General features: G+C 35.2%; 6 protein-coding genes across 6 annotated transcripts in view; 3 read left to right on the top strand and 3 right to left on the bottom strand.

Moving 5' to 3' along the window:
• LOC140882957 (uncharacterized) overlaps nt 1–762 on the top strand; it is a 3,058-nt gene extending 2,296 nt beyond the window's left edge. The window contains exons 3-4 of the mRNA XM_073289226.1: nt 1–439; nt 533–762. The exon at nt 1–439 is cut by the window's left edge and continues 116 nt beyond it. Coding sequence (XP_073145327.1) covers nt 1–439; nt 533–626 — 533 coding nt within the window. The 3' untranslated portion in view covers nt 627–762. The remainder of the gene's footprint in view (nt 440–532) is intronic.
• A 34,500-nt stretch (nt 763–35,262) lies between these two features.
• Nucleotides 35,263–36,613, top strand: LOC140884354 (peroxidase 65-like). Its single transcript, XM_073291088.1, has one exon. The coding sequence runs from the start codon at nt 35,324–35,326 to the stop codon at nt 36,305–36,307; it is 984 nt and encodes a 327-aa protein (XP_073147189.1). The 5' UTR covers nt 35,263–35,323; the 3' UTR covers nt 36,308–36,613.
• Nucleotides 36,614–36,974: 361 nt separating this feature from the next.
• LOC140880390 (chaperone protein dnaJ 16) lies at nt 36,975–41,495 on the bottom strand. Its single transcript, XM_073284768.1, has 11 exons — nt 41,003–41,495; nt 40,157–40,280; nt 39,975–40,057; nt 39,738–39,849; nt 39,556–39,660; nt 39,051–39,101; nt 38,267–38,356; nt 38,065–38,173; nt 37,673–37,821; nt 37,542–37,595; nt 36,975–37,457 (listed from the first exon to the last, which is right to left on the bottom strand). Exons 1-11 carry the CDS (start codon nt 41,137–41,139, stop codon nt 37,242–37,244), a joined length of 1,230 nt encoding a protein of 409 aa, XP_073140869.1. The 5' UTR covers nt 41,140–41,495; the 3' UTR covers nt 36,975–37,241.
• Nucleotides 41,496–47,118: 5,623 nt separating this feature from the next.
• Nucleotides 47,119–48,225, top strand: LOC140879097 (uncharacterized). The gene is made up of 2 exons (XM_073282744.1): nt 47,119–47,350; nt 47,516–48,225. Exons 1-2 carry the CDS (start codon nt 47,119–47,121, stop codon nt 48,223–48,225), a joined length of 942 nt encoding a protein of 313 aa, XP_073138845.1.
• A 7,062-nt stretch (nt 48,226–55,287) lies between these two features.
• On the bottom strand, nt 55,288–56,037 carry LOC140879096 (uncharacterized). The gene has a single exon (XM_073282743.1). It carries the CDS (start codon nt 56,035–56,037, stop codon nt 55,288–55,290), a length of 750 nt encoding a protein of 249 aa, XP_073138844.1.
• A 6,593-nt stretch (nt 56,038–62,630) lies between these two features.
• On the bottom strand, nt 62,631–66,479 carry LOC140879095 (uncharacterized). Its single transcript, XM_073282742.1, has 5 exons — nt 65,868–66,479; nt 65,595–65,765; nt 64,341–65,477; nt 63,018–64,202; nt 62,631–62,942 (listed from the first exon to the last, which is right to left on the bottom strand). The coding sequence occupies exons 1-5, from the start codon at nt 66,477–66,479 to the stop codon at nt 62,631–62,633; spliced, it is 3,417 nt and encodes a 1,138-aa protein (XP_073138843.1).
• Between the last annotated feature and the right edge of the window lie 5,610 nt (nt 66,480–72,089).

The raw sequence follows: 72,089 nt of genomic DNA, 5'->3' as shown, positions 1-72,089 counted from the left end.
CCCAAAAGCCAGCAAGTAATCAGCTGAAGCTTAAGTCCCAAAAGCCATCAAGTAATCAGCTGAAGCCTAAGTCTCAAAAGCCAGCAAGTGATCAATCGCATAAAAAGTCCAATCGCCCTCCTAAACAAGCGGTTCTCAGTTCAGAGAATGTTTTTCAAGCCATCGTTGACACAAACGGTTCATTCTTAAGTTCAGGGGAAGAAGACGGCGCTTTGAGTGAACATCATGATGCAGAGGAGAATTACATAGCAGCACAATGGGAAGACGATGAAGAAATCACGTCTAAGTTCAGTGAAGAACTTGGAACAAGACAAGAATCCGCGGCCAAATCTTCGCCCTCGAAGCAGGGAAGGAAAATCAGACAAAATTATAAAAAGGGAGCACCCAAAACGAAGAAAGACAATATTCCGAAACTAAACATCCCAGGATCTTCTAAGAGGTTAGCTACATTATAATGATGCACTCTTTCGCGATGCTTCGGCACAATGATTCGAGCAGGTGTTGATATTGTGAGTAATGTGTTTTTTTGCAGGTTAAAGATAAAAGAGAAATCAGTGCTTACAGATGTATTTTCCAAATATGGAGCAAAAGAAGCTTCTTCCACTGTGAATGAACAGAGTAGATGATTGATGGAATATATCTAAATGTTATCGTTCTTTTATATTAGGTTGAGTTTGGATCGATGGATTTTAAATCTATGAATCTCGATTATAATTTTAGTGTTTACAACAAAACAATAGATCAACTATTAAATTCACATTTTACTTACATATTAATAATACGAAGTAAAATGAATTTCTAATGACACTATTGTTGGGTGATCTTGAAATGCTATAAAAGTATGAATGATGGGTAAAATTTGTGCATTGTATGTATTGTCCAAAAATTATGAATGATTTGTATTAATTGCATGGACACTGGGTGAGAAATTAATGGAAAATTTAAAGTCAAATTTGAGATATTGAATTTATGTAAATCAATGCGTTGCTTATTCATTCAATTTGTGCTTTTTTTTTAACATTTTGAATACAACATTTAAATTTGTTTTCATCATATTCCTAAATTCATTCTAATTAAAACAATAATGAGAAGAAAGTTATAAATCTAAAGCATTTCTGCCATAATTTTTTTCTTATAAACTATTGTTGAAATCTCTAAGTGAATAGTCCATATATTTACTAATTATGGGTATTACATTTACTGGTGATGTTTTTTGAGTATGAGTTAAATTAATCTACTGTAAAAGTATGAAAATTTAAAATCAAATTTGGGATACTGAATTTGTGAAAATCAATGTATTGTTTATTCATTTAATTGGTATATTTATTTATTTTTTTTACCTCTTGAATACATGTATTTAATTCGATTTCTTCATGTTCCTAAATTCATTCTAAAAAAAACAATGATAAGGAGAAATTTATAAATTTAAAGCATTTCTACCATCAATTTTTCTTATAAACTATTATTGTTGATTTCTCTAAGTGAATAGTTCTTATTTTTATCAATTATGAATATTATTGGTGATGTTTTTTGGTCTTTAGGTTTGAGTTAAATCAAGATGAAAAAAAATCTTGTCATTATGTTTTAAGTGAATCATTCTTATTTTCAATTATTATGTGTATTATTAATTGGTGATGATTTTTGGTTTTTAGAAATGTAGAAGTGTGAGGTAAATTAAGAGACAAAAAAATTATTATGATTATGATAATTTAATAATAAGATACTAAAAATAATACAATTATTTTTAGTATGAACTGATTAAATACATATACGTAAATTGTAACAAATATAGCAACGGAAAGAAATACTCATATTTTTTGCACTAACACAATAAAAATAACTAATTACTTAAAAAATTTAACAGTATTTAAACTTCTACAAAATTTGTGTTTATATGAATAGAGATACTAATAATAAGATACTAATAAAAAAAATACAATTATTTTTAGTATGAATTGATTAAATATAAATTGTAACAAATATATTAACGGAAAGAAATGAGCATATTTTTAGCATTATCACAATAAAAACTAATCATTCAAAAATTTTATATAGCAATATAAAAACCAAAGTTGTGTTTAAGATAATATATGAATAGATGAGAATATCACCATATAGGTTATTAGGAATAAATTTAATAATTTAATAAACTAATAAAAGCACATTATTGTAATAGAAGAAATTAAAAATAATATGCTATTTTTTTAGCTCATTAAACACAACATTTTATTGATTTTCAAAACATCATATTACATTTGTAAAGTTAACTTCATATACTATTGTAATATAGATGCAATCAATTAATAAAATATTTCGATATAGTTTTTTTATTATTAAAAATATAATGTGTCAATCCGTCTCATATTTAATTACACATATTCATCTGCAATGAACTGATTTGGCATATTTTCTATGAATTTAAGACAAAAAAATCAAAATACGTGAGGATCAAAGTAGTGCTTTTCTTTATAAAAAAATAAAAAAATAAAATTGAATAGAAAAATAACATTTTGTTGCAACATAATTAAAATAAATTTTGAAAATAATGGTATGCCAAAATTGAGTAGATATTTGATGATATCAAAATACATATTTGAATATCCGATTTGAACTTTGAAGGTCCTTTCACATGAACCGACTCTTGGACCTCAACTCCTTTGTTGACTTCATCCCGGAGGGGACAAGCGTTGGGATCTCTGGGTAGAGAGCTCGATCGCAGAGCTTTTTGGTTGTAGAGCTATATCAAACAATATTCGGGAAAGCAATTGAATTAGAACAGAGTTAACTTGCAATATCTCAAAATAATAACATTTTGTCGAAACATAATTCTTATGAAATCTAAAAATAATGGGAAAAATTATTAGATGGTTGATAATAAAAATATATTTTCACTAAAAGTACTAAAAGAGAATATGCATTTATTCTATATATTATTATTATTATTATTATTATACTTTGAAAAGTGTGAATAGTTCGAAAAAGTTTTTTATTCTGAATTTTAATTGCATGAACATTTTCTACGTACATAAGATCAGTTGAAAAATTGATACATAAATGTCAATATATGTTTGACGATAAAAAATATATTTCACTAAAAATATTAAAAGATAATGTATATTTAATCTATATCCTATCTATAAAAGTGTCAATGGAAGGAAAAAAAATTCATTAGAAAACAACATTTTATCGAAACATAATTGCATGGACATTTCATGGAAAATGGTGTCAACAATTAAGGGAAAATAAAATATAAAATTTATGGATAATTTAGAATTTCAATCAAAAATAATTTTAATATTCAACCATTGTTCTAAAAAACGGGATTAAACGGGGATTGAACGGGAAATGTGATGAAAATGCTAAGATTCGGGTAAAAATGGAAAAAAACGATCAACTCTAAGTTGACCACATTAAACGTGTTTAATCGAAATTAAACGTGATTTGTTTTTTAAAAAATAAATTTATTATTTTTTTAAAAAAATTATATCAATTAAAAAATCTCAAAATAAAACCATTTTCTTCAAAATCAAAAAAACACATAGGGTCATTGTAACGCCCGAAATTATTTAATTTTAATCCGAAAATATTTAATTTGGGAATATTTGAAGTTTTGATTTAAATTCTAATATTCTTAAATTATTTAGGATTGAAATTGAATTTAATGATTGGCTGAGGACTGAATTGCAAATAAGCAAGATTTGAGGGACCAAAGTGCAAATTTCAGATTTTAATTGGACACTTGTCTTGCACATGAGTTTGAACGTGTATGCTACTCATTTCTATCAGAAAAATCAGAGAAGAACCGAGAGAGAAAGAGGAAAGGAAACTCAAGTTTCATCTTCATCTTCAAATGCCAATATTTTGAGTTTCGGTTATCCGAATTCGATTCCAAAAAGTGTTTTGGAATTCTCGCGATGAGACCTTCGATTTGATGTAAGTTTTATTTTGATTCATCATGTTTTAAGAATTCGAAAATGGCAGAGATCAGATTTGGTTATGAATTGATGCTGTTGAGTTTCTATACTTTGTTATATTGAAGTCGAGTTGAAGAATGGATGTCGTATCACTTTCTTGTGAATTTTCAGCAAAATAATCGAGTTATATACTTGCTGATATGCTGGGTTTTGATTGATATACAGCTGATATATGGTGTATTTGATTGTTAGTATTGATAGCTTTGAGTTTCGGTTGCCGAGTTTATACCGTTACGCCGTCGAATTTATGATTTGAAGCTGTTTAGCTATTGTATATTGGACTGAGATGTTGCTGAGTTTTAGCTGATATTTACTTGGTTTATACGCTGTGATTTCAGTTCATAAACAGGGGACATCAACTCGAGAAGCTTGATTTTGAAACCGTTAGAAGAAAGAACAAGGCTTGGAGTCTAGTTTCTCAATAGAATTGGATTGATCTTGAGGGTAGATTTTGACAGAGGTTTGGTTATGTTACTTGTACAGATTGGACAGCTAGAAGACACCTTGAAACCTCACAATCGAAAGGTAAAAGTGGACTACTTTTTGAATGAGATTAAAACTCGAGAGGGTTTGTATCGAGTTCTCTAAATCACATACTTAACTGATTCTTTGCTCTTATGTGAATTATTGAATGTGTCTATGATATTGTTGAATGAATATATGATGTTTTATATTGCATTCATCTTGTGAGACCTATCCTTTGATTTTTGAAATGAATGGAGTCGTTCGATTAGACGATTTGAGGAACTATATATGTATGGCATGGGTGGTTGTATTAGTCTAGCATCTGAATTACATGTATGGTGGCTTCAAAGTCTAGGGAAGCAAGATAAGTATCCCCACCTCGATCGGGAGTGTCGGTGGTTTAGTTACGATATCTTCTTCTCGGGATCCCAACCGATGAAATAAGAGAGTTCTTGAGAAAAGCCTGTTTTAAAGCATGCATTGTCTTCTATTTTATATCTTGAGCTTGATTGATATAATTTGAAATGCATGTTAGTTTCTTTTACTGGGAAATATGTTTCTTACCGGAGTTATCCGGTTGTTGTCGTGTTTGTATGTGTGCATGGAAACAGGTGGTTCAGGAACAGGGCAAAGACGGGCTTGGCGAGTCGAAACTTGAGAGATTAAAGTGATGATCCGGTGTAGTTGTTAGTTGCTGTCAAACTTTGTTGGTACAAGAACATTGATCTTGTAGTTGTTAGACTTGAACTTTTAGTCTAGAGATTCTACTACTTTGAGATGTATAACACATGATCTTGTTGGGTTTGAGTTTTTGATGTTATCACCTTCTCTTGTACATTTGGTTTTGTTGGAAGAAGTTATATAGTATAAATCTTCATTGTACAGCAGAAAATCAGAGTTTTTAGCAGCTGGACAGAGTGCAGCTCGCTCGAGCGAGCCAAGGGGTGGTCTTGGACCCGAGCAGCTCTCGCTCGAGCGAGCCACATTGATAAAAAAAAAAAAAAATTTCTTTTGGTTTTGGATTTGATGCTTGACCTTAATTCATGAACCTTAGATTATTATTTGATTCGAGAGATTAAGAACCGGGTCGTCATAACAGGTGGTATCAGAGCGATAAAATTTTGGACTGAGTTAGATAGCGGGTGGGGTAGATCGAGTCATCTTCCTTGTTTGTGTTTGTTAGCATGATATGATTGATTTACATGATTAATTTACATGTTTTAAGTGCTAGCATGCTTTACTTTCAAGTATTTGATTATATGATTTTGTAATTTTATTTGAAAGTATGGTGTACGATTGTTAAAGACGCATGCTTACTGAAATATCTGAAACGATTGGAGGCATGTGTGCTGTTGTTTTTGACATGCTTACCCGACTATCTTACTTGATTGGAAGCATGTTTGATATCCGTATATTGATTCTTTATTTAAGATTGAATCAGAACCGAGTCTTGATCAGAGGTAAGATGATCAGAGGAGGACTGAGATATATTTGGTATCCTAACCATTTTGATAATCAGATATGTCTCGACGACCAGGACGACCACCTCTTAGACCACAAGCTCCTACTCCTCTGCCAGAATAGATAGTTGTAGCACCGACAGTGCCACCAACTACAGAAATTCCTAGCAATGAACAAGGAAGTACCTCTAGAGACATGACAGATATGACCGCCGCTCCGATGGAAACATTACTGAAAAGATTTCAATCCTATAAGCCGCCAACACTAAAAGGTACTGAGAATGCGGTTGAGTGTGAAGGTTGGCTTGATGATATGGAGATGTTATTTGATTCACTTGATTATGGGGATGAGCGGAGAGTCAGACTCATTGGACATCAGTTGCATGAGGTTGCAAAGAGCTGGTGGTTCACAACCAAGAAAGCTTTGGAGCGTAGAGGAACTGTACTTACTTGGACAATCTTCAAAACTGAGTTTTACCAACGCTTCTTTCCGGTGTCTTACCGCAAAGACAAGGGTGCTAAATTTGCTAATTTGAAGCAGGAAAATTTAAACATTGAAGAGTATGTTGCAAAATTTTCTACCTTGCTACGTTTTGCTCCACATGTTGCTGATAGTGACGAGGCAATGGCTGATCAGTTCATTAATGGACTGAATCCAGACGTCTTTACTTTGGTGAACACAAAGAGACCGAATACTTTTGCTGAGGCTTTGAATAATGCTAAAGGTGTAATACCCGAAAATTTTTAATACGTAAATTCGCATGCATAATTAAGAAAATTCAATTATTTAAATTTTTAGAAATATGGGTTAAATATTATTTATGTGTTATTATGTGATTTATATACATGATTTAATTTATTTTAGCATTTAACCCGCTATTTTAGAATTTCTAGATTTTTGAGAAATTAATTGTTTTGATCGCGTAGACGGGACCGTGGACGGACGAATTACCAAAATGTTTAGCCAAAAATATTTAATGAGTTTTATGAGCCTTAAAATAATATTTTAAGATATTTTGTCAAGAAAATTTTAGTATTTAGTTATATATTTATTTAAGGACTGATTTTTAGCCAAATATTAGTCCTTTTATTGACTTTTATTAATTTTTAAAATTAGCCTATTTTAGTATTTTGGGATTTAAGGGTTTTACATCAGATTATTATTATTAGGAGTTTTAAATAAAGTTTTTGATGGTATATTATCTATATATTGATTTATTTAAATTTTAAACCTATTATCTACCCAAAAATTAAACCAAAAACCTTTAATCTCATCAGCCGCCTCCTTCATCTTCTTCAACCATTTTTCACGCCTTCTTCGCAGAAAACTCAGCCCCATAGCCGATCAAGCAATCCTCTTCGTAGTTTTTGGTCCGTTCGTCGTCCCGGAGCCTTGTACACGCATCATTAATCGCCAAATATTTAAAAGGCATGTCTAAAACTTTTCTTTGGCCACCATATAAGCTATATATCATGCATAACATCTTTATTAAGGATTTATTATTGCTTGGTTCGAATTTATGCAAGATATTGTGGTTTGATTCATGCTTTTGGTGATTTCTTATTCATGCTCATGTTTTATCCATCAAGGTTCAGTCCAGGGCTGTTAGCTGAGGGTCAAGGGGTGTCTTAGGGTCCTCATGGTCGAGTGATGTGGTTAGAAATTGGCTAGATGGGTCAAAGTCGAAGCAATCACTTATGGTGCATGGTTCGCACAGGTTTAGGTTTCTGTGGAAAAAAGGTTCGTTCTCCTTCCTCAGGCCACCAGTTTGGGTGAGGTTTGTTGGGTTTGAAAGCTTTAGATGTTGGATAAGATTGAGAGGTGGTTTTGTGGCCTTTGGTGGTCTGAGTCGTCGGCACGAATCAAAACGCTGGGACTGCTTGCGTCTGCGCGCGAGCTGAGGATGGTCCGACTTGCAGGGCTTTGTTCTCTGTTCCTAGGCAATGGTTTCGGCTGATTCTTGTCATGATAGAACCGCCTGGGAGTGGGATAGTTGGGGGTGGTGGTGCTCAGGCCATTGGTGGCCGGAGTTGGCCGGCCAAACGCCGGAAAGGGGAGCTGATCACGGTCGTAGCATAGGAGAGGGGAGGGGATCAGGTATTGGGGCAGGGGCTGGGTCGGGTGGTCTAGGGTGGTCCGGGTCGGGTCGGGTAGGTAGTGGGTCGGGTCAATAGGGTCCGGGTCTAGGTTAGGTAGGCCAGGCTCGGGTATTTTAAATTTTTAAGTAATTAAGAGTATAAGTGGTTTTTGGACCAATTTATTAGTTAGAAAAATTATTTGGGCCTCCAAATAATTTAATTTGGGCTTTAAATAATTTATTTAAGTTAGCCCAATGATTTTTATGGGCTTGGGAGTCCATGGGAATTTTTGTGTCAGTCAGTGGATTTTTGGGCCAGTCTAGAGTTTTATTGGGTTTATTTAAGTTAATGGGCTTAAATGTTTTTATTTAGGCACATTTATGAATAATGACATTTAATTAAGAATTTATTTCAATTGGGATTTTATTTAAGTTTAATGGGCTTAGAGTGAGTGATCAGCAGTCTGGACCAACCCATAAAAAATTAACTAAGTCCGGAATATATATTTAATTCTTTTTATGCATGAAGTTTATTTTAAGTATAAGTATATTTATTATTAAAATTAATTAAATATATATTACAGACATATTTTAAGTGCATGCATACATGAAATATTTTATGATGTGTTTATGATTAAGAATTGAGCATGAAAAATATTTTTATGGAAATTGAAGTGATGTGGCGGCACAGAGGTGGTTTACCACCGGCACAGAGGTAGTTCTACTACCGGCATAAAAGTGGTTTTACCACTGGCACAAAGGTAGTTTACTACCAGCATAGAGGCAGATTTATCCACCGCCACGTACGATGGTTCTTAGACTGATCAGTCGGCACATTTATTAGTCACATTCATGGATATGACCATACTCAATTTTTATGATTATGACATGCTCAATTATGCTATGTATGATTAGTTATGATGTATGTATGATGATCATAGTTATGGCTAGCAAGAATTCATGGTGCATTATTTTACGAGCATGCATGCATATTCATGATGATTATATGTATTAGTATGATTATGTGATGCATTATTTTAACCTTTGTTACAAAGGTTTAGGCATGTTGAGCCTCTAGGCTCACTACGCTTATATGGTGCAGGTGAGTACGATGATTCTTATGTTGCTCCTACCGGTGGCGAGGACGTATGAGTGAGTATGGCAGTGGCCCCGTGACCGTCGCATGACAGAGTTATTATTATTTTTAGATACTTTATTAGGGCTTTTTAAACATGTTTCAAGTTTTAATTATGATTATTATAGCATGCATGGGTTTTTAAATTTGGGTTACAGATTTTTATTAATATTGCATCTGTCAGGATTTTTATTTATTAATGGGTTTTTATTTATTTAAGTCATTAATAAAAGAATTTATTTGTAGTATTATTTCTAAAGTTATACATATATGTATGGGCGTATATGTATAGTAATATTTTTAGTTATAAAAAAAAAGTTTTCCGCATTTATTAGTAGTAGACATTTTATTTGGTATCAGAGCGCGGTTCTTGGAGGGGTCTATCTGCCATGTGAAGCTCAGAAATCCTACTATCGGTCTGTAAGTTTTAATTGTTTTCTTATGATCTATCAGGAGCATATGTTATGACTTAAGACTTTATGTTAGCAAAGTTTTAACATACTTAGTTATGCATTGCGATTTACGTAAAGAATGTTTGGTGATGCAGTATGCCCCTAGACGTGTTATACGACAGGTTGACCACAAGGAATTTCGAATTTGGGAATTCGGTTTTATTTTGTTGAAACTAAGTTTGATATTTATGATATATGGGTTGTCACTTGAATTTTTGTAGTAACTTATTGATTTTTAAGTTAGAATGATTTCATTGGTAAATTATTGGATTTGTGATGGTAAGAGGTAGCGGGTCTATCTAGAAAATTTTTATGAATGTATAGCGATAGATATAACAATAAAAGTACATTCCGATAAGAGGTTTTAAGTTTATGTGATAGGAATAGAATTATTGCTTGAGGCGAGAGTAGGATTCCTCGCAAGAATGATTAATCGAAGGTTGTATCTTTTTCTTCTTTGGTGAATTAAAAATGTTACTTTTTAGAGGCTAGTATATATTTTTGGGAATTAAGTCCGCATGTGTCAATTTATGCTAGTTGGGTTCACAGATATCATATTGTCATTCATTTAACTATTAAGGTTTTTTCTTGGACGAAGAAGTCATGATTTTCTTGGAGATGACACTTGTACCATCAGGTTACAGTTGATGGTTTGTGGTTTTAAGTTTGTACTCTTAATTATATGAGGTATAAATTGATAATAAGTATGTTTTGTATTAGGTTCTTGAATCTTTGAGATTAAGAATAATCGTGGAGTTAGTTTGATAAAGAATTGGATAATCTTTTATAAGACTTAAGGATTCGCATGGTTGGTGTTACCAAGTAAGCTGTATTGGGTTTGACATTCAAGTCATTACATTTAAATAAATAGATTTGGGAACTTGTCTGAAACATCTAATACTAATAAATGCGGAATTTTTTTTTATTAAAATAGATGTACATACATGCCCATACATATATGCACAAAAATAAACAGATTTAAAAATAGCTCAAATAAAATGCAACATTTAATAAATTAAATGTCTGAGTCATGCATTAAATAAAAATGTTGTTCTAAACAATTAAATAAAAGTTTACATGCACTGAAAATATTTCAATAAAAATATGTACTAGTACCAACCACTGAAAATGAATAAAAAGAACGACATGTTTAATATTCCATAAAAACATAATCATAAAGACTCAGACGACGGCCGCGGGGGATCACTGCATGTCCACTCATATGTCCTCGCCTCTGGTGGGTACTAGATCCTCTACGTACTCACCTGCACCATACCAGTGTAGTGAGCCTAGAGGCCCAACAAGCTAACATAACAAGGGTTTAAAATAATTTAAATCACTTTAATACTAATACATAACATATACATGAATGAGCATGCTTAAAATATCATGAACATAACATAAACTTAAATTAAACTTGAATATCATAATAATACATAAACATTGTTGAGCAAAGTATTTTCTAACATCGCATGGTTGTATCCATAGTGTAACCTTAAATCATACATTAAATACTGATCAGCGTGGAAACCAACGTACGTGGCGGTGACGAATCACCTCTTAAATTGGCAGTAAACTGCCCTTCAATAGTTCACATATGGGGACGAGTCCCCCTTAAATTGTCACACTACTTCAACTTTCTACATAAAATATCTTTTGCTCAACCTTAAACATTAAATCATGCATAAAAATTATTTCATGAATGCATGTACTTAAATAAAATGTGTGTCCTTCATATATATTTAATTTAATTTCATACTAACATATAAATATAAAAAAATAACTTCCATGCATAAAAATAATTAAATATATATTCAGGACACATGCAATTTCTCATGGGTTGTACTGAACTGCTGGCCCTAACACTCAAGCCCATTTTCTTAAATTCTGGCCCATTAACATTGAGACTGGCCCATTAACATACTTAAGCCCATTAACACCTTTCTAAGCCCAATAAATCAATTAAAGCCCATTAGCACATACTTGGCCCAATAACAACTTAATCTGGCCCAATGGGCCTAAAAGCCCAAAGACTGGCCCAATAATTTCCGTGGGCTCCAAAGCCCATAAAAATTATTGGACTAACTTAAAATAATTATTCAAGCCCATTAAGAAACTTAAATGTAGCCCATTGCCCAATTAAAACACTTTAACTTAATAATTAACTTAAAAATAAAATACCCGAGCCCGGCTAACTTAACCTAGACCCGGACCCACTAGACTTGACCCATGACTTACTGAAACCGACCCGGACCCATGACCCAACCCGGAAAGCACCTAGAACCATAAAACCCGAAACCCTATTTCCCTTTGTGCTGCGGCCGTGAGCAGCCCTGAGCGGCTTTATAAAAACTAACCGTGTCGCCTGCTCCGGCCACCTTTGGCCGTGAAAATACCGCCCATACTTAGACAACATCAAGACGGTTCTAACTCCACAAATTTTACCTCAAACGGATCTTTGTAGAGGGAGAACGAACCAAAACAATCTACCCATAGTTTCTGCTCACGCGCAGAACGCGACCAGAGGCTTTAGGCAGTTCGGCCGCTCATCTCCAGCAACCACCGGCCGGAAAAATTACCTTTAAAACCTTCCCCAAGGTCTTGGGGTTCTAACCCAATTGGAATCACCCTCAAACTCGTCTTCAACAGTGCACACGAACCATTCTCCTAAAACCGCTCAAACTGCAACCTGTTGCGCATCAGAAATAGATGGCTTCGGTTCCAGCCTGTTACACCCATAAAACCTGACCAATCTCGACCCTAGGGACCCTAACACACCCACCTAGACATGCACCAGCAGTTGGTCGTACCATGTTGGAAGAAAACATGAGTCATGATCAAACAAATGCATAAACATGTCATGAACATCAAAACCGATCCTTAAATCTGAAAATTTGAAGAAAAATCGATGCTACACAATACACACTCTATAATATCTGATAGGTACGAAAATTTGGAAGAAAAACATGCCTTTCACCGATGTTTGAAGAGAAAAAAGGCGAAGGTGACGATTCCGGGACGACGGGACGACGAACAACCTAACTTGAAGCTTGAACAAACGAGGCTATGGAGTTTTCTGTGGGAAGCCGATGAAAAGATTGAAGAATGGGGTGGGAGAAGAAGGGTTGTCGGCTGATGGGGTTTTGGGAATAGATTAGGGAGTGATTTAGGTTTAAAATATTGGTAGATAATTGAATAATAATAGATATTACTCAATATAAAGATATTATACCTTAACAAAATATTTTAAACTCTTAAATAAAAATAACAATCTGATAAAATATCTCAAATCTCGAAATATTAATATAGGATAATTTTAAAATTTAATAAAAGTCAATAAAGGGACTAATTTTGACTAAAAATCAACCCTTAATTAAATATATAAATAAATACTAAAATTTTATTGACAAAATATCTTAAAATATTATTTTAAGGCTCATAGAACTCATAAAATATTTTTGGCTAAATATTTTGGTATCTCGTCCGTCCACGGTCCCGTCTCCGCGATCAAAACAATTAAATTTCCATAAATCATGAAAATCACTAATTATGGGTTAAATGCTTAAAATAACTTAAAACATGCACAAATAATTTCACATAATTATTTAACCCATAATCTAAAATTCTAAATAAATAAAATCCCTAATTATGCATGCGAATTTACGTATTAAAAATTCCGGGTGTTACAATTCTCCCCCCCCCCTTTAAATTGGATTTCGTCCTCGAAATTAAAGTACTTACCCGAACAACTCTGGGTAGTGAGTCTTCATGTCTGCCTCGGTCTCCCAAGTAGCTTCCTCCTCCGAGTGATTCAGCCACTGTACTCTGACCATCGGTATGACCCGCGTCCTCAATCTGCGCTCCTCCCTAGCCAAGATCCGTATAGGCCTCTCCTCAAATGCTAACTCCAGTGTCAACTGAAGAGGCTCAAAATCCAACACATGCGACGGGTTAGAGACATATCTCCGAAGCATGGATACATGGAAAACGTTGTGCACTGCTGCAAGCCTTGGCGGTAGAGCTAAACGGTAGGCCAACGTGCCAACTCTCTCCAAGATCTCGAATGGCCCTATATATCTCGGATTAAGCTTCCCTCTACGGCCAAATCGTACCACTCCCTTCATAGGTGACACTCTCAAAAACACGTGATCACCTACTGCGAACTCCAAATCTCGTCGTCGAGTATCTGCATAACTCTTCTGACGACTCTGAGCAGTCCTCATGCGATCCCGAATCTGAGTCACAATGTCAGCTGTCTGCTGCACGATCTCAGGACCCAGTAAAATCCTCTCACCAACCTCATCCCAATGCACAGGAGATCTGCATCTCCTCCCATACAATGCTGCATAAGGAGCCATACTTATAGACGACTGAAAACTGTTGTTATAGGTCAACTCCACTAATGGCAGTCTAGTCTCCCACGAGCCCTGAAAATCGATGACACAGGCTCTCAGTAAGTCCTCAAGAATCTGTATCACTCTCTCTGACTGACCATCTGTCTGGGGATGAAAAGCTGTGCTGAACAGTAGTCTAGTCCCCAATGCTGTGTGCAAACTCTTCCAAAACACAGACGTAAATCTCGAATCTTTGTCTGATACTATGGACACAGGTATGCCATGCAATCTAACAATCTCCTTGATGTAAAGCTCTGCATACTGTGTCAAGGAGTAGGTAGTCCTCACCGGCAAGAAATGAGCTGACTTGGTGAGTCTATCCACGATCACCCAAATAGTGGTACACCCTCTAGTACTTCTCGGAAGGCCAACTACAAGGTCCATCGTAATGTTCTCCTATTTCCATTCCGGAATAGGAAGAGGTCTAAGAAGTCCTGCTGGACGCTGATGCTCTGCCTTGACTCGCTGACAAGTCAAACACTCTGACACCACTCTCCCGATGTCTCTCTTCATCCCGGGCCACCAATACAATAACTGCAAATCTCTGTACATCTTCATACTTCCGGGGTGAATGGAGTATGGAGATGTGTGAGCCTCTGCTAAAATCTCAGCTCTCAACTGATCGACGTTCGGTACCCACATCCTACCACGGTACTGAACAATGCCATCCAAAACTGTATAAAGACGACCACCCTTGGCCTCATCTCTCTGCCTCCAACGTTGTAACTCCTCATCAGTAGTCTGTCCAACTCTGATCCGATCTCGTAGAATCGGTTGCACCGTCAACACTGACAAGATCGGTGCATGACCACTCGAGTAAAACTCCAAATCAAACCTCTGAATCTCGCTCTGCAGTGGTAACTGCACTGTCAAACACGATACCACTGTCGACTTTCGACTCAAGGCATCGGCCACTACATTAGCCTTACCTGGATGGTAGCTAATGTCGCAGTCGTAATCCTTCACTAACTCCAACCATCTCCGTTGTCTCATGTTTAACTCCTTCTGAGTGAAGAAGTACTTGAGGCTCTTATGATCCGTGAAAATCTTGCACTTCTCGCCATACAGATAGTGCCTCCAGATTTTCAAAGCGAAGACCACTGCTGCTAACTCCAAATCATGTGTCGGGTAGTTCTGCTCGTGAATCTTCAAATTCCTCGATGCATAAGCAATAACCTTACCACACTGCATAAGTACTGCGCCTAAACCTAGCTTAGACGCGTCAGTGTACACCACTAACTCCTCGTGTGGTACTATCATTGCCAAAACCGGTGCGATAGTGAGTGCTTCCTTCAGCTGACCGAAGCTCCTCTGACAGTCTGGACTCCAAATAAACTTCGCATTCTTCTTGGTTAAGGAAGTCAAGGGTACTGCAATAGAGGAAAAACCCTTGATGAACTTCCTATAGTATCCTGCCAAACCCAAGAAACTGCGAATCTCCGAAGCATTCTTTGGAATCCCCCAATTTTGAACCGCCTCAACCTTCGGCTGATCCACTGCAATCCCATCTCTCGAAATAATGTGGCCAAGAAATGCCACCTGCTCAAGCCAAAACTCGCACTTGCTGAACTTGGCATACAAACAATGCTCCCTCAAAGTCCGCAAGGTTGTCTGTAGATGCTGCCTATGCTCCTCAATGCTCCTAGAGTAGATCAAGATATCATCAATGAAGACTATGATGAACGGATCGAGATAAGGCTGAAATACCCAGTTCATGAGATCCATGAAAACCGCTGGAGCATTGGTCATCCCAAGTGGCATCACTAAGAACTCGTAATGCCCATAACGTGTTCGAAAAGCAGTCTTGGACACATCTGCATCTCTAACTCGCAGCTGATAATAACTAGATCGCAGATCCATCTTGGAGAACACTGAAGCTCCCTGCAACTGATCAAATAAGTCCTCTATCCTTGGCAGTGGGTACTTATTCTTCACCGTGACTCTGTTGAGCTCTCGATAATCGATGCACAGTCTCATACTGCCATCCTTCTTCTTCACAAATAACACTGGAGCTCCCCATGGAGAAAATCTAGGACGAACAAAGTCTTTCTCTAATAACTCCTGAATCTGCTCCTTCAACTCTTTCATCTCGGTAGGAGCAAGTCTGTACGGTGCCTTAGAGATAGGCACGGTGTCTGGCAATAAGTCGATACTGAACTCCACCTCTCTCACTGGTGGAATTCCTGAAACATCCTCCGAAAAGACGTCCGGAAAGTCATGAACCACCTCTATCTCTGATAATGATCTGCTAGATGGTTCGAGGCCGTGACAATACTCGCTAGAAAACCTCGGCAACCCCGTCTCAACAACTTCCTCGCCTGAATAAGAGATATCACCTGAGGAGTACTACTACTCTGAGATGCATGAAAAGTAAACGGGTCGACTTCTAATGGTTTCACTGACACTGTCCTCCGACGAAAATCAATCGAAGCTCCATTGACTGTCAACCAGTCCATACCCAAAATCAAATCAAACCCGCTCAACGGCAAAACCACTACATCTGCGCGAATGGAGTGCCCCTGTAGCTCTAACTCCAGCTCTCGGATGACACTAGAGGTAGTAATAATCTGTCCTGACGGCATAGTGACATCATAACCACTGTTGGCAATCTCAGGTGTGATGCCTATCCGTCTGATAAACGCTAGGGAGATAAACTAATGCGTAGCCCCTGAATCTAGCAACGCAAACGTGGAGTTTCCTCCTACTAGAATTCTCCCGATGATTAAGGAGGTATCTGGGTCTGCCTCCTCAGCCTGCATGACAAACACCCGCACAATGGTGTTCTTCTTTCTTGTGCAGTTGTATGCCCCATTCCCTAGCTCCTTGCAGTGGTAGCAAACGTTGGAACCGATCAAACACTGACCTGTGTGAGGCCTCTGACACTATGGGCACAAGGGAACTACTCCTGTCTTAGGGGCCCCGCCCCTCTGCTGTTGTCCCTGCGGATTCGGGCCCTTATACGGTCCAGTAAACTGCTTTTTCGTAGAAGGCTGCGAAGATGTTCAATAAGCTCCTGGCTGGAACTGCCTCTTGCCTTGCTGTTACCTCTGCATCTCTCGTCTCCCTTCCTCAGAACGCAATGCTCTGATAACTGTCGCCTCGTAAGTAGTGACATCCAACATGCGAACGTCATGCTTGATGTCAGCCCACAATCCATCCACAACTGTCTCAACTTGTCTGGTACACTCAGCAATAAGAGGCACGAAGTGACACCCTCTCTCGAACTGGGTAATGTAATCCACCACATGTTTTTTTACGTAAATCGACATGCATAACTAAGTACTTAAAAATTTTCTGCTAACATAAATGCTTAAGTCTTAAACATGATACTACTAGATCATACTAAAAGCAATTAAAACTTACAGACCGGTAGCGTGGATTTCTGAGCTCGCATAGCAGTGATGACCCCACCAAGAACGCGTCTCTGATACCAATTGAAACATCTAATACTAATAAATGCGGAAATTTTTTTTTTATTAAAATAATAATTAAAATAGATGTGCATACATGCCCATACATACATGCACAAAAATAAACAGATTTAAAAATATCTCAAATAAAATGCAACATTTAATAAATTAAATGTCTGAGTCATGCATTAAATAAAAATGTTGTTCTAAAAAATTAAATAAAAGTTTACATGCACTGAAAATATTTCAATAAAAATATGTACTAGTACCAACCACTGAAAATGAATAAAAAGAACGACATGTTTAATATTCCATAAAAACATAATCATAAAGACTCAGACGACGGCCACGGGGGATCACTGCATGTCCACTCATATGTCCTCGCCTCCGGTGGGTACTATGTCCTCTACGTACTCACCTGCACCATACCAGTGTAGTGAGCCTAGAGGCCCAACAAGCTAACATAACAAGGGTTTAAAATAATTTAAATCACTTTAATACTAATACATAACATATACATGAATGAGCATGCTTAAAATATCATGAACATAACATAAACTTAAATTAAACTTGAATATCATAATAATACATAAACATTGTTGAGCAAAGTATTTTCTAACATCGCATGGTTGTATCCATAGTGTAACCTTAAATCATACATTAAATACTGATCAGCGTGGAAACCAACGTACGTGGCGGTGACGAATCACCTCTTAAATTGGCAGTAAACTGCCCTTCAATAGTTCACATATGGGGACGAGTCCCCCTTAAATTGTCACACTACTTCAACTTCCAACATAAAATATTTTCTTTTGCTCAACCTTAAACATTAAATCATGCATAAAAATTATTTCATGAATGCATGTACTTAAATAAAATGTGTGTCCTTCATATATATTTAATTTAATTTCATACTAACATATAAATATAAAAAAATAACTTCCATGCATAAAAATAATTAAATATATATTCAGGACACATGCAATTTCTCATGAGTTGTACTGAACTGCTGGCCCTAACACTCAAGCCCATTTTCTTAAATTCTGGCCAATTAACATTGAGACTGGCCCATTAACATACTTAAGCCCATTAACACCTTTCTAAGCCCAATAAATCAATTAAAGCCCATTAGCACATACTTGGCCCAATAACAACTTAATCTGGCCCAATGGGCCTAAAAGCCCAAAGACTGGCCCAATAATTTCCGTGGGCTCCAAAGCCCATAAAATTATTGGACTAACTTAAAATAATTATTCAAGCCCATTAAGAAACTTAAATGTATCCCATTGCCCAATTAAAATACTTTAACTTAATAATTAACTTAAAAATAAAATACCTGAGCCCGACTAACTTAACCCGGACCCGAACCCACTAGACTTGACCCATGACTTACTGAAACCGACCCGGACCCATGACCCGACCCGGAAAGCACCTAGAACCCTAAAACCCGAAACCCTATTTCCCTTTGTGCTGCGGCCGTGAGCAGCCCTGAGCGGCTTTATAAAAACTAACCGTGCCACCTTCTCCGGCCACCTTTAGCCGTGAAACTACCGCCCATACTTAGACAACATCAAGACGGTTCTAACCCCACAAATTTTACCTCAAACGGATCTCTGTAGAGGGAGAACGAACCAAAACAATCTACCTATAGTTTCTGCTCATGCGCAGAACGCGACTAGAGGCTTTAGGCCGTTCGGCCGCTCATCTCCGGCAACCACCGGCCGGAAAATTTACCTTTAAAACCTTCCCCAAGGTCTTGGGGTTCTAACCCAATTGGAATCACCCTCAAACTCGTCTTCAACAGTGCACACGAACCATTCTCCTAAAACCGCTCAAACTGCAACCTGTTGCGCATCAGAAATAGATGGCTTCGGTTCCAGCCTGTTACACCCATAAAACCTGACCAATCTCAACCCTAGGGACCCTAACACACCCACCTAGACATGCACCAGCAGTTGGTCGTACCATGTTGGAAGAAAACGTGAGTCATGATCAAACAAATGCATAAACATGTCATGAACATCAAAACCGATCCTTAAATATAAAAATTTGAAGAAAAATCGATGCTACACAATACACACTCTATAATATCTGATAGGTACGAAAATTTGGAAGAAAAACATGCCTTTCACCGATGTTTGAAGAGAAAAAAGGCGAAGGTGACGATTCCGGGACGACGAACAACCTAACTTGAGGCTTGAAAAAACGAGGCTATGGAGTTTTCTGTGGGAAGCCGATGAAAAGATTGAAGATTGGGGTGGGAGAAGAAGGGTTGTCGGCTGATGGGGTTTTGGGAATAGATTCGGAAGTGATTTAGGTTTAAAATATTGGTAGATAATTGAATAATAATAGATACTACTCAATATAAAGATATTATACCTTAACAAAATATTTTAAACTCTTAAATAAAAATAACAATCTGATAAAATATCTCAAATCTCGAAATATTAATATAGGATAATTTTAAAATTTAATAAAAGTCAATAAAGGGACTAATTTTGACTAAAAATCAACCCTTAATTAAATATATAAATAAATACTAAAATTTTCTTGACAAAATATCTTAAAATATTATTTTAAGGCTCATAGAACTCATAAAATATTTTTGGCTAAATATTTTGGTATGTCGTCCGTCCACGGTCCCGTCTCCGCGATCAAAACAATTAAATTTCCATAAATCATGAAAATCACTAATTATGGGTTAAATGCTTAAAATAACTTAAAACATGCACAAATAATTTCACATAATTATTTAACCCATAATCTAAAATTCTAAATAAATAAAATCTCTAATTATGCATGCGAATTTACGTATTAAAAATTTCGGGTGTTACATTGTCAACCTGACTTATAGATATTGTGATGACTGAATGATGAAGGTGTAAATTTTTATAGGCTTGTGTAATTGGTCAGGTGTAGCATAACACAATTGTTATAAAATTTCGGTTTCGATGTCAAGTATAATATAAGCTTTAGATATGGCCTAAGAGTTGACGATATATATATATATATATATATGTATATATATATATATATAAAATTAATTTTTGGAGTGAGTTCTTTTGTTAAAAGTTGAGTTATTTGAGAATTTGGGTTGTTGGTTCTACGCACGTATGGGTATTTGAAGCACATGGAATAATCAAGAGTCAGCGTAATGACTTGATATTATAATTGTTATCTCAATACTTTCGTTTTACGTTGGGGTTAATTGTATATAAATATTTGTATTGATGTTCTTTCAATATCCTTGGATTGTATAAATTTGAATTACGAGGTCATGTTATAGGAGTGTCTCCACCAAGATTTTTGGGATGCATGAGCAAAAAGGTACTAGTTGTGTTTTGACTGTACATGGGACCAACATGTATTACTTGTGAGCGGATTATTCAGTTTATTAGGTAATTGACTTAGTATTTTGAATTTGAGTAGTTCAGATTCCATGGACTATAAGTAGAGACAACTAGAAAATGATATGGAATTAACTACCTAATGTTATATGATTACGCTATTTAGAGACGATGACATGTAAATACTGTTCGGGGAATTTCACTCCTCCAATAGGAGAATCTAAGTGCCTCAAGCCTAAACTAAGCACAAAATTAGAATTCATATATTTTAAGCATATTCCTGACATTAGGAGAATTTATGTTGTGCATGATGTTTGATACTAAATTCACTTTTTGGGTTTCATGAATTTATAGCACTCGAGATTTAAGACTTTCAACTGTTCAATAGTTGGAAGCGTAGTGATAAATGGATAAGTTGAAGAAAATTACGATGAATGGCAGATATTCAACTCAAAGATGTTTAACTTGTTATAGAAGGCTAGTGTGTGGATAACCTTTACAAGTTGAATTTATTGGAGTTATATTATAATCCTATGTTTGAATAAATAAATTTGGGAACAAAAGTGCGGCTCACGAATGTTGGGGGATTGATGAGTAGAGTGTATAAGCATATGAAATCAGTCAAGTTTTGGCATAGTGCGATTGTTGTGTTTAGGAAGATGAATAGTAGAGTTAATATTTGAGTTTTACGTATCAGTTGAGGTAAGTATGTGGGTGTACTTTCATTATAGTACTAAGATTTGTATAAAATATCAGATTTTGTTTACAGTGGAATGTAAGTAAATTGCAATGATTCTCTTTACGAGGTGTTTCAGCAGCGGAAGTTTATAAATGTAGGTTTGATGGAGATAAAGAGGACACCTGGGAAGGATAAAATATTTTGTTTATCAGAGTGCGCAGCAGAAGCATGACGTTTAGGATATTGAAACTTGGGAACTAGATAGGTAATCGTGGATTTAGTAAATTGGATTTTTGAGAGACTCCGTTATTAGATTTTGATCAGTCGAATGTCGAGGACGAAATTCAATTTAAGGGGGGGGGGGGGGGAGAATTGTAACACACGAAAATTTTTAATACGTAAATTCGCATGCATAATTAAGGAAATTCAATTATTTAAATTTTTAGAAATATGGGTTAAATATTATTTATGTGTTATTATGTGATTTATATACATGATTTAATTTATTTTAGCATTTAACCCGTTATTTTAGAATTTCTAGATTTTTGAGAAATTAATTGTTTTGATCACGTAGACGGGATCGTGGACGGACGAATTACCAAAATGTTTAGCCAAAAATATTTAATGAGTTTTATGAGCCTTAAAATAATATTTTAAGGTATTTTTTCAAGAAAATTTTAGTATTTAATTATATATTTATTTAAAAATTGATTTTTAGCCAAAAATTAGTCCCTTTATTGACTTTTATTAATTTTTAAAATTAGCCTATTTTAGTATTTCGGTATTTAAGGGTTTTACATCAGATTATTATTATTAGAAGTTTTAAATAAAGTTTTTGATGGTATATTATCTATATATTGATTTATTTAAATTTTAAACCTATTATCTACCCAAAAATTAAACCAAAAACCTTTAATCTCATCAGCCGCCTCCTAAATCTTCTTCAACCATTCTTCACGCCTTCTTCACAGAAAACTCAGCCCCATAGCCGATCAAGCAATCCTCTTCGTAGTTTTTGGTCCGTTCGTCATCCCAGGAGCCTCGTACACGCATCATTAATCGCCAAATATTTAAAAGGCATGTCTAAAACTTTTTTTTGGCCACCATATAAGCTATATATCATGCATGACATCTTGTTTAAGGATTTATTATTGCTTGGTTCGAATTTATGCAAGATATTGTGGTTTGATTCATGCTTTTGGTGATTTCTTGTTCATGCTCATATTTTATCCATCAAGGTTCGGTCCAGGGCTATTAGCTAAGGGTCAAGGGGTGTCTTAGGGTCCTCATGGTCGAGTGATGTGGTTAGAAATGGGCTGGATGGGTCAAAGTCTAAGCAATCACTTCTGGTGCATGGTTCGCACAGGTTTAGGTTTCTGTGGAAAAGAGGTTCGTTCTCCTTCCTCAGGCCATCAGTTTGGGTGAGGTTTGTTGGGTTTGAAAGATTTAGATGTTGGATAAGATTGAGAGGTGGTTTCGTGGCCTTTGGTTGTCTGAGTCGTCGGCACGAATCAAAACGCTGGGACTGCTTGCGTCTGCGCGCGAGCTGAGGATGGGCCGACTTGCAGGGCTTCGTTCTCTGTCCCTAGGCAATGGTTTTGGCTGATTCTTGTCATGATAGAACCGCCTGGGAGTGGGATAGTTGGGGGTGGTGGTGCTCAGGCCATTGGTGGCCGGAGTTGGCCGACCGAACACCGGAAAGGGGAGCTGCTCACGGCCATAGCATAGGAGAGGGGAGGGGATCAGGTATTGGGGCAGGGGCTGGGTCGGGTGGTCTAGGGTTGTCCGGGTCGGGTCGGGTAGGTATTGAGTTGGGTCAATAGGATCCGGGTCTAGGTTAGGTGGGCCGGGCTCGGGTATTTTAAATTTTTAAGTAATTAAGAGTATAAGTGGTTTTTGGACCAATTTATTAGTTAGAAAAATTATTTGGGCCTCCAAATAATTTAATTTGGACTTTAAATAATTTATTTAAGTTAGCCCAATGATTTTTATGGGCTTGGAAGCCCATGGAAATTTTTGTGCCAGTCAGTGGATTTTTGGGTCAGTCTAGAGTTTTATTGGGTTTATTTAAGTTAATGGACTTAAATGTTTTTATTTAGGCACATTTATGAATAATGACATTTAATTAAGAATTTATTTCAATTGGGCTTTTATTTAAGTTTAATGGGCTTAGAGTGAGTGATCAGCAGTCTGGACCAACCCATAAAAAATTAACTAAGTCCGGAATATATATTTAATTTTTTTTATGCATGAAGTTTATTTTAAATATAAGTATATTTATTATTAAAATTAATTAAATATATATTACAGATATATTTTAAGTTCATGCATACATGAAATATTTTATGATGTGTTTATGATTAAGAATTGAGCATGAAAAATATTTTTATGGAAATTGAAGTGATGTGGCGGCACAGAGGTGGTTTACCACCGGCACAGAGGTAGTTCTACTACCGGCATAGAAGTGGTTTTACCACTGGCACAGAGGTAGTTTACTACCAGCATAGAGGTGGATTTATCCACCGCCACGTACGATGGTTCTTAGACTGATCAGTCGGCACATTTATTAGTCACATTCATGGATATGACCATACTCAGTTTTTATGATTATGACATGCTCAATTATGCTATGTATGATTAGTTATGATGTATGTATGATGATCATAGTTATGGCTAGCAAGAATTCATGGTGCATTATTTTACGAGCATACATGCATATTCATGATGATTATATGTATTAGTATGATTATGTGATGCATTATTTTAACCCTTGTTACAAAGGTTTAGGCATGTTGAGCCCCTAGGCTCACTACGCTTATATGGTGCAGGTGAGTACGATGATTCTTATGTTGCTCCTACCGATGGCGAGGACGTATGAGTGAGTATGGCAGTGGCCCCGTGACCGTCGCATGGCAGAGTTATTATTATTTTTAGATACTTTATTAGGGCTTTTTAAACATGTTTCAAGTTTTAATTATGATTATTACAGCATGCATGGGTTTTTAAATTTGGGTTACAGATTTTTATTGCATGTGTCAGGATTTTTATTTATTAATGGGTTTTTTATTTATTTAAGTCATTAATAAAAGAATTTATTTGTAGTATTATTTCTAAAGTTATACATATATGTATGGGCGTATATGTATAGTAATATTTTTAGTTATAAAAAAAAAGTTTTCCGCATTTATTAGTAGTATACATTTCAAAAGGAGCGGAAGCTGGATTGATACAGCAGCGAGGAGCTTCGTATGCTGCTCAGTCTCTGAGACAGTCACAACCCCCAGCACCAACTTCACAACAACCTCCTCGATTTGATAGTGGTGGTAGCAGCAGTGGTAAGAAGAAATTTTGGCAAGATCGAGGAAAACAGTTTAAGAGATCAGGGAGCGGTTCATCGAGTTCTAGTGGTTCAAAACTAAAGTTTGGAATGTTTTGTAACAGTTGTGGTGGAAGTCATCCGATCGATCAGTGCCGAGGTATATTTGGGAGTTGCCATATATGCCATCAGCTGGGTCATTTTGCGACGGCGTGTCCTCAAATAGGTTTTGGATAGTCACGAGGTACAAAGTCATCACGATCAGTGGCTCAACCTGCGAGACAAGCCTCCTCTGTCCATTCCTTCCAACAATCAAAACCACAGCAACAGACAAGGCCAGGAGGGAGTCAGACAGGTAGTCAGCCTTCGAGACAACAGGCTCATGTCTTTGCACTAACGGAAGAACAGGCACAGGGAGCACTAGATGATGTGATTGCAGGTAACTGTTCTCTTTATGGTTATCCTGCCTATGTATTGATAGATACAGGTGCATCTCATACATTTATCTCTGAACGATTTGCATTATTACATGCTTTGCCTGTTGAATCATTAATTGTTGTAGTATCTGTCTCTTTATCTTTGGGGAGAGGTCTTATATCCGTGCAGATAGTTAAGAATTGTTTGCTACAGTTTGATGGTAATGGGATAGAGATAGATTGTATTGTGCTTGGTTTGTCTGATTTTGACTGCATTATCGGGATTGATATGCTAACGAAGTACAGAGCTACCGTAGACTATTTTCAGAAAGTAGTGAGGTTCAGACCTGAGATGGCTGGAGAATGGAAATTCTATGGTAAGGGTTCTCGTGCTAAGATTCCTCTGATTTCAGTATTATCTATGACTCGACTTTTGCAGAAAGGAGCAGAGGGATTTATTGTTTATACAGTTGATGTTCTGAAAACTAGCCCGAACCTGGCTGATTTGCCAGTGGTTAGTGAATTTGCTAACGTTTTTCCCGATAAAATTCCGGGATTACCTCCGTATCGTGAGATTGATTTCAGCATAGAACTGATGCCAGGTACTGTACCGATTTCTAAAGCACCTTATCGAATGGCACCAGTAGAGTTGAAAGAATTGAAAGAACAATTGGAAGATTTACTGGCCAAGGGATACATTCGACCTAGTGTTTCTCCTTGGGGTGCTCCAGTATTATTTGTTAGAAAGAAAGACGGTTCCATGAGACTTTGTATCGACTACGGGCAACTGAACAAGGCAACGGTAAAGAACAAATACCCTTTGCCTCGTATTGATGATTTATTTGATCAGTTGCAGGGTTCTTCTGTTTATTCCAAGATCGATCTGAGATCAGGGTACCATCAGCTGAGAGTTAGAGATTCTGATATTCCGAAAACTGCTTTCAGAACCAGGTATGGCCACTATGAGTTTATAGTTATGCCGTTTGGTCTGACGAATGCTCCAGCTTATGGCTTTGATGAACCGTGTTTTTCAGAAATATCTTGATGACTTCGTGATAATATTTATTGATGATATTCTGATTTATTCGAAGAATTTGATTGATCATTCAGAGCACTTGAGAACTGTGTTAAAAACCTTGAGAGCCGAGAAACTATATGCTAAACTGTCGAAATGTGAGTTTTGGCTGAAACAGATTGTTTTTCTTGGACATATCATATCCGGAGATGGTATATCTGTTTATCCAAGTAAAGTCGAGGCAGTGATCAATTGGTTGAGACCAACATCTGTTCCTGAGATACGTAGTTTTATGGGTTTGGCTGGATATTATCGCCGATTCATTAAATATTTTTCTAGTATTGCGAAGCCAATTACTCAGTTAACTCAGAAGAATGCTCCATTTATCTGGTCTGAAGCTTGTGAATCCAGTTTTCTTGAGTTGAAGAAACGACTGACCAGTGCACCAGTCTTGACGATTCCTTCAGGTACTGGTGGTTTCACTGTTTATTGTGATGCATCTCATCGAGGTTTGGGATGTGTTTTGATGCAGCGAGGACATGTGATTGCTTATGCCTCGAGACAGTTGAAGCCTCACGAGACCAGATATCTGATTCATGATCTTGAATTGGCCGCCATTGTATTTGCTTTGAAGATTTGGCGACATTATCTGTACGGGGAACAGTTTGAGATTTATTCTGATCACAAGAGTCTGAAATATTTGTTTTCACAGTCAGAATTGAATATGAGGCAACGTAGATGACTTGATTTGTTTAAAGATTTTGATTGTGAGATTAAATATTATCCGGGAAAATCGAATGCACCTGCTGATGCACTGAGTCGAAAGGTATGTTCTTTATCTCTATCGACGATTGGTGTATCCCATTTGATTGACGACTATTGTTTTTCTGGATTAGTATTTGATACGAATTATCAACCTCTTCGACTTTATCAAATTCAAGTTGAACCAGCATTATTGTTGCGAATTAAAGATGCTCAGAAACTTGATCAGAATGTGCAGAATTCGATTAAGAAAGTCTGATCAGGGCATGTATCTGAATACCAAGTTCGAGATAATCTTTTATATGTAAACAATCGCCTTGTAGTGCCTGATATTTCTGATGTACGACAACAACTACTGAAAGAGGCGCATTGTAGTCGTTATAGCATTCATCCTGGTGGCAGGAAGATGTACAATGATCTGAAGATGCAATACTGGTGGAAACAAATGAAATCAGATATCACTGATTTTGTGTCTCGGTGTCTTAATTGTCAACAAGTGAAGGCTGAAAGGAAGAAACCGCCTGGTTTATTGCAGAGTTTATCAGTGCCTGAATGGAAATGGGATCATATTTCCATGGACTTTATGACGAAGTTGCCTCGATTTTCCAGAGGTTGCGATGCTATCTGGGTGATTATCGATAGATTGACGAAATCAGCGTGTTTTATTCCTTATCGCATGACATATAGACACGACCAGATGGCATAGATTTATGTCCGAGAAGTTGTCAGGTTGCATGGAGTGCCGAAGTCTATTGTATCCGATCGTGATCCTCGATTTACATCACACTTCTGGCACAGCTTACAGAGTGCTTTAGGTACTCAGCTACACCTGAGCACAGCATATCATCCACAGACAGACGGACAGTCTGAGCGTACCATTCAGACCTTGGAGGACATGTTGAGAGTTGTAGTGCTTGATTTTGGCACTAGTTGGCAAGATTCACTGTCACTTTGTGAATTCTCGTACAACAACAGCTATCAATCAAGTATTGAAATGGCTCCGTTTGAAGCTTTGTATGGTAAAAAGTGTCGATCTCCTCTGTACTGGGATGATATTTCTGAGGTAACTGATATTGGGCCTGACATGATTCGAGATATGACTGAACATGTGAAGCTTATTCAGAAAAGAATGAAGACAGCTCAGGACAGACAAGCTAAGTATGCCAATGTTCGACGTCGACCTTTGTCTTTTGAACAGGGGGATAGGGTGTTTCTGAAGATTTTTCCGTTCAGAGGCACTGTACGATTCAAACGAGGAAACTTGTCTCCATGTTACATTGGTCCGTATGAAGTTCTTGAGAAAATAGGCAATCTTGCCTACCGATTAGCTCTTCCTCCGTCTTTATCTAGAATACATGATGTTTTTCATATATCGATGCTTCGAAAATATCTTGCTGATGAATCTCATGTGCTTCAATCTAATGAGGCTGAACTCGGCGAAACCTTGAGTTATTTTGAAAAGCCAATTCAGACTCTTGATCGTAAGGAGAAGCAACTTCGAACGAAGACTATTCCGCTTGTGAAAGTTCAGTGGAGTCGTCATGGTATTGAAGAAGCAACCTGGGAGACGGAATCTGACATGAGACAACGATTTCCAGAGATGTTTCAATGATGTGAGTATCTTCTTCAGTCTTTCTGATTTTATTATATACTGATAGTACTTGAAATTTCGAGGACGAAATCGTGTCTTAGTGGGGGAGAATTGTAACGCCCGGAATTATTTAATTTTAATCCGAGATTATTTAATTTGGGAATATTTGGAGTTTTGATTTAAATTCTAATATTCTTAAATTATTTAGGATTGAAATTGAATTTAATGATTGGCTGAGGACTGAATTGCAAATAAGCAAGATTTGAGGGACCAAAGTGCAAATTTCAGATTTTAATTGGACACTTGTCTTGCACATGAGTTTGAACGTGTATGCTACTCATTTCTATCAGAAAAATCAGAGAAGAACCGAGAGAGAAAGAGGAAAGGAAACTCAAGTTTCATCTTCATCTTCAAATGCCAATATTTTGAGTTCCGGTTATCCGAATTCGATTCCGAAAAGTGTTTTGGAATCCTCACGATGAGACCTTAGATTTGATGTAAGTTTTATTTTGATTCATCATGTTTTAATAAATCGAAAATGGCAGAGATTAGATTTGGTTATGAATTGATGTTGTTGAGTTTCTATACTTTGTTATATTGAAGTCGGGTTGAAGAATGGATGTCGTATCAGTTTCTTGTGAATTTCCAGCCAATAATCGAGTTATATACTTGCTGATATGCTGGGTTTTGATTGATATACAGCTGATATATGGTGTATTTGATTGTTAGTGTTGATAGCTTTGAGTTTCGGTTGCCGAATTTATACCGTTACGCCGTCGAATTTATGATTTGAAGTTGTTTTCCTATTGTATATTGGACTGAGATGTTGCTGAGTTTTAGCTGATATTTACTTGGTTTATACGCTGTGATTTCAGTTCATAAACAGGGGACATCAACTCGAGAAGCTTGATTTTGAAACCGTTAAAAGAAAGAACAAGGTTTGGAGTCTAGTTTCTCAATAGAATTGGATTGATCTTGAGGGTAGATTTTGATAGAGGTTTGGTTATGTTACTTGTACAGATTGGACAGCTAGAAGACACCTTGAAACCTCACAATCGAAAGGTAAAAGTGGACTACTTTTTGAATGGGATTAAAACTCGAGAGAGTTTGTATCGAGTTCCCTAAATCACATACTTAATTGATTCTTTGCTCTTATGTGAATTATTGAATGTGTCTATGATATTGTTGAATGAATATATGATGTTTTATATTGCATTCATCTTGTGAGACCTATCCTTTGATTTTTGAAATGAACGGAGTCGTTCGATTAGACGATTTGAGTAACTATATATGTATGACCTGGGTGGTTGTATTAGCCTAGCGTCTGAATTACATGTATGGTGGCTTCAAAGTCTAGGGAAGCAAGATAAGTAGCCCCACCTCGATCGGGAGTGTCGGTGGTTTAGTTACGATATCTTCTTCTCGGGATCCCAACCGATGAAATAAGAGAGTTCTTGAGAAAAGCCTGTTTTAAAGCATGCATTGTCTTCTATTTTATATCTTGAGCTTGATTGATATAATTTGAAATGCATGTTAGTTGCTATTACTGGAAAATGTGTTTCTTACCGGAGTTATCCGGCTGTTGTCGTGTTTGTATGTGTGCATGGAATTAGGTGGTTCAGGAACAGGGAAAAGACGGGCTTGACGAGTCGAAACTTAAGAGATTAAAGTGATGATCCGGTGTAGTTGTTAGTTGTTGTCAAACTTTGTTGGTACAAGAACATTGATCTTGTAGTTGTTAGACTTGAACTTTTAGTCTAGAGATTCTACTACTTTGAGATGTATAACACATGATCTTGTTGGGTTTGAGTTTTTGATGTTATCACCTTCTCTTGTATATTTGGTTTTGTTGGAAGAGGTTATATAGTATAAATCTTCATTGTACAGCAGAAAATCAGAGTTTTTAGTGGCTGGACAGAGTGCAGCTCGCTTGAGCGGAACCCGAGGCTCGCTCGAGCGAGCCAAGGGGTGGTCTTGGACCCGAGCAGCTCTCGTTCGAGCGAGGGGTGAGGCTCGCTCGAGCGAGCCACATTGATAAAAAAAAAAAAAATTCTTTTGCTTTTGGATTTGATGCTTGGCCTTAATTCATCAACCTTAGATTATTATTTGATTCGAGAGATAAAGAACCGGGTCGTCACAGTCATATATTTCTCAAAACTTTTTTCTTAAAAATTCTTGTGTTCTAGCCTTCTAGGTAATATTTAAATTTTTTGATAAAAATTCTTGTGTTCTAGCCTTCTAGGTAATATTCCAGAACAGTTTGTGAAGCATTGATGCAAAACCTAACCAAATCTGAAATGGAATGCTTCACATGTACAGCTTGGTTGGTTTGGAAAGAAGTGTGCAAACTGAAGCACTCCAATGGAGAGGGAGTGGTGCACAGTAAGTCGTTGGATGGGTTTAGATTTCTGGAAAATTATCATCGGGCTTCCAGTATTTGTGCTGTGTCTAAGCCTGCTTCATTTCTAACTTCACCGGCAGCTTGGCAAGCTCCTCCTACTGATCATTTGCGTCTAGATGTTGATGCTAGCTTTGATGGTTCTGTTAATATGTGTGGAGTGGGAGGAGTAATCCGAAATCATGAGGGTCGTGTGGTTGCTGCGTTTGGAAAGCAATTGGCAAATACGGAATCGGTGGTGCTTGGGGAATTGTTGGCTATTTGGGAAGGACTTCGGGTTATTAAAGAAAAAGGATTTCAGTGAGTAATTATTTCTTCAGACTTACTCTTGGCGGTGCAAGCAGTCACTGAGCCTTTGAGTGATTTGAGTTATTCTGGTTTATGGGCTTCAGAGATTAAATCCTTGCTTTCGGATTTAGCTATTGTTAATTTTTTTCATGTTAGGAGAACAGCTAACGTTGTAGCTGATTCTATTGCAAAGTTTGTTATTTCTTCCCCTGTACCTGTTTTCTGGGTACCTGGGAATTTGCCTTCCTGGCTGGCTGGCCTTGTAACTAATGACTTGCGATCTATGAAATAAAGTTACAAGCTTTTGTCGAAAAATAAGTTTAAACTTGTGAAACTTGAAACTTGATCTCAACGTTTTCGTCACGTTTCGCATTTTTTTAGAACCTTGATTCAAACATAAGAACCTTTAATTAAAAACTACTAGAAATTTAATACATCTCAAAAAATTAAAAAAAATTATTTGATTAATTACTTATTTTAATTTTATAATAAAATAAGTGAATTTAAATTTATTTTATACACGTCCTTCCTGCTACTCCTATATAAACATGTAAGCGGAGACATGAAGTTTATGATCTTACAATTCTCTACACAACAAAAATATATTTAAAATTCATGGATTTGAAACACATCAATCCAAATACGACCTTAGATTATTTCCGTTATCTTTTCTAGGATGTGTTATTATGCATTATAGAAATCTAATAATATTTGGTACAAAATTTTGCAATACACAATTGACCATAGTGTGTGTATAGACGGATTTTTGTTTTCTTATTTAATATATTTGAGACTTGCATCATTTACGTATGATTAATTTTTTTTTCTTTCTTTTTTGAATTTGGTATGATTAGTTTTGTACTTAATAAAGAATCCAAGTATCAAATATACTAGCATATTTGCACACACGAGATGTGTGACGAAAGTTTTTTTTATATTTAATTTCAATAAAAAAATTTAATAAATTTATAGCAATGAAAATAATTTTTTTGTTAAGAATGGTCACCCTAAGTAATTAAAACACCATCTTTTCTATTAAGTATTTCCTATTTCATTAGTTTTTTCAAATAATTTGAAATTTGAAAATAGATAAATAAAATGATTGTTTTATATATTAAATAGAAATAATTAAATAAAAAAGAAAAGAAAAGAAGATAATGGAGAGAAGCAGTTTTAGTGTGTGTGTTTTTTAAATATATTTTAATATTTTGGCATACCAAAAGACTAACTAAGGGTCTCTTATATAATAATAGTAATAGATTATTACGCACAAAAGAAGTGAATGTAAAAAAATTCATGTATTGACACATGCTATAGTACTATTAGACCACCTCGTGTAGGGGTGTTATCGAGTCGACCCGAGCTCGAGTAGCATTCTACTCGAGCTCGAGCTCGACTCATATTTTACTACTCGAGCTCGAGCTCGATCGAGTAGTAAAATATGTGCTCGAGCTCGTTTATAGTTCGAGTACTCGAGCTCGAGCTAAAAAATTATATATATATATATATATATATATATATAGATATATATATATATATAAATTTAAAATATATGAATAAATAAATAAATATAATATTATATATATTATAAATTATAAAATAAATAAATATATAATTATAATAAATATATAAATATAATAAATAAATAAATAAAATATATAAATATTATAAATAAATATATAAATATTAAAAATAAATAAATAAATATATAAATATAATATTATATATTATATTTATATATTTTTATTTTTTTATATATGTGGCTTATCGAGTAGCTCGCGAGCTACTCGAGCACATAGTTTCAAAGCTCGTCTCGAGCTCGATTGTATGCTCGAGCTACTCGAGCTCGGTGCACTAAAACACATAAACACACATAAAAAAATATGAATGCACACAAAATAAACATAAAAATAACATGAAATAATGCACACAAAATGCGCTTATCAACACCCCCATACTTAAACTTTGCTCGCTCTCGAGCAAGACATGCAAAAACAATATGCAAACAAAAACATAAGTGAGGACGAATCATGAATGTGCACAGCCTCCGAGAAGTTCAATCACAAAACAAAATCACACACGCTCTCAAATTTTCATAATACACCTTCGGTTTAACGTGAACGTGTGTGTGAACTGTCATTCCAGTTTCATACAACTTAGACCGAATTCGTTTCAAAACTGCTTAGCGACCTATGACAAATCAGTGTAAGTTTCACTCTTCAAGTGCCCATTCCTTCCAACGACCTCTAGACTAAACCCACCTCTCTTGAGATAATGAATTACACACCTCCGGATTTTTCACCCGGTATTGCTTTAGCCCTAATAATTACCCGCTGACTTAGCTATAACTGGCTAGGATACAAAAATTTATTTCTTTTCTAATCCCCTCGTCTATAGCCCGGATGGAGCATCAACCCCATTTTACCCGCAAACTTAGCTATGGAACAATGATTAGGATTTCAATCATTGTCCAAGCCCGGATGAAGTTGTAATAAAATAAGAATTTGAAAATAAAAACTGCTTAAGAAATAAAAATTAAAATAACTGAAGATAAAATTAATTAAAACGAGACAACCAAGACACACGTAGGTACCGAACAAATCATGTAACATGTAGCCGATTCAGGACTCAGATTTAACCTTAGATTACGGGAATTCTCCAAATTTGTTCAAAGGTCTATTTCTAGAACAATCAAACCTACTCAAATATTGACGGATTAATCTTTCGTAATTCTAATCAAATTTGAATGCATTAAATATTTGTGAAAATTCAGTTTACACCCAAACCTAACACTGAAACCGAATTCTATTTCTAGTTGGTTTTACCATGTGTTAATTATCAGAGTGATCAAAATCAATCACTCCTCTGTCGACTTGAAATCGATTAACATGCAAGCAAACAATTGATCAGGCTATTCATAAGACAAATATAAATCTGACAATCAATAAAATAAAATCAACTCTGAAAAATCCCAAATAAACATCCAAGTTTTCTACATGAATTTGTTTTGCATAATCACGTCATCTTGGTTGAAAATAAACTACTCAATAATTGAAACTAGAATTAAAAAATAAAATAAAGAAAGAAAAAAGAAATCTTCTCTCCCAAGCCTTGTAGCCGCCGCCTCTCTGATGCGATTTGAACCCTTTTCACGTCCGACAATCACCTATTTATATGTCTTTGAAAGTCCAAGAAATAAAGCCCGGAAAGTTGAAAGTTTTAATTCCCGAAAATTCTATTTTTTCTGATTCTGCGACATGCACGGACCCTGGATAAGAGTCCGTGTCTAGGTCCGTGCATTAAATTGATAACGCCGATTTTTTACGAAGATGCACGGACCCTTATCCGGACCCCTGCACAGGGTCCGTGCATACATCCTTGCCTGCGCGCAGTTTTCTTGAAAAATTCATATCTTCAGTTCTAGCCGTCGGATCGAGCTGAAATTTGGACAGCAGCTTCAAAACATCTGGAGCTTCATTTTTAACTGTAAAGATTGTATTTGGAGCTCTCTAAAATTAAAAATGAATTTTTTTACCAAGGCTGCTCCGTAATTCATTCTTTAAAAATCCATTTTCCTACAAAATTAACTCAGAGAGTGAAATACACACACATGCACTAAAACACATAAACACACATAAAAAAAATGAATGCACACAAAATAGACATAAAAATAACATGAAATAATGCACACAAAATGCGCTTATCACTCGGTCAAATCGAGCTCGAGTCGAGCTTTGACCGAGCTATTCACAAGCTGCTCACGAGTAGCTCGACTCGTTTACACCCCTAATCTCGTGTCTAAAAAGAAAAGAATTACAAAACCAATTTTTGTTTTATTTTTTATTTGAAATACTTTTGTTTCAAACATTTTAAACTTTATTAATCTAACCGAAACTTAGAAAAGACCGAGTCTTTCACAAAAATAAAAAAGTAAAATTAAAAAAACAAAGAAAAGGAGAGAAAGTAGGGCGCCAAAATGAATAACAACCTCTTATTCAAAGTCTCCATTCATTTTGCATACCCTTTTCAATTATTATCTTTGCATGACAAAATCCGAAAAAAAGTTCACAACTTATCCATTTCTTTCACAAACACATTAAGAGGCCATTAAAAGGAATCTCCTTCTCCTCCGTCACCGGAAAAATGGCCTCGCCCCGTCTCCTCCCGCTCCTCCTCCTCGTCGTCGTTCTACTACTTCCGTCGGGGGAATCAAGGCTCACCCTCGATTACTACAAGAAATCCTGCCCTCAATTCTCCAAGATCGTCCAAGACGTGGCTTTGGACAAACAGTTAGCCGTCCCCACGGCCGCGGCCGGCGCCCTACGCCTCTTCTTCCACGACTGCGTCGTTGGAGGCTGCGACGGCTCCCTCCTCCTCTCCTCCACCTCCTTCAACACCGCCGAAAGGGACCACGAGATCAACAAAGCCCTCCCCGGCGACGCCTTCGACCTCATCGTGCGTGCCAAAGCCAAGCTCGAGCTCGCGTGCCCCGGCATCGTGTCTTGCTCCGACATCCTCGCCGAGGCCACCCGCGACCTCGTGTCCATCATCGGCGGTCCCTACTACCCGGTTCGCCTAGGCCGTAAAGACAGCTTCGCGTCGCACGCCTCCGACGTAGAAGGCCACGTCGCACGCGCCAACATGTCCATGACTCGGATCATCGACATCTTCGCCGCCAAAGGATTCAACGTCCAAGAAATGGTGACCCTTTCCGGCGCTCACACGATCGGATTCTCCCACTGCAAAGAATTCGCAGACAGGGTATTCGGGTCCCGCCCCGATCCCACCCTGAACCCCGAATACGCAAAAGGGCTGAAGAAGCTTTGCCAGAACTACAAGACCGACGACACCATAGCGGCGTTCAACGATCCCATGTCGCCGGGGAAATTCGACAACACGTACTACGTGAACTTGCAGAATGGTCTGGGATTGTTGGCTACTGATCAAGCCATGGCTTTCGATCCAAGAACGAAGCCTGTGGTGGATTTGTACGCGGCGAACCAGCAAGCGTTTTTCGACGCATTTGCTCATGCAATGGAGAAAGTGAGTGTTCTTAGCGTAAAGACTGGTAGACAGGGAGAGGTGCGGCGGAGGTGTGATGTCCCCAATTCGTTGCACTCGAATTAATAAAACTTTAACTTTGAAGAAATTTATATATTTTGTGATCACATATATGAATGTATGTAATTTATATTTCCAGCAAATTGGTTGGTCTACGAATTATTACAGGATTGATAATTAAGGTTTTGTGATATGATGCAAACGGGACAGAATGTGTGTATAATTTTGTTTTTTTGTTTTGTTTTTTTGGTCTTTGTTTTGTTTTGAGATTCAGTCATTATAACATTTATGTGCTTGTTAGTGAAATTTCAAGCAAGAGATAGATATGTTCCTCTTTTTTTTTTTTAACATTGTTTGGTGCTAATGATAAGAAGTTGATTAATTACAAGTACTTGTTGTATCTCATATTTATCTCAAGTTTTACAAAATATTAGGTTTACAAAGACTTCGTTTGATTCATGGACAAGATGATGATGACTGAATAATATATAAAGATAATAAATCAACATACTTGAATAAGATAATTATGAATGACACTAATCCTTGGAATAACTTGAGTCGAGAGTAATTAATCAATGTGTTATCTTCCACATCAAACACTAAACAGTACCTCATCATGTTATCTATATTTGGGGATTTATCATTTCATCCTTAGAACCAAATGATACTTTTTAATCAGGCGTTCAAAAAAATTATCAAGAAAAAAAATTCTCAGGACAAGTACATAATCATCAAACGTTTTTCCTTTATAAATAGATTATCAGATTTTCCCAACTTCGTACAACATGGAAATTTGCTATTGGTACAGTAATTAAATCGACTTTCGTGTAGACTGGTTAGGCACCAATCTTAACGAGTAGGACGTCTGGAAAAAAATGTGAAATTTACAAGAATGGCTACAAGAGAATCTCGAGAAGATGGAAGATGGAAGATAGTAAATTACATGGAGCGAGAAGGGGGCATCGTTGAAATGCGGGTGGAAATACGAGCTTTCGACGGTTCAGCAAGGCTTCTTCTTGTCCACCTTTAAGGGAAGATTGTACCATCTTTTCTTTTTTGGCCGGTCTCTGGGCGGTTTCTTATCCTTTGCTGTGCCGTCTTCGCTCTCCTTGACCGTGGCCTTGTTCTTGCTTCGACTACTACTGCTTCGCTTCATTTGTGGCAGAGTTGTATAACAGGCTTGAATGTCAGTCCTCCTTTTAAGAAGCTCATCGATCTGTGAAACATCCAATAATAACATATCATGCAAGAGTTCAAAAATGATGACATGCTATAATTGTCTACGCAGGGACTGACTCACAGATTGCATTTCTTGGGCGTATCTACTCGTCATCTCCGTAAACTGTGCTAGAACCTTCGAAATTCAAAACAATAATGAAATAAGGAGCCTTGACATAAATGTCAGATATTTATTTATGCTGGAAAACATACCTCCCTATACTCTGTTTCAAACTTCGAGAGTTCCACCCTTTTCGACAAAATTTGAGCTTCCGCCGTCCTAAGATTCTCTTTCTCTTCAGGAAACGGTGCGGCACAAAGAATTTCTATGGTGTAGCTTATGCTTTTAAAAAAATTATCACCTGCAGAAACATGTGAAGGTTCAACATAAACGAGCAATCAAACTTAGCCTATTGCATATAATCTGGATATCAACAAAAAGAAAAGAAACCGGTTTTCTCGTACAAGTCAGCTCTCTGTATTTTAAAAAACAAACGAATAGATATCCATCTCCCGGCATACTTCTTATTTTCGCATCGAGTTATGACAATCTCTCAAATTATAAAACATCTAAATACAAAGAAAATTCAAAGAAGCATGGGCACCATAAACAGCAAAGTAATGGGTGCCAGCTTTTAGCTCATTTATTTCACAAGGCTGAAATCCATCCAGTTTTTTGAAGAAAGCCGTATCTGGATCTTTTACAGTTGCCATCTGAATTTACAAAATATCACAAGCATGGATGAGTTTTGAATAGCAAACCAGAAACAGAAGGACATGGAGCGAACTGAAATCACATTTACTCACTGAGTTATGGGATGGGTCCATCCTGTAAACGGGGAAACCGAGAAAATACATCCCAGCCGATGTAACCTTTCCTGTTTTTGTACTATCTTCCTGCAGAGAAAAAATGAGAATGATTCGCAGGAGCAACAAGATAAAACACAATAAAAAGGAAATTTTACAAACTTTGCATTTGCAATTGCGCAATAAAAAGTATCTATACTATCAAATAATACATGCACCCCTTAGAATAACCACCTTGGTCATTTTAATTAATGGACAAAAATACCACTTCTTTATATCAATAAATTTATTATTTACTATTTATACTTATCATCTTTCAAATTTAATTTTTCAATTTAAAAATATAAAAATATTAATTTAGTGGATTACTAGTATAACCAATATTGTTGAAGAGCCAACACAACCCAGCCAACAGGACTTCACTCACCATTAAAGTTGAGAGAAAAGGGAACACAACAATGCAAACACAAACATACAGAGGCACGATATTCAGGTGAATAATGAGTAATATTTATCCCCCTAAGAATGGGCAATGATGATACTGTATCAAATATTTACTCGTCTTACTTAATAAAAGTATCCATGGCCCATAAAATAATGATCTATCCACGAGAAGATCAGAGCTAATGTCTCCAGAATTACCATGCCAAATATGATACCCTTAAGAAATTAGGAGACATCATTCATTGATTAATCGAATCTCCAGTTATAAGTTTATGGCGTATTAATATCCACTAATCGTGAAAGAAAAAAGAATGACAACAAGTAAAAGACGGGGATCAACCTGCAGAGCAAGGCTTAATCCACCATTGTTTTCTGAATCAAAATATAGTAGCTGCAAAATGAAACACAACAAAAATGTTTAATCCTAGTCTTCCAAGAAATGGGTCACAAAACTCAATCTTCAAGAAACAAATCCAAGAATATTCATTTTCTTTTTCATATATTTTACAAGCAACAAGCTCCTGGGAAAAGCTAATAAAACATCTCAAAGCATCCAGGAGATTGAATCTTCTTAGGAGGAACAGCCGAGCTGCCACTGCCTGATTAATCTAATCCCTAAATTTACATGCAACTCTCTAGAGGAACGTCAAAAATCATTGAGGAGTCATGTCAATCAAACTAAATATTTAGAAGAAATGCTTCTAGGCTTCTAGTTAAAGCACAATTTAATCACTCCGATAAATCAAAACAAAACGGTGATCAGATCAACTAGTTAACCAAAAAAAAAAAACAAATCAACCGCATGTAGTTAGCAAGATCAAGTATGAACCATTAAATTAACATACCTTAAACTTACTTCTTTCTGGTGAATAAACTCTGCAGATAAGTCCTTCTCGTGCTTCATTTTCTGTTATTGTAACAGAATAAAAATGAGCAGACTGCTTCTCAACCTGTTTAAATAAGAAAAATTCCTTTCAATAAACTATAATAGATTAATAAAGAAAGGAGCAAGGATACAGAGTCATACCTTCCGACACAGAGGTTGCCCGAGTGGAAGAGGCCGAAGTGTAACTACACCATTCAATGCTTCCTCCAAAACGGTGGCTGATACGGTTGTTTTAATTGGAACACCAAGTTTGCTGCTTGCAATAATATTGTATAGTTTTTTCATCATTTCAAGGGCATAACATTCTGTTGATCGTACCATGACAACGATGGCAAATAACAAAAAACAGGTTCCAGAAACCGATGAGTCACAACTAACCTAAACAGCGCAGCAAACATGGTATTGACAGCTCCTAGACTAGAAAGATCTAGTTCCAGTTCCTGGCTTTCTGATTCAACAGCCTGAACAAACATACGAAGTCAAATTGAAAACCAAAATAATTTTATTAATGTGAAGCAAAACATAAATGCTAAACCAAAGTTGCGTTCTGAAGCATTAACCTCAAAACCAGCTGTGTCATACTGTCTCCTTTTCTCTGGATCAGATAAAATGTTATATGAGAATGTAACCTCTTTAAACATATCTGCAGCTTTAGCATCATTTGCATTCTTGTCAGGATGGTACCTAAAATTTTTAAACAAAAGCATTAATACCAAATAATTATTTTCTAACAAAAAAAAAAGGCCAGATACCTGAATTCCACAAAGACAGCACATAACCACATACTCGTGTTCAAACTTGAAATGAATATTACTAACAGGAGAGAAGCAGTAGCTTACTAACAATGTCATTTGAGGAATTCATCAACTTAGTTCAGCCCACACTTCCAATTTTTCTATTAGATGAATTGTTAGGTAAATTCCTGTCCAATTATTTAACTCATGAACCATAAGAAACATAATAACTCAAAATCAAATCTTGATTCTGGAACACCTAGTAGAATACGCTCTTGAAAAGCAATCAAGTTTGTGCAATCAAGCATCGCATGAATTTCCAGGAATGCCTGACATGCAAAGCCAGAAACAACCGGAAGAGGCATTCCAGATGCTGTTAACCACCCATTTTCCCATCACTTCTTTTTTACTCTGATTTAAAGAAAAAAAAGCCCTAAACACAAAAATTATGAATTAGAATACACGCATAGCCATCAAATCCATCCACAGCTAAAAAAAACTACATGTTCGAACAAATCATACATCTAAACCTAAATCGCAGACGAATTAAAGCAATGCGACAAGAAAGGTAGCTCGATAAGTCATCGCTACCTAAGACACAAGAAAATAATAGCTAAAACTAATCCAAAAATTCTACACACTTTTATACAATCAAATACAGCATTATCTTACTTCAGAGCCAGTTTTCTATAAGCACTTTTGATTTCCTGGTCCGTAGAATTCCTGTTGACTCCCAAAACCTCGTACGGGTCTCTCCGGAGCTGCTTCTCCGCATCACTCTTGTCTGCCTTAGATTTACGACCAGGCATTTTCTCCACCGCAAAACTTCAACCGTATAAACAATATAAATCGCAACAACCCGAGCCAAGGTCGAATCTCAACCCGAATACAGAAAATCCCCCATCTTACTCAAAAATGTCACAAATTTCAAAACTCTTCTGCAAAATGAAATGCTGGAAAACCCCAAATTACATTCGTTTTCTTGCTCATACACAAATCCCCAAATTATCTAAGCCAATGAGAAAAGATTTCGGGTTCCATTGAAGAATTGGAGAAAGGAGAATTTTGGAAAACCCTAAGAAAGATAGGGGAACAAAGCTCGGAGATGATGGAGGGGAAATTAGGTGGCATTTATTTATTTTCTTTTTTTTTTTTGCTGCCATTTTTTTTCCGACTATATATTTTTTCTGTTTAATAAAAATTCAAATTTACTGCTAGCTTTTGCTAAAATACGCACTGGTAAATCTACGCCGCCTCGTAATATCAGTACTCAGTACTCAGTAGCCAGCGATGGAGGACTGTAACCGTGTAAGAATGCAATTTTGAAGCACGTGCAGCCGATGTCTGTGTAGGGGTGTCATGCGCACCCCGGCGTACGCAAAGCGATATCACTTTTCGTTTATTACCATAATATATATATATATATATATATATATCTTCTTGTTATTAATCAAGTTTTTCACAAATTCAATACGATAAAATTGTTGGGCCACTGAAACAAATTATTGGGACGCAATAATTCTCGTGGCATAATCGAATATACTTGAATTGTAATAGAGTTGTAATGTACTTTGATATATTTTTTGATCAAATGAAAAACGTTCGGCATTACAGTTATTATCAAAATTAAAGTCGTCATTGTCATTAATGACAAGACATGTTGTTTTTAAGAAAATGTTTGATTAATATTTTACGGATAATTAACTTTGTTAAAAACAATGAGTTAAATATGACGTCGAACGAATATACGATTTAACATATTAAAATTAACTTTCAATTTTGAATATTAGAGACACACTCTGGAAAAAAAATATTTTTTATTAAATTTATCGTCATGATTGAACCAATCTTGTCTTTCACGGTTCACCTCCAACTTTTTCTCAAGAATGATCAATGCATGTGGCTATGCACATATGTAAATATTTAACTAATTGATTGTATTATAAACTGTTACTCAAAATTAAAATTGATAATACTTAGTTTTAGTAGTTTAAGGATTTTGGAGTGTAAATATATCTAATATTGAAATCATAGACAAATCATATATTTAGACACCGTTCTGTTCACCATATTACTAATATACGTATAACGCATCTCATCACATCCCACGTTTTTCTCATCATATTATTTATTTATGTATTAACTATTTATTTTACATCAATCAAATCATTAATTATTTATCTCATGTCAATCAAATCATTGAACTCAAATTATTATATTATCCCTTATAAATAATATAATTTTTATTTTATTTATTGTTAAAAGGACAAAATAGTCATTTAACATTTTTATATAAAATTTAATCAATCAAATTAAATAAATCATAATCTATCAATCAAATCCAATACTATTTTAACTATCATTTTTATTTATTTTTTATTACATTATATTACTTATCTATATATTACTTATATCATGTCTCAAACCTAACGGTGCTTAATATATTAAAAGTTTTTTGTAAAAAAAGAATAAGTGAATCATAATACATTTACTAACACATGACCAAATGAGTTCTAAAAATGCACATATCCACTTCTTAATATCTAACTAGTATCCGGACGCACGCAATAGTTTATTTTTTTTAACTAAAAATAAAAATAATAATAATAATAAATAGTGAAATAAAAAAAAATAGAATTTTTGTAAATAAATATTCATAAAAATCAAAAAAAAAATTGGCATTTTTGTAATTTCATAATCATCCAATGGTAAAATCATGAAGGGACCAATACTAAAAGATCACTAATGCGCTTTTTCTTTTCTTTTTATATAGTATAGATATAGATACGTAGGTTCATACCACAAACCCACTAACTAACTTCTTCATATTTTTTTTATAATTCATCGTATTTGTTTCTTCAACAACTTAAAATTATCTACCTCATTTTCAAATTAAATTTTATCCCAAAAAAATGCATGATCGATGCCTAAAATTTTTTCACCCTACAAAATTTTTAAAATAATATATAATTTAAATTAAAAAAATAAAATTTTATATACACGTAACACGTATACTTCGTTAATAATATATATAAATCAATAATATCGTCTCAATATAAGAATTACTCTATGTTAAACAATGATTGCAACATTTTCTTGGACTAGCCTGTCACACATGGTTTGCCCAGTGTGGTTTACCTGACTAACGTAGTTTGCAGGCTATTGCATTAGTTCGGGAGTTCACCCAGAGCACATCTAAAAGTAGCGGTTGCGGGTTTCCACATAAAAAAAAAATCGATGTATTGTTTAAATTTGTCGAGCAAACTAAACAAAGCCCAAATGATAGTTAGAGACATGTGAGGTGATGAAAGGGCTATGCATTTCGGGTAAAAAATAAATTTTTTTCTTATTTAAGATTAATATTTCATTAACAAATTAGAGAAAAAAATAAATAATTAGAGAGTCATTTATGCGTAATTATTTAATTATATAATTAATTATTGTGATACTGAATGAGGAGACGAGATCACGAGATTCATAGACATGAATCATGATTAGTGAATTATAAGGTAAGACATTAAAATCGCAATCAAGTGCGTTGAGGATGATAATGAAACTTCACCTCATAAATATTAATTTGTTTGCTACATTGTTAATTATATCTAGTGTTTCATTTACATGATGTATATATGCGCGTGCATACACACACATATATATACATATATATATATATATATATATATATATATATATATATATATATATATATATATATTTGTATTTGGATATATATTTTTTATTCTAATTAATTTTCATATTATTTTTTCAAATGAAAAGATTAATTAAAAATGAGTATTTGGAGTAACATGTACCCTGATTTAAGTTAATTAAACATTAAATATTATTAAAAGTTATTATCAAAACAAATTAAAGGCTTAATTAGTACTAAACATGATTTCCAAGCTTCGGATCTATCGGAGAGTTCGGAAGATTCGAAGTGCAGTTCGAAAACATCGAACTAGGGTCCTTGACATGTTCGGAAGATCCGAACGTGCTCGGAGGCAATGTTCAAGTTCAGATGCAAATGATCTGTCCGGAAGATCCGAACCTAAGATCGGAACGTCTGATCCCTAGTAGACAGTCATGCATGTACATTAACGTTTGGATGCAGGACAAGTGGCAAATTCGAAGGTCTGAAGTCCCAATCGGAGCTTCCGAAGCCAGTTTTCCATGAGTTGTCCGAGCAGCAGTGACTCATCAATAGTTTGCAGAGTTCGGAACATCTGAAGAGGAGTTCGAATCGTCAAAACTCAGACACCCATATACATGTCAGGCATGCAGAGTTCAGAAGGTTCGAACTCGAATTTGGAGCATCCAAACTCGATCTATAAATAGGACTCCGTTGCTTCATTCCAGAGGTACAATTCACTGATTTCCCTCTTGATTCAGTCTATATAGCGAGCTAATCATACTAGTGAGGGTTGGGCAATAATGAGGTGCTTTTGGAATAGCAGCATGGTTGTGATTAGAACACATGACTTTCGACATCAGCGGGCTAACGAAGTACGAAGGTATGTCCAAGAATTCTATTAAAAAATAAGAGTATCTGTTAGCTTAGTTAAGACTTTTAGAACATGATTAGTGATATGATGAGTATTTGACCATAAGCTTGGACCCTAGACACTTGTTGTGCTTGAACAATCACGTAAAGCTACTTGAGTACTGACTGAGATTGTCAGTTGAGTAGGCATGCTTATATGTTTCATTTATGTGTCATGATACATATATGTTTTACTTTTTCGTATACATATTGCATGTGCACATACACATTGAGTCTTATCTCCTTTGAGATACCTTTCTCGTAGGGTCGCTCATACCTACACCTATTTTATTGTCTGACATCATGAGTTACCGCAATGGTGGAGACTGGTACTACGATGATCTAGATGAGGGTGTGATCTACCCCGCGGTCGGATTCCCAGATGGTCTTACATACTCATTGGTTCCTAGTCTGAGCAGGACCTGGTAGTTGACCAGTCACCAGGGGCGGATTTACTGTAGGACCGGCCCCCCAAAAATTTTTAAAATAGTTAGTACTATATATGAAATAAATTTTGTATTTAGTATATATATTATTTGGCCCCTCCAATATAACATAACCATTTTTAGACTAATGGATTACACACTTCTAGATATTGCATTCGTGCGAGGTTCGATTCTTGCTTCTCGGGTATTTTTTATTTTAATATTCCGTTCGGCTTAGTTTTTTAGCAACCATTTATTGGGATTCTACTTTTACATTACAAAAGGCCCAAATTAAATATAATAAACTTAAAATCAAATATTATATATTAATTAAAACAAATAAATAACAACAATTATTGTATTCAATTGGCCTAGGAGTTTTCGACAGAACAGAGGAAAAGAAAATTGGGAATCAAAGAACGACTCTCACTCTTTTTTTTGGTCTAGCTTATATCACAGCTACACGGTAAGAATAAATTAATCAATACTTAATATCATAATTTAATTTATAAAAATTTTTGTCGGATACTTGGATTATATGCATTTTGTTGTATTAGGGTTTTTTTTTTGGGGGGGAATTCGAAGCTTGTAAGTAAAGTAGGTAAATGGGTCATGGTTTAATTTATTGAGACTTGGTTGGATATTTGAATTACAAACCTTTGTAATAGTTTTTTTTTAAAAAAAATTACAAGCTTTTTGTATTACAGATTCGAAACTTACAGTTGCATGCCTTTTGTATTAAGTTTTTTATTTCTGAATTCATGTTTTTTTAATGGTGTGCTTTGAATTTTGGATGAGCTTGATATCTGGAAAGATTTAAATCGCTAATTCTATTTGTTCATTGTCACAGGATTTGGATACTTCAAATGAGGAAATCCGGTACATTTGATAAGTTTTTTTCAAAGAAGAGAGCAAATGAATTAGATACAAATATTGTCATGGCATCATCAACAAGATCAATTGACAATGATCTTCCATCAAAAATTCTAACCAAAAGATTCAAAAATATAAAAAGTGAGGAGGTTGATCTCAATTTTTTGGAGCGTGATCCAGGATTGCGTTGACAAAATTGGGAATATCATCATAACCAATGAGAAGAGATTCGTCGAACTTATTTGAATCTAAAGGCATATCAACCTATACTTGGAGGATATCCGCTAAATAAAAATTAGCACCCTCGAAGAATTCAATCTGCTTGGTATGAGCAATTTTCTTGGTTGGAGTATTCACCCGCTAAAGATAAGGTATATTGTTTTCCATGTTTTATCTTTAACAGGCCATCAGGATACTCAAATCAAAATGCATTTACTGTTGATGGGTTTTGTAACTGGAAGAAAGTTAGAAATGGAAAAGATTATGCTTTCTTAGCTCATATAGGAAAAGATAATGTATCTTCACTCTACCGTAATGCTGAAAAAGCATGTGACGATTTGATGAACCAACCACAACATATATCAAGGAGATTCGAAATTTTTACTGTTGAACAAGTTGCAACCAATCTTCTTCGGTTAAAGGCTCACATACATGTGGTTCGATTTCTTGCACTTCAGAGAATTCCATTTAGAGGTCATGATGAGAAATCTAGTTCGTCTAATCGTGGTAACTTTATTGAATTCTTGGATGTTCTAACCATGTACAATGACGATCTTTCAAAGGCAATTGCGAGAGCTCCAAAGAATTCCAAGTATACAAGTCATGATATTCAAAAAAATATACTTCATATGCTTTCACTAAGAGTGAAAAATGCAATTCGTGAGCAAATTGGAGTTGCCAAGTATTGCATAATTGTTGATGAAGCCCGAGATGAGTCGAAAAGAGAGTAAATGTTTATAGTATTGAGGCTTGTTGATACTAATGGATTCATTCAAGAACTTTTTTTTGGGATTGTTCATGTATCTGATACTGCTGCTTTGACTTTAAAGAATGCTATATATTCTATTTTGGCTCACTACAATTTGGATGTTCAAAAGATCAGAGGTCAAGGTTATGATGGTGCTAGTAATATGAGGGGAGAGTTTAATGGATTACAAGCTTTGATTGTGAAATATTGCCCAAGTACTTATTATGTTCATTGTTTAGCTCATCGATTACAATTGACTTTAGTTGCAGCATCAAATAATGTGACATCTATTCATCAATTTTTTGATAAATTAACTTTTATAGTTAATATTGTTGGTACTTCATGTAAATGAAATGATGAATTGAAAAATGCCCATGCAGATGATATTGCACATTTGATTGCTGTTAATGAAATTGAAGCAGGGCGTGGACTTAATCAGACAGGTACTTTACAGCGAGCTGCTGATACGCGTTGGAGTTCTCATTTGAGATCATTGGCAGGCCTAATTAGGATGTTTAGTGCATCGTGTACAGTATTGTTTAATGTTATGGAGGATGAACTTCCTTCTCAACGAGCAGGTGCTACGTCTGTTTATGATGAAATGACTTCTTTTAATTTTGTATTTATCTTGCATCTTATGAAAGAGATTATGGGGATCACATATATCCTTTGTCAAGCTTTACAAAGTAAGTCTCAGGATATAATTAATGCAATGGAGCTTATATCATCTACCAAGAATTTGCTTCAACAGATGAGGGATAAAAAGTGGGATGATTTGCTTGTAGAAGTGAAGTCCTTTTGTGATGTTCGAAATATTGATATTTCTGATTTCAGTGCTCCGTATATTGATAGAAGAGGTCGAACCCGTCGTCGTCAAGACAATTTCACAATTGAGCATCATTATCAGGTAGACCTCTTTTATGCCGCGATAGATTCACAGTTGCAAGAAATTAATGGGCGTTTTAGTGATAATGCTATGGAGTTGCTCCTTTTGAGTAATGCCTTAAATCCTAAAAATACGGTGGAGTCTTTCAAAATTGCAGATATATGTAAACTAGTTGAAAAATTCTATGCACAAGATTTACAATAGACAAGAAAGAGCAATTGGAGATTCAGTTGAAGCACTACGAATATAATGTAGTCAAAGGGTCTGACTATAAAAGTCTTTCGACCATTTCAGAGTTATGTTAATGGTTGGTGAAGACTAACAAATCTGTCACAACAACCTCATTTTTAGATTGGTCGTACTTGTGCTTACTCTTCCGGTTTCCACTGCTACTACAGAATGATCATTTTATGCGATGAATATTGTGAAAACAAGGCTTCGGAGCAAAATGGAAGATGATTTTCTATCGGATGCATTAATGGTGTATATTGAGAAAGAAATTGCTAGAAATGAGAGCATAGAAGATATCATTGAAGACTTTAAAAATTTAAAAGAACGTCGAATTCCTTTTAGTTAGATAATTATAATTGATACTTGATTTAATACATCATTCAAGGAACTTTTGGCTTTTTTTTTTGTAATATATGAATATTTTTTTGACAAAGTAATATATTAATCTTACCTTCAAGTATTGTATTTTTTTTTATTAATATTGTATTATTTGTTATTGAAATTTATATGCAAACATATAATAATTATTTTTCTGACTTTGTGTGTGTGCGAGTTCCCTCCACCCCCCCCCCCCCCCCCCAAAACATACGATCCTAGATCCGCCCCAGCCAGTCACCAATTCACCACATATTGCATGCATCATATTAGTTTTTTATACTCATAATTTCGTACTGGGCTTTAATCGCCCACTTATTTGGTGTTATCTTACAATTCCACAGGACAGATCTCAGGTTGGACGAAGTGGGAAAATCGAGGCATGGTTAGTGCCGGGACCAGGGGTTGTTGGAATAATATTATTTGCCTACAGTTTGTTTTGTATATGATTGTATGAATACATTTTGGGTTTTAGTCAATAGCGGAGCTAGGGTTTTTAAATTATCCAAGATAAAAATTTTAAAATATCGAGTCCTTTAATATTTTGAATTGATCTACCCGGACTAATAACAAATTAATCCAAAATTATTAAAAAATTATATATGAAAAATTTTGCCGCCACTGGTTTAGTACCGGTTGTATTCCATTGATTTATATTGTAACTAGATTTTTAAGTTTCCGCAATATACTCTGATTAATTATTTTGGTTATTAAGTTAATTGCATGCTTAAAACTGTTAGCTAATAGACGATCCGAGCTAGGTCACTAGAGTATCGGTTGATTAAACTTTTTAAAAAATAACAAAAATCAGACAGATAAAAAAATGTCTAAAAGGGAAAGAATCGATAGTTTCAACTTACTCAACCAATTATTTTGGTTTAGTAACAAATTTACTCACCCTTAATGTCCTAACTATATAGTTATTACTCTCCGGAAGTAATAAAAAGTTCACTAAAGAACTAAGTAGAGACATGCTAATTTGTATAACAGCAATGCCATTTTTTTTTTATCATACACTCAACATAGCATAAAAATTAAATTAAGAAATCTCTCTTTTTAATACGATCGACGGGAAATATTAAGTAACCACGCTTTAAATGGGATGCTTATTAGATGGGATTAACTCTGAATCAGTCCAAATTCGGTCAAATTCAATGCGCACAAAAAATCTGGTGAAACGATCTCAGATTAATTGTGAGATAGATCTTTTATTTATGTCACATATGAAAAATATTACTTTTATAAAAAAAAATATTACTTTTATTGTGAAAATGGGTAGATTAACAGTCTCACGAATAATGATATGTTATACCATCTTACAAGAGACTTACTCTTCGATATGTAACTGATTTTAATTGGTTTCATATTAAACTAAATCCGACATCAATATTGTTATGGTATAGGGTACTTGAAAAAAGATCCAAAACTATTTTAATTCGGTTCGGTTGAATCCAACAATATTTTCGAATTGAATATATTAATTCAACTTGATTGGTTATTTCATTTAATAAAATAAAATATTGGGTATTCTTCGAGCCACTTATCATGAGTTTTACGTGTAAAGGAATGCAATCTATGCTTAAATAATTAAATGTGAAGATAGCTGTTAGTATATTATTTTCAATATAAATAAATGCAAATTGCTCAAAAATCCCCAATGCAAACATATTTTGCTCTGCACTTCTTAACCACTTTTTTGTACCATATTTTTTGTTAATTTGTACCACATCTTGTATGATTTTGTATCACATCTTGTATTGTTTTGTACCACATTTTATGATTAGAGACCCCAAAGCAAAACATGTTTGTATTTAGGGATTTTTGAGCAAATTTCCCTTTATATAATAACGCAGAGGCCCCATTATAGTAATATTTTATGCGAGGCCCAGCCCAAATGAACTTTTAATTATTAATGGTGTGTCTGGGCCCACTCTCTAGCGACTTATTGTTTTTATATAAAATTTTTCAAAAAAAATTTAAGGATAAATATAAATTTGTACAATAATTTTTTAAACAAATAATTTTAGAGTTAAGAAGATGTTTGAAAAATTATATTTTTAAAAAAATTATAGTTAAATATGTTAAATGTTTGGAAAAATATTTTATAAAATTAAAAATCTTCTCATTCTCGTTTAAATTTCATTTTAAAAAAAAATTTAACAAAAATAAAAAACCACATTAAATTATTCTTAAAAAACTATACTTGTGTTAAAAATTTATAAAAATTGAGGAAAATCTCACAAAATTTTATAAAAATACATAGTATTTTTTCGTTTATAAAACATTAAAATATTTTTTAAAAAATATTTGTCATAGCACTTGGCTCAATATCTATTACCTTTTTATAACAGCATGTAATTTCTTTACCTGCAGCCTTCGTCATTTACAATGAAATTTAACTCAAATTTTGATTTGAATTATTCTCAAATGTTGGTTTACATGATCCTTCACCAATATCTCCCACAATCTGGATCCTTTTCTGATTTTTTTTTTAATTTGAGTAAAAATTATGTTGGTGTACGAACTATTGATAAAATGTAAAATTGATCCATGAACTACTGAAAATGATTTAATTGGTATATGATCAAATTCAAAAGTCAATTTTTCTCTTTACTTAAATTGTTTTTAAGTCCAATATTGTTATTACATTTAACTAGATACATATTTCATTTTTTAAATTATTTTATTTATTAAATTGTAAAAATAAATTCATATTTACTGTATTATAAGGAATAAAAAAAAGTTATATATCATGTATCCGAAAATGTATTCAATATTAAATTTGTGTATGTATCATAAATGAAAAAGATACACACACACATATCAATCCTTCGAAAAAAATCGGTAACCTATGAATGTCGGAGTACTAACACAACATCACATGTATAGATCTTGCTTATTGTCTTGATTGACATGGTTATGGTTGCCAAATTTTTTTGTACATACGTTATATTTTTCTGACAAATTAAATGATTTTTTAATTGTATTTTAATTAAATATTTAAATATAAAAATATTTTTTAATAATATCTTATAAATATAATAAATTATATTTTAGCTCTGTATATTTTTATTTATTGATGAATTATAATTTTGTTAATATAAATGATAATATTATAACATAGATAAATAGAAAAACAATCATTTTATTATATATTTATAAATATTTTTTAATATATTATTTTTTAATATATAATTCATTAGTTGTTATATATGTGTGTGTGTTTGTATTAATTAATATCATAATGTTTTATATAATGAGAATTATATATTTATGTTAGGATCGGTTTAGAGTGTAGGGGGTGAATATACTTAAAAACTGTTCTGATGAGAAGGGACTAAATCCAATCGGTTTAATGATTGAATTCTATATTTATCTTGATGTCTAATGTAATTTGACAAACAGTGTATGTGCGGAAATATGTCAAGTTACAGATTTTGAACACTTGTGAAAACAGTGTATGCAAGATTGATAATGAGTAAGTAAATTGATGAAAGACACAATGAGATGTTTATGGATGTTCGGAGATTTCAATTACTCCTACGTCACCCATTCTTTCTTCTCGGAAGGATATCACTAGAAGACTTTTAATTTTACAAGCGATTTGCAAAACTCCAATCCAGTTTAGGACTTATTCACTGCCTAAATAAGAACTCCTAGTTACAACTCAGTTTCAGTCCTAGACTGATAAAATATAGATGTTTACAACTCGATTGACTTGACACAAAAATGATCCTTCAATGATCAGAATATCAGTTTAGGTGTTTGTGCTTCGAATTCCTTAATCGATTTCAAAACTTTGAAACTTCAGATATTCTCACAGTAAGCGTAGTTGGCAAAAATTGTTCTTCAATTGACTTAGATCCTTATTTATAGTCTTCAGATGCTAACGATAATAATTTCAAAATGGATCCTCAAATAGAATTTGAAATATTCTCGTTGCATTTTTCACTTTCACGAACAATTTTTGAGGCCAACATTCTATTGGATCGCTGCACTACCTTCTGCAGAATGTGTCAGAGTACGGAAAACTCTATTCAAGTAAATTGCTCTTGTAGAATGATAACACGAGGGTAAACCGATAGTAGGTCAGTTTAGCGTCTTCAGTTTGGTTGATTTGAGTAATATCAGTTGAGCTAGTCCGAGAGACGTGCTTGTCAGTTTAGCGCTTTTTCCTTTTTGAGGTAGTTTCAGTTTAAGCTCGGCGCTTTTTGCTTTTTGAGACATTTTAATTTTAAGCTCTTCTTCAGTTTAGCTCATATCATTTTGTTAGTACTTTATCTATAAACACCAAAACTTAATTTCTCAACACTTTATTATTATATAAAATTTGTAACTTATTTTGGGTCAGATTTCAATTCCAGCTTGATTTTACCTGAACCCCAAACCCCCAACTATAACATGATATTTTTCGAGTCGGCTCAGGTCGGGTCGACGATCATGTTTCTTTTTGACACCCTTAATTTTATTATATTTTTCTCATTTAGGTTAATATATATGTTGAGCTTGTTTGGTTGGAAAAACCAAGAAGATAAAAACATTTTTTTAAATAAAAAAACAAACTTTTTTTAAAAAATTATAGGTTTGGTTACAAAGATGATTTTAAAAAAGAATCCAAACTTAGGTTTTGAGTTTTACTTCTACCTACATTTAATTATTTTGTAATGTTTATCCATAAACTAAAATCGTTTCTTATTTCTTGTAAAAAAAATCGTTTCTTATTTTTTTTTTAAATAAAAACACTTATATATATATATATATATAAAACTAAACTTATTTAAACTCTTCTTTTTGTATCCAAACGGTCTCATCGTTGCATCTTTACCTAGTAAAATTCATTTTACATTAAACTAATGGGAAAGTTTAGTTTAAGCTAGAATTTTAAGATAAATCAATCATCATAATCGTACTAGATCTCTATATCGATCGACTAATTCAAGATCATTTTATTTATAATTAAAAAACTTTATTTTTGATCATGTATATTTATTTTTTTCAGAATTTGATCATTTATGTTATCAAATTTTGGTTTGAATCCACTATTATTATCATTTTATTGTCGATAATTTTTGTCTTTTTTTTTAATGTGCATGTTGATATAGCATTAACCATTAACATAATGGTAACATATATAGTTTTACATCAACATTCGTCATAAAAATAATTAAAATTACAAAAAAATATTTAAAAATAAAATATTAAAATTAAAATTTGACAACTTTCCTTGTTTTACCAAAACGAGAAGAAGGAAAAATAATAGAGATAAAAGATGTAATTTTTCCATATTAATTTGTACATTTTTCAATCTCGTTACACGTGAATTTTAACTCGAATGGAGTCTCGAATTTCAGTTTTGTATCTAACAATAATGATTACATAAAAGTTGCATACGATCGCAATCTTATGTCGTGATCGACTAGCTATCTGCATTGTAGTCCACCAATATTCATTTTTTTGACAAATTAAAAAGCAATCATTACAAGTTGTACTTTGACTTTTATGTGGAAAATTCAACCAGATACATATATATATATATATATATACATATACATATATATATATATATATATACTTTTGCTATGCTGCCCACCTCCCGTGCCCATTTTTGTGCCCACCTATGAGGTGGCACTCATCCATTGGATGAATCATTTGTATATGATTCATCTCATCTATGGGATGATTGCCACCTCATAGGTGGACATGAAAGTGGGCACGAGAGGTGGGCAACATAGCAAAACTCATATATATATATATATATATATATATATATATATATATAAAACGAAAGAAGAAATCTTCAACTATATATTTGGGGGGAAATGTGGGCTCCACATAATTTGATGTGGGCCCACATGATTTTGCATGTGTGGCCAATTTATGGCCACACAGCTACAGTGCAGGTAGTACCCACTGTAGCACCACTGTAGCATCGACCTATCCATATTGGGGATACTGAAATCGAAACATAAATTATTTTTTTAAAAAAATCAAAACAGAAATTTGAAACGACGACAGAGCAAAATTTAATTTTGTAACTAGTTAATTTACTTATTGAACGATAATACAATTAATTAATTGAAATTTTGGCTCTCTATTGTCAAATTAGGTTTTATTATAATATCTTTAAGTTTTGACGATTTTAATTTGAAATTATTGTAAGAGTATGACTCTTATGAGACGGTCTCATATATTTATATTCGTGAGACGAGTCGATGCAGATCAAACCTATAATGAATAATAATACTTTTTCATCGGTCGAATACGAAATGTCATGTAAAATTAATCAGTGAGACCGTCTCATAAGAGTTTTTATGTTATTTTAATCATTTTTTTTTTATTATTAGAATGATTATGGGACATTTTATACATGAGTGCTCAGTCGACGTCATACGAGAAAGAGTATAATGGCAAAGAAAATAAACAAAGATAACGTATTTTCTCTGATCGAAAATATAAATTAAAAAACATTCATCTTTGCCAAGCAAACATGTAACCAAAATCATGAATTTCGTCAAATGTATTAAAATATATATGTATATATCTTGAATGTTACCCTAATAAAAAGAATATGATATATATTCATTGAATTTGTAAGCGCTCCTTAAAAATTTACTACAGAAACAAGAATATAAATGTTAAAGGTTCTTCTAATTATTCATTTCACACTGTGGAATATAAACTCAACCCTAATTGAAGATCCAAAGAATGATCTCCATCACTAATCTTCTTCGAACCAGGCCAAGAGGAAGGCCAGATCTTCATCTTCGTCGATCCGTTAGCGGGTTTCGGATAGAACGTATGATTTTGTTGAGACGATGATCGGTCTACTAGTCGAGAATTCTTGTGCCACCTCAAACTTTCAGAATCAATAACATTAACATCATCAGAATCAGAAGGACGAAAACTTATTTGCACTTTTTCGTCGGGGGCGGATTCGGGGATGGCGTGACATGAGGGATCATAAAGCCATGTCGAGTTAGATCCATGATAAATATTCGGGTCATACTTGGAATTAGGACTGATTTTATTGTGATTATAAAAGGGTTGAATATAATAATTGATGCTGGCCTTTCTTGCTTGAAGTTGAAGCCTCTTTTTCCTCATTCTCTCCTTCTTATGAGCATTTTGATGCCCCCCTAACGCTTGGGAGTTTCCAAAAACCTTGAAACAATATTGGCACTCCAACTTCTTGTCCTCCGCGGGCACCTCGAGCACTCCGGTCGAGGTTTTGTCGGAACGATACTTCTCGGTCGCCGAAGAGGATATCGCCGACGATGAATTCGCGCTCTCGTCACCTTCCGCAAACCCTAATTTCTCCCGACTCGTCTCACGGCCGTGTCCGGTTTCGAGCTCGAACCCGAATAGTCTAACCTTGCAAGATTTTGATGTGGATTCTTCAAAGCTAGACATATTTTTTATGTGAAGAATATATATGAGGTGAAGATGTCTTTACTCAATTGATGCTCCTACAATGCTCTAACTCTCTCTTCCTTATATAGCAAAAAAGTTATTTGTATTTGACTGTGCATGGCATTGCTGAAAACAAGCAATAATCAAGAGTTTTATATTTACATTGGTCAATATTAAAGAAAGGAATTGAAGGAAAATTGTCTCATGCAAAGTATTATTTAATTTGACTAATAAATTAAAATTCATCTAGTAGATATCATAAACTTTTTTTTCCTTACCAAAGTGGATTTAGTGTGTGTTTACACAAATTAAAATGCCACTTGGGCAATTAAATACACAAATATTCCTTGCTTAAAAAGGGGAAAAAAAAGAATGTATTATTTTATTTATGGAAATGAGCAAAAGTCAAAAGAAAAGATTAGGGATGTAATCACCTGGAAGGAAGGCGATCTACATAGCTGCGCAACAAATCTATCACTGTACTAAAAATGATTTCAAAAATGTGACTTTAATTTAGTGGATTCATGTATTATTGTCGACTCACGATTATCGCTTGGGTTCTTGTCAGATCATGGCATAAATTATTCGATAAAATTAGTTTTTTTTAAAAAAAATATAGCATGAGATAATATAATAAGTATTTTTCGAAAGCGATGAATATTTAGCTAATATGAGAAAGAAAGATAAAAAAATGTTTAAAAATATAGCATATTTTATAAAATAATAAATGAGTGTATTTTGAAGACCATAAAAGATTTAGTTAACAAAATTCATCGAGTTAATTGCATTATCTTTGTGCAACATGAGATTGTTAAAAATTTCATATGATTTTAGTTCCGCGTATTTTCAAACTTTGAATACACTTATCCCATAAGAGCACATATTGACCAAGGGATGTGTGTTGGAAAGTAGTAATTGTTTCTATTATGTGTATGCTCAACATGTGATATTTGAATTGTCATACATTATAATAAAAATTAAAATGTATCAATAAAACCAGTTATATCGGACTTGATCTTACATACAACGTCTATTTTAGAGTTGTTGTCATTCAGCACTTAAAAAAATGAAATTGCTTGGTAATTATCTAAAATGTCTCCACTCACAATTTTTAAAAGTTTTATCTTGACCAAGTTTTTGGCATACATTAAAGAAAGAATTTAAGTGTGAAAGATGTATGATAAATATTGAGTGAGAGATCTTGGCATATCTTCCTAGAACAAGTTAAACATTATTTTATTGCAACCATAAGCATATGTTTAAGGTGAATTAATACATCATTTAACATTAATAAAAGTGTTTATGTTTGACAGTTGTTAGAATTTGGTCCCACGATTTCTTAGAAATCCCCATATAAAATAGTGTTGCTTTATTCCATTTGCTATTTTATAATATTTTTAATCGAGGGCTCATTTTATTCCTTGTAAGTGTTGTAATTTTTGACTTTAAAAAATCTCATTGTCTTGGATCTTTTGTATAACCTAATAATAATTGACATATAGAATATAACAAAAATTCCTATGAGACCATCTCACAGATTATTTTTGTGAGATGAATCTTCAACCCAACATAAGTTATGAAATAATATTAATTTTAAGTCAAAAGAAGTATTTTTCGCTCTAAATATATATCGGATTGATATGCCTTATAGAATAGATTCATAAGATCATCTAACAAGAGACATACTCAAAAAATATATATTCTAATATTCACATCAATATTCTATTAGGGTATTTGACTATTTATTTTAAATAAATTATAATATTTATGATATTTTAATTAACATCTTTTATAATCATAATTACAAAGATCCGATCGAGACCGTGAAATGAAGAAAATAATAATTGAATTTTGGGAATGTATGTTTGAAATATCTTGGAATATATATATATGAGGATATCATGAACTTTTAAAAATTAAAATAAGATATTAAACAATAAGTTGGAGTGGACCGACTTTTTTCAAACAAGTTATTTGAATTTTATAAGATCTTTTTAATAATCAAATGCGTACCTGGCCTCTTACAACTATTATTTTTACTATAATAAACATTGTTATTTTATTCTTTGATCAGAATTAAATTATAATATTTCCTAGCTTACCATTCTTATGAATCATTAATTTAAATATGTATATCAAGTTATTTAAGAAGAATACCAATTTAAAACGGTAGTGTGTGTATATATTATATATATATCACAAAAACTTTTGCAAGATTATGTTATGAGTTTATTTTTGTAAGATATATTTTTTATTTGACTCGACTCATGAATAAATATTTCACTCTAAATGATCTTGATGGTTTTTTTTTTTAATTTCATAAAAGAAAATTTCCAAATAGGCATGCTGTCATCAAGCATCTCATTTTACTAAGTTCCAATAACACGCGGAAAATCAATATCAAAGATTGAAATTACATTTAAGGGTTGGGTTCAAAGGATACTCGAGGAGACACTCGTTTCAAAATGGAACCATTAATAATCAACATTGTTCTAATTTTTTTACTTTTAGGGAGCTAGAACGAAAACTACCTTTTTAGTTTTATATATTTATATCTTTGTGATTTTGATTCTTTATGTTGTGAAATTTCAGTTTTAGTCATATATTTTTTAATATTTTAGCAATTTCAGGCATGCATGACACTGCATATACCAGCACCTTGTTTGTGTCACATCAACAATACATACCTCACAAAAGGACTAAAATTTAAATTTTAAAGAAGAAATAAAGATAGCATATTGAAACTGCAATTTGACAAAACCGCGAACCAAAACCACAAAAATATAAACATATGGGACAAAAAATGAAGTTTTTTTTTTTTTTTTTTTTTTTTTTAAATTTATGTGAAACAAATGTGTAGATCTCACGTGTTCCGGCCAATGTTGGCCCCTCAAACATGTCGTGGGGCCATGGGATAATACCACAATAGTAAGATTTCATTAACCGATTTTAAGATTGCTAGCACTAATTGACCATACCTATCGAAAAAATTAACCCTTAAAATAATGGAACTGCATTGATTGACAGAATACATATCATTTTTCTTACTTACATTTTAGGGAAAATGACATATTTCACTCCTGTGAAATATCGGGTTTGCTGATAACTTCCTGATATACCTCAATAAAGTGATCTCCTTGGATGAACTGAACTATGCTCCCTAAGAAAAGCGTAATAAACATTAAAAATAAAACCAACAATCGACGGTGAACTGAGCTGAGCTCCCTAAGAGGAGGTAAGATTAACTCTTCAAAATAGGCTCACTCGAAGGTGAGCTGAACTGAGCTCCCTAAAGAGAAATAAGATTAACATTTAAAAATAAACTAACACCCAAAAGTGTCGAGCTGAGCTGATTTCCTTAAAGGGAGGTGAGATTATCACCTAAAAATAAACTAACACCCGGAGGCATCGAACTGAGCTGAGCTCCCCAAGGAAAGCAAAGTACGGATTCAAAAATAAACTAACATCCGGAGGCGTTGAACTGGGCTGAGCTCCTTAAGGGGAGCAAAGTACTTGTTTAAAAATAAACTAACACCCGGAGGCGTTGAACAGAGCTGAGCTCCCTAAGGGGAGCAAAGTACTTGTTTACAAATAAACTAACACCCGGAGGCGTTGTATTGAGCTGAGCTCCCTAAGGGGAGCAAAGTACTTATTTAAAAATAAACTAACACCCGGAGGCGTTGAACAGAGCTGAGCTCCCTAAGGGGAGCAAAGTACTTGTTTAAAAATAAACTAACACCCGGAGGCGTTGAACAGAGCTGAGCTCCCTAAGGGGAGCAAAGTACTTGTTTAAAAATAAACTAACACCCGAAGGCGTTGTATTGAGCTGAGCTCCCTAAGGGAAGCAAAGTACTTGTTTAAAAATAAACTAACACCCGGAGGCGTTGTATTGAGCTGAGCTCCCTAAGGGAAGCAAAGTACTTGTTTAAAAATAAACTAACACCCGGAGGCGTTGTACAGAGCTGAAGCTTCAGGAACCGAGCTGAGCTGTCGGAGCCGAGCTGAGCTGCCAGAGCCGAGCTGAGCTTTCGGAACCAAACTTCTGACCTGATCTGAACTATGTTCTCAGATCGCCTAAATGGGCTCCCGAGCTCCCGAGCTCCCCAGCCAAATTTCCTTGACCACCAGCTCATCTATATGAGAGCACTATGAAGTGACCCCTCATAATTACCGAGCGCGTGTTTAATTAACTTGCTAACACCATTTGTACTTGAGTATCTAAAATGAGCTAAGGGCTGAAATCAAAGTGCCGTAACTGAACTGAGCCCAAAAATCAGGGTTGAGGTGACTAGACTAAGGTAGAGAGCTGAACCAAAGTCAGGGGCTTAAGAGGAATGACTAAGGTGATGAGCTAAACCAAAGTCAGGGGCCTAAGAGGCGTGACTAAGGTAATGAGCTGAACCAAAGTCAGGGGCCTAAGAGGCGTGACTAAGGGAATGAGCTGAACCAAAGTCAGGGGCCTAAGAGGCGTGACTAAGGGAATGAGCTTAACCAGAGTCAGGGGCCTAAAAGACATGACTGAGGTGATGAGCTAAACCAAAGTCAGGGGCCTAAGAGGCGTGACTAAGGTGATGAGCTGAACCAAAGTCAAGGGCCTAAGAGGCGTGACTAAGGTAATGAGTTGAACCAAAGTCAGGCGCCTAAGAGGCGTGACTAAGGTGATGAGCTGAACCAAAGTCAGGGGCCTAAGAGGCGTGACTAAGGTAATGAGCTGAACCAAAGTCAGGGGCCTAAGAGGCGTGACTAAGGTGATGAGCTGAACCAAAGTCAGGGGCCTAAGAGACGTGACTAAAGTAATGAGCTGAACCAAAGTCAGGGGCCTAAGAGGCGTGTCTAAGGGAATGAGCTTAACCAGAGTCAGGGGCCTAAAAGGCGTGACTAAGGTAATGAGCTGAACCAAAGTCAGGGGCCTAAGAGGCGTGACTGAGGTAATGAGCTGAACCAAAGTCAAGGGCCTAAGAGGCGTGACTAAGGTAATGAGCTGAACCAAAGTCAGGGGCCTAAGAGGCGTGACTAAGGTAATGAGCTGAACCAAAGTCAGGGGCCTAAGAGGCGTGACTAAGGTAATGAGCTGAACCAAAGTCAGGGGCCTAAAAGGCGTGACTGAGGTGATGAGCTGAACCAAAATCAGGGGCCTAATAGGCGTGACTAAGGTGATGAGCTGAACCAAAGTCGTGACTAAGGTGATTAGCTGAACAAAAGTCCGGGGCCTAAGAGGCGTGACTGAGGTGATGAGCTGAGGCATGTCTACATCAATATTTTCAAATGAGCAACTGCTTATAGATAAAATTAAAATGTAGCCTGCATGAATTACAACTGAAAGGAAAATTGTTCTTGCAACATTTAAGAATAATATTTGCGTAAATTGTAAGCGCTCCAAGGTCTCTTCAGCATCTTCCCCTTTGAATCTTCCAAGTAGTAAGCATCCGAACTGAGCCTCATCACCACCTTGTACGGTCCTTTCCATTTAGGATCGAGCTTCCCTATAGCCCCCTCCTGAACTTTTCTCAGCACCAAATCCCCTACCTGGAAACCCTTCCTGCGCACCCGACGATTATAGGATCGAGCTACCCTGTTCTTGTATGCCTCTATTCTGATGGCAGCAGCTTCTCTCTTCTCCTCCATAAAGTCTAAGTTTTCCAGTCTCTTTTCTCCATTCTTCTCATCGTAGAAAATGATCCGAGATGACTCTTCTCCAATTTCTGCTGGCAAGAGCGCTTCATTTCCATAAACCAGACTAAATGGAGTCTCTCCTGTCCCAATTCTAGGTGTGGTACGATATGACCATAACACATTAGGGAGTTCCTCCACCCAATTTCCTTGGGCTTTTCCTAATCGGGTCTTCAAGCTTTGCACCAAAGATCTGTTAGTGACCTCCACCTGACCATTGCTTTGAGGATAATGGACACATGTGAAGTGTTGTTGAATTTTTATCTCTTTGCACCAAGCTTGCACCCGGGCTCCCTGAAACTGCCTCCCATTGCGGAGATAATCTTCCGCGGTACTCCAAACCTACACACAATATTCTTCCACAGAAATTTCAGAACTTCTCCTTCAGTAATTCGTGCCAAGGCCTCCGCCTCCACCCATTTAGAGAAGTATTCTATAGCGACCAACAAGAATTTTTTCTGAGCTGGGGCTTGAGGGAAAGGACCCACAATATCCATTTCCCACTGATCGAAAGGACACGCTGCCACGATTCCTTTCATTAACGCCACTGGCTGATGCTGAAGTCTGCTATGTCGCTGACAACTGTCACAAGAAGTCACCAAAGCTATGGCATCTTTCAAAATAGTAGGCCAAAAATATCCTGCTAAAAGAACCATACGGGCTAGAGAATAAGATCCCAAGTGATTGCCACAACACCCCTCGTGTATCTCTTTCAGGGGATAATGAGCTTCCTTAGGACCCAAACACTTGAGAAGAGGTCCAGAAAATGACTTCTTATAAAGAACTCCCTCCACCATCACAAAGCGGAGACTCCTCTGTTTCAACCGATATGCCTTCTTTGGATCATTTGGTAACTCGCCCTTCTCCATGTATTCCAAGAGCTCTTTTCTCCAGTCACTCTCTTTCGGAGCTAATGGTGTGAGCTACGTAGAAGGTGTTAATTCCACTTGTACGACTACCTCTCTGTTTTTCCAGTTATGAAGTGAGCTAGCCATCTTGGCCAGAACATCCGCCTTTTCGTTGCTCTCTCTAGGGATCTGCTCAAACATTACCTCATCAAAGAGGCGCCGAGCTTCCTCTATTGCCTTCATGTACTCTTTTAACTTCTCACTTTTCACCTCGTAAGACCCAGTCACTTGCTGAGCTACCAATTGCGAATCAGAATAGAGATGTATCCGGGCTGCCCCAACTTGCTTAGCTGCCCGAAGGCCAATTAACACGGCCTCATATTCTGCCTTATTATTGGAAGCTTGAAAATCCAACCTGACTGCCAATCAGATCTCATCTCCCTGAGGGGATATCAGAAGCACCCCCCCTCCACATCCTTCGCTGTTAGAAGAACCATCAACATACACTTTCCATAAGCCCTGCCCTTCCATATGTTTTGTTTCGGCTAAAAAATCAGCCAATGCTTGAGCTTTAATCGCTGCTCTTGGTTCATACTGAATATCATACTCACTGAGTTCAGTAGTCCACTTCACCAATCGTCCCGAAATGTCAGCGTGAGTTAATATCCTTCCCATGGGACTATTGGTTAACACCACAATAGGATGTGATAGAAAATAAGGTCTGAGCTTCCGAGCCGTCATAACAAGTGCAAGTGCCAACTTCTCGACCTCTGAATACCGGAGCTCAGCACCCTTGAGAGCATGTGAGAAAAAGTAGATAGGATGTTGAGCCGCTCCCTCCTGCCTAATGAGTACCGAACTGACCGCCCCCTCCAAAGCTGAGAGGTAGATGTATAACGGTTCACCCGGAACTGCCTTAGCCAATACAGGAAGTTCGGCTAAATAATTTTTTAAGTCCTCGAACGCCTTCCCACATTCAGCGTCCCACTCAAACTTCTTAGCTTTCCGAAGAACCTTAAAGAAAGGTAAACTTCTATGAGCTGATCTGGATATGAACCGGGATAGAGCTGCTATCCTTCCTGCCAACCTCTGAACTTCCTGCAGATTTCGAGGATGAGACATGGATCGGATAGCTTGCACTTTCTTGGGGTTAGCTTCAATCCCTCTCTCAGTCACCATGTATCCCAAAAACTTGCCTCCTCTTACTCCAAACACACATTTTTCAGGATTGAGCTTTATTCCGTAGGACCTGAGCGTGGCAAAGGTCTCCCTCAAGTCGGTCATCAAACCTGCATCATCCTGGGATTTTACCAGGATATCATCCACATAAACCTCCATATTTCGGCCAATCTGGGAAGCAAACACCCTATCCACGAGCCTCTGATAAGTAGCCCCTGCATTTTTCAAAGCAAAATGCATTACTCTGTAACAGAAAGTTCCATGAGAGGTAGTGAAACTTACTTTATCCTGATCTTCCTCTGCCAACGGAATTTGATGGTACCCTTGATAGGCATCCATGAAACACAAATACTGATGACCTGCCGTAGAATCAACCAACTGATCAATTCGAGGCAGTGGATAGCAATCTTTTGGGCATGCCTTATTTAAGTCCCAAAAATCAACACACATCCTCCATTTACCTGAACTCTTAGGGACAAGGACCACATTTGACAACCAAGTAGGGAACTAGACTTCCCTAATATGACCTGCCTTAAGGAGTTCATTCACCTCTTTCTTAATAACCTTATCCTTTTCAGGCCCAAAGTGTCTCTTTTTCTATTTTACCTGCTTCGCTCCCGCGAAAATGTTGAACCGATGAACCATAACGTCTGCACTAACCCCTGTGAGCTCTGAAACAGACCAAGCAAAAACATCTTTGTTCTCCTTCAAGCAATCAATCAAGCTTTGCCTCATTGAAGAACTGAGATCAGCGGCTAACTTCACCATCTGAGCTCCAGGACTTAGCTCTACTTTCTCATGATCTTCTTCAGACATTAAAAATACCTTTTGACCCAACACCCTTGGTGCTCGGCCTATCAAAACCATTCCTAATTCCCTCCTACTTCTCTTTGCATCAACCTTCACTTCATTCACATAACACAAACGTGCTGCCTTTTGATCACCCCTAACAACCCCCACTTCTTTTCCACTTGGGAACTTCAATTTCTGGTGGTAGGTGGAAGCCACATCTCGGAAATCACTCAGGGCAGGGCGTCCCAATATTCCATTGAAAGAAGATGGGGCATCCACCACTGTAAAGCAAGCCATTTTGGTTACTCTCTGCTCTCCACTCCCAAGGGACAAGGGGAGCACTATCTGTCCCAACGGTTGCAGAGCATGACCCGTGAACCCATACAACTCTGTGGTGATTGGATCCAACTCAAATCCTTCCAATTTCATTTGGTCCAGAGTTTCTTTAAATATAATGTTTACTGAACTCCCAGTATCCACAAAGATACGAGTCACATCATAATTGGCTATGATCAAGGTGACCAGTAGGGGATCATTATGAGGTAGCACCACATCCTTTAAATCTTCCCTTCCAAAACTGATGTTCGGATCAGTGGGACAGCTGAGCTGAGAATTTACCTCAAAATTTTTCAACCTATGCCCGTGAGCTTTGCGAGCCCTTCCCAAATCTCCATCCGTACTACCCCCTGAGATCATATGGATAACACCCCGATTGGGATGATTTGCAATTTGCTGCACCCTATCTCCTTGACCATTTTGAGGAGCTCTTCCGTGATGATCACCTTGATTCTCTCTAACTTCATTCCTTTGATTCCTCCATCGGGGAGCTCGGCCTTGGCGAGGAGGATTTGCCCTTCGAGTCAGCTCAGCTCTGATTCGAGGGTCATCATACATGATACTTTGAACCTCCTCACCTAGCCTCTGACAATCATTGGTGATATGCCCATACTCCTGATGAAAATCTCAAAACTTGTCAGATGGAGGTAACCGCGGGCCTTTCTCAGCATTACGGGGCCTCACAAGTGCTCGCCTATCCTCACATAATTGCATTGTCTTCTCCAGGCTTACCGAGAGTGGTACATAGGGGTAGGGTCCTTTAACCCTGTTCATCTCTTCTGCAACCCTCTTCCTTCCTCCTTCTGTCTTCCCCTCTGCCTTTGCTCCCACCTTGGCACTGGGCTTACTCCCAGACGTTTCTTCCTGTCTCCTCTGCCTCTGTGCATCCTCCAAATTCACGTACTTCTCAGCTCAACTAAGGAGCTCATCATAAGTCAAAGGAGGCTTCTTGACCAAGGATCTGAAAAACCCTCCTCCTCTCAACCCTTAAGTGAAAGAGTTGACCAAGGTGTCAGCAGATACTTCCAGAGCTGCTGTATTGAAGCGCTGAAAATACTCCCGCAACGGTTCTACCTCAGATTGCTTTATATTGAACAAACTGAGAGAAGTCTTCAAATATCTCTTGCTACTCGCATATTGGTGTAGAAAAGCTGAGCTGAAGTCATTGAAACTCTGAATACTACCAGGCTGTAAAAGGTTGAACCATTGCTGGGCTGACCTTACCAGAGTAGTGAGGAAGACCCGACATTTAATTGCATCTGAATATCTATGCAACAAGGCTGGATTTTCAAATCTCCCCAAATGTTCCTCCGGATCTGAGCTCTCATCATATTCCCCTAAAGTAGGCTGTTTAAAATTTGCAGGGAGTTCTTCATCTAGAATAGCCCGAGTAAAAGGACTTTCCCTCTGTATAGGCCCAGGCCGACCTCCGACTTGCCGACCTAGTCTCCTGATCTCTTCCCACACCGCATCCATTGGGTTTGGCTGACCCACGGGAGGAGGTGGTGGATTTTGACCCATGGCCGCTTGCACCGTTTGAGTGATGAACTGGCTGAGCTGATCTACAGTCATATCCGCCACATTTCCTCTTCCCCTTCCTCTTCCTCTTCTTGCCATATCTACGTCTTAGCTTGAATTTCCCACAGACGGCGCCAATTGATATACCTCAATAAAGTGATCTCCTTGGATGAGCTGAAGAAGCTCCTCCAAATAAAAGATGAACTGCTGCTAACCTGAAACCACTAACAAGAGTGTTAAGAGGGGGGGGGGGGGGGCCGAAAGGTGTTCCGGCGTATCCCCTCCGACGCTCAAGTCAGATGCTAGGATAGCGAAAATATAGAGAGTGGTGTGTATACACGAGTGAAAAATTAGGATGCAAATAATGAAAGTGAACCTGGTATTTAAAGGAGAGGGCTCCGGGTTTAGCGCCTACTTTCCTTATCAAGAATACGCAAATCCCGGGATCACAATCCCAAATATTTAGGCTGAGATCTCGCCCGAATCTTGTCTGACAAAGGAAATAACAATACACTTAATCTGAGCTGAACAGTCATCATGAGGATGCTATACTGCTGCTCTCCCTGAGGTCATATGGAAAAGGGGTGAGTGAGTTATTGCTGAACCCCTGAACTTCATCTGAACACTGATCCTAACATCTTAGCTAGCTCATCAAGGTTATTCGACCCCTCTACTAAGCTAACTCCCTACTGACATCGGGGCTGAGATGAACTCCAGAGCTCCCAACTCGAGTTGGAGAGGATGGTGAAGGAATTTGGCCGAGCTCCCGAGCTGAGCTCCCGAGCCAAACTGGAGGTGATGGTGGAGGAGTTTGGCTGAGCTCCCGAGCTGAGCTGGACATTACAATGGGAGAGCTTGGCTGAGCTCCCGAGCTCCCAAACTCCCGACCCAAGCTGACCCCCCGAACGATTCTGGCTAGCTAAGGATTGATCTTTACCTTAGGGTCATCTATGAGCTGAGGTGATTTTCTCTTCCGGATATCACTTCCTATGAAAGTTTTTTGATCTAGTAGCTCCCTGTGATTATAGATCTGTAGCATACACATCCCTTCTGGCTAAAAAATGACGAAAATTCCCTTTGACTTATATGAACTCTTTAATTTATCACCTTTTAATAAAAATTTAAATGAAACCATCAATGCATTAACTTATATTTTCAATTAAGTTTATTTATACAATCACTTTAATTAATTTAAATATTAAATTATATTTAAAAAATAATTAAACTTATTACACAATTTAATGTAATAATAAAATTTAGGGGAAATAACATATATTACTCATGTGAAATCTTCGGTTTGCTGATAACTCCATATGAAAGTTTTTTGAGCTACTAGCCCCATGTGATTCTAGATTTGTAGCATACACACCCCTTCTGGCTAAAAAATGACGAAAATGCCCTTTGACATTTTTGAACTCTTTAATTTATCACCTTTTATTGAAGATTTAAATGAAAACACCAATGCATTAACTTATATTTTCAATTAAGTTTATTTATGCAATCACTTTAATTAGTTTAAATATTAAATTGTATTTAAAAAATAATTAAACTTATTACTTAATTTAATGTAATAATAAAATTTACTATTAAAAAATATTTTGTGTATAACAAATATTAATAACAAAATAATTATATATAATTTTCATAGTTGTTTAACTAAAATTTGATTATTTTATTCAATTAAATATAAAATTATAAAACAAAATTAATTTAATTATTTATATATGTAGTGGTAATTTCGTCATTTTTTAGCTGAAAAGGGTGTGTATGCTACAAATCTAGTATCACAGGGGTTATTAGATTAAAAAATTTTCATAGGGGGTTATCAGCAAATCCGAGATTTCACAAGGGTGATATATGCAAGTTCCCTTAAAATTTACTATTAAAAAATATTTCGTGTATAACAAATATTAATAAAAAATAATTATATAAAATTTTCATAGTTAGTTAACTAAAATTTGATTATTTTATTCAATTAAATATAGAATTATAAAACAAAATTAATTTAATTATTTATTTAAGTAGGGATATTTTCGTCATTTTTTAGCTGGAAAGGGTGTGTATGCTACAAATCTAGTATCACATGGGGTTATTAGCTTAAAAAATTTTCATAGGGGGTTATCAGCAAACCCGAGATTTCACAATGTTCATATATGCAATTTTCCCTATATTTTACAGAGTTTTAGCACGACCACCTAAGAATAGGCAAGAAAATAGGGAAAATTGCATATATTACCCTTGTGAAATTTCGGGTTTGCTGATAACCCCATATGAAAGTTTTTTAAGCTGATACCCCCCTGAGATTCTAGATATGTAGCAAGCAAACTTTTATAGCTAAAAAATGACGAAAATACCCCTACTTAAAAAAATGATTAAATTAATTTTCTATATAATTTTATATTTAATTGAATAAAATAATCAAATTTTAGTTAAATAACTATGAAAATTATATATAATTATTTTATATTAATATTTTTATTTTTTTAAGCAGGGGTATTTTCGTCATTTTTTCGTTATTTTTAGCTGAAAAGGGTGTGCATGATACATATCTAGAATCACAGGGGGTTATGAGCTTAAAAAACTTTCATAGGGGGTTATCAGCAAACCCGAAATTTCACAAAGGTAATATATGCAATTTCTCCCAAAAAAATATTTGGGGTAATTAGTCACAAGTGTTTTTTGCAATTAATTGAATCTTTAATGAAAAATTATAGAAAAAATGATTAATCTTCATACTCTTGAATTCCAAACAATTTTTTAAACTTCAAATAGAGAAAATTACGCAATACCAGCAAAGATAACGTAAAAAATAAATAAAATCCATATTAATACTCAATTTTGTCTAATGAAATAAAAATGTAATACCTACAATGTTATTGGTGCAAGTTTTGAATCTGTTGTTTGTTAAATAGAAGTCCTTGTATTGAACTTTGAAGGTGACAGACTCAGATAATGTTTTGGATTGTGAAGAAAAAACTCAAAATTGTTTTTTGGAAGCATTTTAAAATACTATCTTAGGACCGATTAATTGGTGTTCCGATTTATAAAAGATTCAAAATTAAATTGTGAGATATCGATGTTAATTTTAGGGTTAATTATATTGCGTAAACCACCTTGTGAAATGCCGAGATTATTAAAAACTTTCTATGAAAAAATAATGATCTATTATCTCCATGCATGTGTTTTAAATCTTGAGCACATGCATCCTCATATTTTTAAACTTTGAGCATTCACCCCCTTATCCGCACATGTTCCAGAGTTTTTTGTACTCGAAATTTGAAAACACAAAAAATTAACAGTAATAGAGATTTTCAGTACTCTCATAATTTCACATGTGTAATATATTGAATTAACCCTTAACTAATTTTATAAATATATATTGGAATTTTATGTTTATATTTATTAATGAACTTTGACATTTAAATTTGTAAATTTATATAGGGAAAATTGCATATATCGCCCCTGTGCAATCTCGGGTTTGCCGATAACCCCATATGAAAGTTTTTTGAGCTAATAACCCCCTATGATTCTAGATCTGTAGTATACACGACCCTTCCAGCTAAAAAAATGACAAAAATATCTCTACTTAAATAAATAATTAAAATAATTTTATATTATAATTTTATATTTAATTGAATAAAAAAATCAAATTTTAGCTAAATAACTATCAAAATTATATTTAATTATATATTTGTTATATGAAAATATATTTTAATAGTAAATTGTATTATTACATTAAATTAAGTAATAAGTTTAATTATTTTTTAAATAAAATTTAATGTTTAAATTAATTAAAGTGATTGTAAAAATAAACTTAATTGAAAATATAATTTATGGATTGATGTTTTAATTTAATTTTTCAATAAAGAGTAAAGAGAGATAAAAGAGTTCATAAAAGTCATATAAGGACAATTTAGTCATTTTTTTAATCGAAAGGGGTGTGTATATGCTAAAGATCTAAAATCACAGAGGATTATTAGTTCAAAAAACTTTCATAGGGGATTATCAGTAAATCCGAGATTTCACAAGGGTAATATATGTCATTTTCCCATTTATATATTTGAAAGATCTAATACACTTAATTTCTATAAATATTTTTTTAAAAAATAACACACAAATAAATAAATATATATATATATATATATATATATAACTAGTAACTAGTAATTAGGACTATGAGGCTATCCTTTCGTTCATTGAGCGTCAGATACATACATTCAACATTCAACATTCAATATTCAACATAATAATAATAATAATAAATTTTTCAACGATATATATATATATATATATAATTTATGACGTGTGAACCTGTAACTGTTAGCTTCTGATGCGTATTGGATAAAACTCAAATTAACGCAATAACTTGCAAATTACGCTAGCTAAGTAAATGACATTAGACAAACCATATGCAATAAACTAATCATACATACATACATATATATACAGAGATTCATGGACGCTAGCTTAATTTTTTTTCTTTCGACTATTATGATTTTAGGGAGTATTTGCAAAAGATTATACTTTTGTAAAAGTGTATAAATTATAAAAAAAATTAAGAAAAATCAAAAGTTGGTAGTGTTTGAAAACAATGTGAAAATCTAAAAATCAAAGTTGGGTAATGTTTGATAACTAAGTGATTAGAGTGATTTTAAAATTGACCTTTTTATTAGAATCATTTTTGGAGAATCATAATCACAATGTGACTAGCTTTTGGATTTTAATTAAGTTAAGCATAAGCTAACACATAATTTGGGTTTAAGAAGCACACAAAGTGATTTTTAAGGTCAAAATCTAACAATAACTTTTTTTAGTGATTGTAAATAAGAGTAGACGTGTGGGGTCGGGTATCGGATATCCGATCCGACCCGATCGGGTCGGGTAGTTTTAAAAAAAGTCGCTCGAACCCGAAATTATGTTTTTCGGGTTGGTGTTTGGTAGTATAATTACTACCCGATCGGATTCGAGTACCCGAGATTTTTAGTTTTTTTTTGAAAATTCAATATATATTAGTTTGTGTTATCCAAGTCCATATTTATGTAAGTTCAATATTTAAAACCCAATATTATCTTCCATATTTCCTCTCCATTTTCATTATATTGCTCAACTAAAATGACTGCTCGTTTTTCCTTGGATTGGGTATACCACATTACTTGAGGAATGATGGTTATTTTTCCACAGATCTCGTGTATTTAATTGTTTGACAGAGTTAGGATTTTTTTTCTTCAAAACTTATGAAAAATAAGTAAAGATCAAAGGGTAGAAGTGGCTCCAAACCACAAATGTATGGATTGATTTTACAATGGGTAAATTGCATATATCACCCATGTGAAATCGTGTGTTTGCTGATACCTCCTATGAAAGTTTTTTGAGCTAGAAGCCCCTTATGATTCTAAATTTGTAGCATAGACCCCATTCTGGATAAAAAATGACTAAAATGCCCTTAATGTTATAAGATAATTTAATATTAAAATATATTTTATGTATGACAAATATTATGATAAAATAATTATATATAATTTTCATAGTTATTTAAATAAAATTTGATTATTTTACTAAATTAAATATAGAATTATAAAAACAAAATTAATTTAATTACTTATTTGAGCAAGGGTATTTTTGTCAATTATTAATTGAAAAGGGTGTGTATGCTACAAATCTAGAATGACAGGGGGTTATTAGCTTAAAAAAAAATTCATAGCGAGTTAT

This window comes from Henckelia pumila, chromosome 2 (assembly GCF_033568475.1).
Source record: "Henckelia pumila isolate YLH828 chromosome 2, ASM3356847v2, whole genome shotgun sequence".
Taxonomy (NCBI): domain Eukaryota; kingdom Viridiplantae; phylum Streptophyta; class Magnoliopsida; order Lamiales; family Gesneriaceae; genus Henckelia; species Henckelia pumila.
This window is presented reverse-complemented; position numbering and strand designations above follow the sequence as displayed.

Excerpts from the sequence above, each read along its gene's own strand:
- LOC140879096 (XM_073282743.1), bottom strand. The coding sequence starts at position 56,037 with ATGTCTAGCTTTGAAGAATCCACATCAAAATCTTGCAAGGTTAGACTA.
- LOC140884354 (XM_073291088.1), top strand. The coding sequence starts at position 35,324 with ATGGCCTCGCCCCGTCTCCTCCCGCTCCTCCTCCTCGTCGTCGTTCTA.
- LOC140880390 (XM_073284768.1), bottom strand. The coding sequence starts at position 41,139 with ATGCCTGGTCGTAAATCTAAGGCAGACAAGAGTGATGCGGAGAAGCAG. Across the intron at positions 40,058-40,156 it reads ATGACACAGCTGGTTTTGAG|GCTGTTGAATCAGAAAGCCA; the intron begins GTTAATGCTTCA and ends ATGTTTGTTCAG. Across the intron at positions 37,822-38,064 it reads CCATTACTTTGCTGTTTATG|GTGATAATTTTTTTAAAAGC; the intron begins GTGCCCATGCTT and ends ATGTTTCTGCAG.
- LOC140879097 (XM_073282744.1), top strand. The coding sequence starts at position 47,119 with ATGTTTATAGTATTGAGGCTTGTTGATACTAATGGATTCATTCAAGAA. Across the intron at positions 47,351-47,515 it reads GATTGTGAAATATTGCCCAA|ATGATATTGCACATTTGATT; the intron begins GTACTTATTATG and ends ATGCCCATGCAG.
- LOC140879095 (XM_073282742.1), bottom strand. The coding sequence starts at position 66,479 with ATGGCAAGAAGAGGAAGAGGAAGGGGAAGAGGAAATGTGGCGGATATG. Across the intron at positions 64,203-64,340 it reads TTTTCGCGGGAGCGAAGCAG|AGTTCAGGTAAATGGAGGAT; the intron begins GTAAAATAGAAA and ends CTTGTCCCTAAG. Across the intron at positions 62,943-63,017 it reads GCGAAGGATGTGGAGGGGGG|GCAGAATATGAGGCCGTGTT; the intron begins GTGCTTCTGATA and ends TCCAATAATAAG.